At 41.7% G+C, this 72,089-nt stretch overlaps 1 protein-coding gene and 2 long non-coding RNA genes across 7 annotated transcripts; 2 read left to right on the top strand and 1 right to left on the bottom strand.

Annotated features, from left to right (window-relative positions):
* Positions 1-8,319: 8,319 nt before the first annotated feature.
* On the bottom strand, positions 8,320-9,699 carry LOC119741293. The gene is made up of 2 exons (XR_005272734.1): positions 9,622-9,699; positions 8,320-8,571 (listed from the first exon to the last, which is right to left on the bottom strand). It is a non-coding gene; the product is annotated as an uncharacterized LOC119741293 (long non-coding RNA).
* Positions 9,700-15,765: 6,066 nt separating this feature from the next.
* On the top strand, positions 15,766-17,583 carry LOC119741185. Its single transcript, XR_005272724.1, has 3 exons — positions 15,766-15,810; positions 16,837-16,978; positions 17,457-17,583. It is a non-coding gene; the product is annotated as an uncharacterized LOC119741185 (long non-coding RNA).
* A 20,813-nt stretch (positions 17,584-38,396) lies between these two features.
* On the top strand, positions 38,397-44,079 carry LOC119741262 (vegetative cell wall protein gp1-like). Of its 5 annotated transcripts, XM_038217025.1 has the most exons (3): positions 39,302-39,944; positions 40,867-42,945; positions 43,740-44,079. In XM_038217025.1, exon 2 carries the CDS (start codon positions 41,100-41,102, stop codon positions 42,933-42,935), a length of 1,836 nt encoding a protein of 611 aa, XP_038072953.1. In that variant the 5' UTR covers positions 39,302-39,944; positions 40,867-41,099; the 3' UTR covers positions 42,936-42,945; positions 43,740-44,079. The 5 variants fall into 5 exon arrangements, 3 of the variants coding, with proteins under 3 accessions (XP_038072960.1, XP_038072953.1, XP_038072945.1); XM_038217032.1 differs by lacking the exons at positions 39,302-39,944; positions 40,867-42,945 and adding an exon at positions 38,397-39,295; XR_005272733.1 differs by lacking the exon at positions 40,867-42,945 and having other exon boundaries at positions 39,302-39,468.
* Positions 44,080-72,089: the final 28,010 nt, after the last annotated feature.

The raw sequence follows: 72,089 nt of genomic DNA, 5'->3' as shown, positions 1-72,089 counted from the left end.
TCTCAACCAGTCATCTGGCAACAAATCTATTCGATGAACTTATTTTTTGTGATAGCGTGCCAGCTGGACTATCGTATCTGTTGTCTGTGAAAAAGTGAGGCAAATGTTCTGTTTGGACTGTGACTGCAGCCTATAGACAAGTTTTTCTCGACGCAAGACACTGCTGATGGGGAGAAAAACAATATTTTGTCTCAATCTTAATTCTGTCTTGTTTGTCTATTTGTCATGACCAGCCATCTGGCCACTATTCAGTTCGATGCATCACTCATTTTTTTGTAATAGGGTGTCCCATTTTGACTAATAAAAAAAGTAATAAATTATGCTGGCATGGCTGGCGAAAAAAATGTCAGTGTTAACTTAAGTTAGGCCTAGCCCTAGGCCTAGGCCTTGTTTGAGTTTGCATGGACAGTCCCTAATTTTCGGAAGAATTGCTCCTTTAGTACACGTCCAGCAAATACCAACTCACTATGGCTTTATTTAGCCTATGTTATAAATGGAATGTCATGGCCTAGCGGTTATAGCTAGCACTGGACTCATGTTCTGGTGTTTCAGAGGCAGTATGTAGAACCCCTCTGTAGTACAACCCCTCCAGAGTGAAGTTTTTGTAGAAAGTAACACCCCCATAAAAAATTGGAATTGGCCAAAGACAACACAGAGTGCATGTGAGTGTGCCTGGTCACTTTCACATATTTTGGCAAAGTGACCAGACGTACTTACAACAGTGTTCTCTTTTGTCTTTGCCCAATAGGTATGTACAAATGTTTCTTTCTTTTTATTCACATCTAGGTTCCTTTAATTCTGTTGTTCACATTTTCATTTACTTGGAGTATACAATCAATGACTTGAGTTGATCAGTTGGTTGAAGGTAAATTGTTCTTTGAATTTGTCAAGTTTACTCTTTTGCCAAGTTCCCTAGAGATTTGACATGATTGAAGTTTGTTTTATGATGCTTAGATATTTCCATTATTGTTTGTATATTCACTTTTTGTAACTTTGGATGAGATTTAAGATGATATAAGTTTGATTAGTTTTTAGCAACTTTACTTTAGTTATTCACTTCAATTATTCATGGAAAGTTTCACTAAGTTTCCTGGATTTGAGGAAAGTTTGGTGAAAGTTTGTGGAGTTGATAACTTGGATTTCATTTATTTAAGAAACTGGACCATGTATGTTTTATAGTAAACTGTGTTTGTAGATTTTAACATTGAATGTAAGTTTCACCATTTAGCCAAGGAAACTTCCATTGCAAGCACTGAGTGTATATAGATAAGCTGAAGCATGGCCTTGCCACGTTGTGGAGAGTGAATACTAATTAGGCTAGCTAGAACAATGACTGACTTGTGTGTGTAGTATGGAAAGACCACCTGTCACACAGTAAGGGTAGCACTGGGGGGAGCAGTAGTATGCCCCAGGCCATTGACTTGGCTGGAGTTGAGCCATACAGTGGAAAGTCTGTTGCTATAGCAACAAGGGTGCTGGCCAGCCTGAGTAGTGTGTTTATCTTTAAGACATGGCAGATAAGAGTTCTGGTAGTTGTGGCCATAAGATTATTAAGTTAAGTTTCTCAAACAGGTTAGATAGTACATGTAGTTTGCCTTTAGTTTTAAAGTGATGTTTCTCCTGAAGTTGGATAGTATTGGCCATACTGATTTAAAGCGTTGTTATTTAGGAAACTGACTTAACCTTTTTCTTGTACATTGTTTGTTTATTATGATGTTTGAATAAACACCTTTCACATATTTTGGCAAAGTGACCAGACGTACTTACAACAGTGTTCTATTTTGTCTTTGCCCAATAGAAATAACGTTACCACATGACAGCTGGGTAACAAATCTGGCGATCTTGCCAGGACGTAGTAAATGCATGTGAATGCATTACTGCATGGCAGCTATCCTCGTGAACGTCCCTGGCAGCAGATAGTGCCCTGGAACGGCAGGAGGCAGTGAGGACGACCGGTTGGCGTCGGGAGTGAAGGGAGACACCTTGACCTGATTCAGTGACGCAGTTGAGGACGGAGCAGACGAGAGGATGGAGGCCCTGCTAGCATTGCAGCAAAGTGTAGTCAGCCAGATTGGCTGCCTGCAGGAGGAGCAACTACAGCAGGTGTGCACAAAGCTGGGTGTTGATGAACACACTGCCAGCAAGGAGAGTGCACGCCTGGCCCTCATCCGGAGGTTGACCCGCCACCTTAACAGCGAGACCATGGAAGACATGGAAGACAAAGGTCAAAAGGTCTTCGAAGACCTTCGTGACTTCCTGAAGACCATCACTCCAGGAACGTCAAGCGCCTCCAAAGACCCCCCAGCCACCCCAGAGTCAAGCTCGACATCCACAGCGGAACCGGCCCCCAGCCCCCCTACCCTACCAGTGAACCAAATGGTTGGCCTACTGAAAAAGGAATTTCGAATCAGCGGCCAGGTTGGGGAGCCTGGTCAGAAGGACCGGCTCTCCCACAGTAATCTCATCATGCAGATTGAAAGCGGTTTGCGGAAATCATACAAAGAGGTCGAGATTGTAGAGGCTGTCATCCGGTCCATCAGCCCAGGCATGCGCTTGAGGAGCTACCTGGAGAGCAAAGAGGGGCTAACCTTGCCAACCCTTCGGGAAATCCTTGAAGCGCACTATAGAGAGGGAAACGCCACGGAGATATACCAAGAACTCTCGTCTGCCTCGCAGGGGAGTACGGAGTCAGCACACGACTTCTTGGTGAGGACCCTCGACCTCCGACAGAAGATCCTGAAGGCGTCAAAGATGGAGTCCACCATTAAGTATGACCCTGGACTGGTGCAGAACATGTTTCTGCACTCATTGAATACCGGGCTCCAAAACGACAACATTCGAGGCGAGCTGAAGCCATTGTTCTTTGACCCCAACACCTCAGATGAAGTCCTCTTCCGACAACTGAAGATCGCGGAAGGGCGGGAGATCGTGAGACTGGCCAAACAAAAGAAGAACAAGACAGCCGTGAAGGTTCAGGAAGTGAGTGCCGTGGAAAAACAACAACTCGACCTGATGAAGCAACTTCAACAAATTCAGGTAGACTTGGCTGCTCTCAAAGTATCCAACAAGCAAGCAGCTGAGAAGCCCAAGTCCAGTGAAGGCGGCAGCAGAAACCCTCCATCACGCGAATGGGGCTGCAATAGCTGTCGTCAAGCTGGGAAGGGTCCAGAGTGTGACCATTGCTTCTCCTGTGGCAGCTCTGAGCACTTCAGAAGGGGCTGCAAGCAACGGAGACAGACCAAGCAGTCGGGAAACGGCAGCAGGGCGAGCGGAGGGGATGCGTAACTGCCCTGACCTCACAACAATCCCCAACAATTCTTAATGATCAACCCCAACCCCATTCACCTAAACCACCACACCGAACAGATGTGCCAGAGAGCGTGGCCCTCATGGCATTGTCAACACAACTCACCCAGCAGGGCTCCAGGTTAGTCAAGCTTGTCGGCCCAAAGTGTACCATCCGGTGCAACCTAGGAGGAAGATCCACGAAAGCCCTTTGGGACACTGGCGCCCAGGTTTCTCTTGTGTCTTCTTCATGGGTCAGCCAGAACATGCCTCATGCAGTTGTTCGACCAGTGACCGACCTGCTTGAGACTAATACCCTGATGGTGACGACTGCCAATAATGCCCAGCTCCCGTATGATGGCTACATTGAAGCAGAATTTCAGCTTCCAACTGGAAGCCACCAGCCCTTATTGGTTCCAGTGTTGGTGACAAGTGACCCCCTCAGTAACCCTATCATCGGCTCCAATGTTCTGGAGGAGTTAGTGCGAGACCCTGAGTATTCAGCCAAATCACTGTTGGCAGCCATGGAGGACACCTTTCCTGCCACTGGGAAGCAGAACGTGCAAGCTTTGGTGAACTTACTGCAACAGCCAGAATCATCAAAGCTCTGCACGGTGAAGACAGGCAGGAGAGATGTCACTGTGAAGAAAGGTTCGTGTGCCAGTATTCAATGCCGTGTTCACACCGGAGCACCTGAATCTACGACAGTGATGTTCGAAGCTGATGTAGAACAACAGTGGTCAGATGGCTTGGAGATAGGTGATGCGGTTGTGACAATCCCTAAAGGCAGCTCTTGTCGCATCAACATCCTTGTCTCTAACCCTACTGGCCATGATGTCGCCATTGGGAGAAGAACCTGCCTTGGCACTCTACAGGCAATCAAATCAATACTCCCCGCAGAAGTCAAGGGTGCTCTACAACCTACAACCTCAGCAAAGATGGAAGCAGGCACCGCTGCAAGCGTGTCCAACCTCAACAGTAACAGTACCTGGGACCCTCCCATCAACCTTGAGCATCTTTCCGAGGAGCAACGGGTCATAGCAGCAAAGATGCTCCGGGAAGAATCCAGAGCATTTGCCCAGAACGAACAAGACATGGGAAGCATCGAGAAACTTCAAATGAGCATCACACTCAACGATAATATCCCAGTGCAACGGACCTATCAATCGATACCTCGACCCTTGTACCGTGAAGTAAAAGACTACATCACAGATCTCCTAAGTAGAGGATGGATCCAGAAGTCTTCTTCAAGCTATTCATCTCCAGTTGTCTGCGTGAGAAAGAAAGATGGATCCCTGAGACTGTGTGTGGACTACAGACAGCTCAATCTGAAGACCATCACTGACAGACAGCCCATCCCACGCATACAAGATATGCTAGATAGCTTAGGAGGCAACCGCTGGTTTTCCACCCTAGATCAAGGCAAGGCATATCACCAGGGTTTCATGACAGAGGAAAGCCGTCATCTAACGGCCTTCGTGACTCCCTGGGGTCTTCATGAATGGCTTCGTATACCATTTGGGCTCAAGAATGCACCAGCCGTGTATCAGCGATACATGGAGTCCTGCCTTGATGAGATGAACAACGAGATCTGCATGGTTTACCTCGACGATGTTCTGATTTATAGTACAAGTTTTGAAGACCACGTCGAGAGGGTGAGAAAAGTTCTCCGTCGCATGCAGGAGCATGGTATGAAGTTAAGACCAGCCAAGTGTTCCCTCTTCCAACCACAAGTAAAGTACCTAGGACGTATAGTTTCAGCGGATGGCCATAGCATGGATCCAAAGGAGACGTCGGCACTTGAGGCCCTGAGGCAGAAACGACCAACAACCATCACTGAGGTCCAACAAATCCTTGGTCTTCTTGGCTACTACCGACGCTATGTGCCTAATTTCTCCAAACGTGCTAAAGTGTTGTACGATCTGCTGAAACAAGGCCAACCTGAGACTCAATGTGCTCCCAAAAACCACCATCAACGCAAGAACCTGAAGGGCAAACAGAGCAGGTCCCACAGACGAAAGAATGAACCGATAAGATGGGAGACAATCCATCAGGATGCCCTGGAGTCTATCCTCGACTGTTTGCAGCGACCCCCGGTAATGGCTTATCCCAACTTCTCTCTCCCCTTTGTCCTACACACCGATGCATCCCAAGATGGACTCGGTGCGGTCCTGTATCAGAAGCAAGATGGGAAACTACGAGTCATCGGGTATGGTTCCCGGACGCTAACAGCAGCCGAGAAAAACTACCACATGCATGCCGGGAAGCTCGAGTTTCTTGCCCTCAAATGGGCGGTGACGGAACATTTCCGTGACTACCTGTACTACGCCCAACACACCACAGTATACACAGATAATAACCCCTTAACCTATGTCCTCACCACAGCCAAACTGAATGCCACAGGGCATCGTTGGGTTGCCGAGTTAGCTGACTTCAACTTGGAGATCAAGTACCGACCGGGTAGAGCCAATGGCGATGCAGACACCTTGTCCCGTATCCCACAGAGTGTCGAGCACCTGGAAAGTGTCCACACCGAGGCGGTATCCCCAGATGTGATGAAGGCAACCGGTCAAGGGATTACGGCTCAGTGTAATGGCCAGACAGCTTGGGCACATGCACTCTCCGTCCAAGACTCCACCACAGGAACAGTACAGACACCCATTCAGCAGTTCAGTAAGCAGGAAATCAAGTTGGCCCAAGAGGATGACCCTGGCATCAAAAGGGTAATACACTACAGGACCTTGGGAAGGTTGCCAACCCGCAAAGAACGGAAAGGTGAGGCACCGACAGTCATATCACTTCTACACGAGTGGGGAAAGCTCCAGGTAGACGGTGACGGAATCCTCTGGCGGAAGACTGGTGTGCGCACACAACTCGTCCTACCCCAGAAGTTCAAGCAACTGGTCTACACCGAGCTGCATGATCATGCCGGGCACCTTGGGCCAGAAAGAGTAATCCATCTTGCTCGGGAGCGGTTTTACTGGCCTCATATGGCAGCTGAAATCGAGCACTACATCACAAAAGTGTGCCGATGCATTATCCAGAAGAAGCCAGCCAAACAAACCAGAGCGCCCCTTGTCAACATCACCACAACGCAACCTTTCGAGCTTGTCTCCATCGATTATGTCCACCTGGAGCGGAGCAAGGGCGGGTTTGAGTACATCCTGGTGGTGGTGGATCATTTCACCAGATTCGCCCAAGCGTACCCAACTAAGAACAAAAGCGGGAAGACAGCAGCGGACATAATCTTCAATGATTTCATCCTGAAGTTCGGGTTCCCTAAGAGGCTTCACCACGACCAAGGGCGTGAGTTCGAGAACCATCTCTTTGCCAGGCTGCAAGAATACTCTGGCATAACGAACTCCCGCACGACACCATACCACCCCCAAGGAAACGGTCAAGTTGAACGCTTCAACAGGACTTTACTTGGGATGTTGAGGACCCTCCCTGAGACCCAGAAGAGCGACTGGAAGTCTGCCGTTAACAAGATGGTGCACGCTTACAACTGCACAAAACACGAGACAACCGAGTACTCGCCGTTTTACCTCTTGTACGGTAGACATCCTCGCCTACCAATCGACCTGGCTTTTGGGTTTGAAAGACCAGAGGGACATGGGGTCACTAGCCGAGAATATTCCCAACGCTGGCAGAACGAGATGCGAGAAGCCTACAAGGTAGCAGCCCAAAATTCACACCAGACAGGACAGCGCAGCAAGGCTTACTATGACCGGAGAGCACGGAGTACCATCCTAGCCCCAGGTGACCGAGTTCTTGTTAAAAATTTGGCAAGAGCTGAGGGCCCGTCCAAGCTCCGAGCGTACTGGGAAGACCGGATCTACCGAGTTGTCACCCAGAAGGGTGAAGACATCCCAGTCTATGAGGTTCAACCCGAGAGTGGTCAGGGCAGGAGCAAGGTGCTGCACCGGAACTTACTGTTTCCATGCGACTTCATCAGTGGGGACAACAGTCAAGTTGGTACTCATACCTCACCCCAGCAATCTCAGCCTAGAGAGTCCAAAGCTGCTCCCAGACAACATAGCACGAACCAACCAGATGAGAGCCAAGCCGTTCAACCGCCACCTGCAGAGAGTGAGGATGAGGACGATGATCTACCAGTCATCGTAATCCACCCTTCTAAAGTCAGCTATGCAGAAGGAGCAACAACAGAGTACCCTCAAGCTGTCTCAACAGTCCCCCCAGCGGATGCAGCACTTTCGGAACACGGTGACTTGCAGTTTCCAGCCACTGATGCAGATGAGGGTACAGATATGCTTCAGCCCCAGGAAGGAGTAGAAACAACTACACCAGCTGTGCCATCTGCCCAACCTACTACAACGTCAGCCATGACAGAGGTAGGACCATCTCCAATGCTGGATAGTATGGAACATCAAGTGAGTGGCATAACCCAAGATGCAGGTAGTGAGGAGATTCATCGACCCCTTCGCGACAGACACCCTCCAACGGTGTTAACTTATGACAGGCTTGGGACACCATCTTTTCAACCAACCATGCTGAACTCAGTGGCAGTCCCTACTATGGTACCAATGGCTCATCAGTACCCCCAGCAGCCAGTTGCACAAGTTCCGTCACAACAGCAGTTCTTTCATCCATTCTATCCTGGACAACCCTTTTGGCAGCATCCAGTGCAAGAGCCTTACCAGCCATGGAATCCTTCACCTTACTGGATGGAGCCTGGGCAAGTGAGACCATAAGCTGTAGTATAACGACCATCAATGCGGAGACATGGTGTGGCCAGAAATATGACGAGAGACAGGAATCGTGTTGCACAATGAGAAGAAGGAGAGTCTGCACGGACCAGGAGTACTCTCTTCAGAAGATGAGCGTGCACATGAATACCAAGTTCGCACTACAACCCAACAATGTTGAGATACCTGTCCATTTCCCTGATTGGTCTGTGAGACCTAGGACGAGATATCCATGGAGATTGGATCCCCTCCACTGGATCTCATCCCGGCACCAGAGGAGCTACTGGGAAAACTCATCTGGATGGCAGGACATTCCTGCGCGAATGGACTGTAGTTCCCATGACTGTAGTGCGCTGTCCACCATGATACTGTTTGGAAACAGGATTCTCCAAAGAACTGTATATAGACCAATGTTGGACCGATAAAATGTCGTGACGACATTTCTTTTTGGAGGGGAGTGTTGTAGAACCCCTCTGTAGTACAACCCCTCCAGAGTGAAGTTTTTGTAGAAAGTAACACCCCCATAAAAAATTGGAATTGGCCAAAGACAACACAGAGTGCATGTGAGTGTGCCTGGTCACTTTCACATATTTTGGCAAAGTGACCAGACGTACTTACAACAGTGTTCTCTTTTGTCTTTGCCCAATAGGTATGTACAAATGTTTCTTTCTTTTTATTCACATCTAGGTTCCTTTAATTCTGTTGTTCACATTTTCATTTACTTGGAGTATACAATCAATGACTTGAGTTGATCAGTTGGTTGAAGGTAAATTGTTCTTTGAATTTGTCAAGTTTACTCTTTTGCCAAGTTCCCTAGAGATTTGACATGATTGAAGTTTGTTTTATGATGCTTAGATATTTCCATTATTGTTTGTATATTCACTTTTTGTAACTTTGGATGAGATTTAAGATGATATAAGTTTGATTAGTTTTTAGCAACTTTACTTTAGTTATTCACTTCAATTATTCATGGAAAGTTTCACTAAGTTTCCTGGATTTGAGGAAAGTTTGGTGAAAGTTTGTGGAGTTGATAACTTGGATTTCATTTATTTAAGAAACTGGACCATGTATGTTTTATAGTAAACTGTGTTTGTAGATTTTAACATTGAATGTAAGTTTCACCATTTAGCCAAGGAAACTTCCATTGCAAGCACTGAGTGTATATAGATAAGCTGAAGCATGGCCTTGCCACGTTGTGGAGAGTGAATACTAATTAGGCTAGCTAGAACAATGACTGACTTGTGTGTGTAGTATGGAAAGACCACCTGTCACACAGTAAGGGTAGCACTGGGGGGAGCAGTAGTATGCCCCAGGCCATTGACTTGGCTGGAGTTGAGCCATACAGTGGAAAGTCTGTTGCTATAGCAACAAGGGTGCTGGCCAGCCTGAGTAGTGTGTTTATCTTTAAGACATGGCAGATAAGAGTTCTGGTAGTTGTGGCCATAAGATTATTAAGTTAAGTTTCTCAAACAGGTTAGATAGTACATGTAGTTTGCCTTTAGTTTTAAAGTGATGTTTCTCCTGAAGTTGGATAGTATTGGCCATACTGATTTAAAGCGTTGTTATTTAGGAAACTGACTTAACCTTTTTCTTGTACATTGTTTGTTTATTATGATGTTTGAATAAACACCTTTCACATATTTTGGCAAAGTGACCAGACGTACTTACAACAGTGTTCTATTTTGTCTTTGCCCAATAGAAATAACGTTACCACATGACAGCTGGGTAACAAGTAACGTGGGTTCGAGCCCGCCGGCGGACACTTGTGCCCTTAAGCAAGACATTGACCATTCTTGCTTCGTCCTTCGGATGGGACATTGAGCCGTAGGTCCCGTGTGTTGTATAATGCACGTTAAAGACTTGTTTGCTAGAAAGGGTTCGCCCCGGTGTCCTGGCAGTGGCCGCAGCACCTTATAAACCAAGTGCTCCATAATGGGTCGTATTTCTCATGCACTTCATTCATCTAATAATAGACATAACTGCCAGCGCCTTGAGTACCTATACTCCGGTTTCTGCAACCATACAGATACAGATAAAAGTGCCTTTCTGTTACCCTACGGTTTTCATAGAAATTGATGACGTGCATGCCATTACCAGCCATGGAGTGATGCAAAACACAGAGTCAGAGGAATGCAGCATATGATGCAATTGATGGCAGTACAGATAGCAGGTTGATCTCCAATGGGGAGCAGACATGGAAAGAATGTTGCAACCTGATGCCACTTCGGCGGTACAAAGTCTATGGTGAGTCAAGAAAATTTAAGTATTTCCTAACATTAAAATTGCAAATGTTTCTTAGTCCTAGATTCATGTCTTAGCATAATTTTTGCAATGACTGTCCTTCATTGAGATGATATATGAGGAAAACGGCAGAGTCATATTCTTTTTTTTTGGCCTAATAGAGAGTCGGGAACTAGGACAGCTTTTATGGGCGGAAACCAGTTCAAGCTAGTTCCCGATTGTCTTATACCATTTGAAATCCACTTGTGTTCATAAGCGAGATCCAGTCTACTCATTATCATAATCGATGCTTCGCGCTCGGTAACAGAATCGCACTCGGGATATGGGGACCATTGAATGTACGCTGGGCATAAAGACTACATCACGTCGTTCAAACATTAACACGAGTTGGAAATTTAACGTGTTCATGATCGTGAGGGGAGCTCTTGGAATTGAGCAGGAAATTTCACTTCAGTACAACCATCTTAATCATCGATGTCTATTTGTACCTCAGGTGGCATATCTAGTAATTGGGAGGCCATTTTGAGGGTGAAATCTGAATGTTAAAAAGACGATAAGTTGGGTCCAAGCATGGTCCAAGTTACTCGGACTACTGTAAGTGTAGTCCGAAAATTTGGGACTCTCAATACTGTGTATGAGAGTCCCAACACTTATGGTATTGAAAACATGCAAAGCAAGAAAATAGACTGGCACCTGAAACAACCAGTCCAACACAGCTTCAGTACTGCATCAATCAACCATGCCAAAAGAATTTAAGAAACATGTGGCATGAAGCGGGAACTAGTCTCAATTTACTACATATTTCTCCGAAGTCAAGCCACCAGACTATTGACACTGAATGAAGAGGTCAGTCTTTTCAAATAGTTGGACCATATGGTCATGATGGTTGGACATGTACCAGTCTAGTATTAAGTCCCATTTTGAAATCACTCGACTTCCTTCTCATGTGCAAAATATTGAAGAAAAATCTCCTTTAAAAATTGAATTGAGTCTCCAAACTTGGTTGGTGAAATACTGAGGACATTTTCTTTGCCCGTTTTGTTTTGCACGTTTCAGAGCACTCCAGAGCCCTGTCTGCTGTAAGTGTAACTTAGCCCTAGTCCTAGCCCAGGTTGGACTCTGTTGTGTACACGCAACGGAGTCCAGGGTATGAATCTTTCCTGCCATAGCGAAAAAAGTTTTAACACATTTAGTATTAGTAAATATTGCTTGACATTATTTATGCTTATTGAATTCTTCTCATTGTCTTTGGGTAATGTATTTTTTTTTTCATTAGAAAATTGACGCAACAGGTCACACAGTGGATGAATTGGTGAACAAGACAATAGAATACCTTCAGCCCAATCCAGGTAAGAACCAAAATTGAAACATCATTGACGCTAACCTTCCCAAATCCTCCAAAATCCTATTTGCAAAATGTAGGCTTTTGCAGGATTGAGGCTATATGGCAAACATGTGTGCCTGATTTATGAGGATGCACTGTGTCAAGGTCTTGGGCCGGATCTTGTGTTGTTCCCTGAGCTCAGGGAACCAGACTAGCTGGCTTGCATCCATTCACGGATGTGTAACCGCTTGCAAAAAAATGTGGACTAAATAAATTGGGTAAATTGGAGCACTATTTGGAAAAATCAGTTTCTTCCAACGATGGTCAATCGACCATCTTTTGAAATCAATACAAAAATTCCACTTTTCTTAAAAATGACAGCACACCAGGTGCCATGATTTCACAGGATGTCTGAGACTGTCATTCACCTACAGTCAAGTAAAGTATTTCATAATAATTTGCTAGTTTTGTTTGTTGATGTTTGCAAATGTCGTATATTACCTTTAATTGTAACCTTTGGAATAATTACGTTTGGGGTGACTATAGAACACCGGTTTGAATCGGGTCTGAGCATTCACTTCAAACAAACCAAATAGAGATAGATCTTCTATTTGTGTGCTGACCCTAATCAATCGTATTGTCTTTCCTGAACAGTCTCCAGAGCCATGAGCAAAGTCCGTGGTCAGAACAAAGGAGGAACCAAGCCTCAACAACCCGTCGGATTCCTGGGAGAAGTCATGCTGAAGAACGGCAGAGAATTAGGAAAAGATTCGACGTTTGGTGAGCAAGCTTCAAGATGTATTCTCTTTCCTTCTGTGGTAGACTGATCAAACAGCTCTCAAAAAGGTGCTCTAATCAGTGTTCCAATCCACCAACATAGTACCATGAGTATTGTGTAATTTATGTAGGGCCCAGCACTTCAGATATGCAAGGCCAAGTAAAGAAATAAACCAGTTTCTCGTAGCTGCCCGCTGCCTTTTTTGCACCAACTTTTCATTTTCGATTTTTTTAAATTATAAATGCATACTTTTGCAATATATAGGTGAGTAAATAAAAAAGACGAAACCAAAATGGCAGGACCAATTTTTGAATAAAGTTTTGCGTGTAGCACTTTCCAAATCTAGGATATGAAGGCCTAATCAATGGGCTTTGCACATTGTATTAACACAAGAATCATTCAAATCACTCATGAACTTTTCAAGTTGCTTAATTTTCAACACAAACACTGTTTTAAAAGTTCTGTCCACGGATCACAAAAAGGTCAGTGTTCTTTCAATAAAATGAAAACAATTGGCATGCATCCCTGTGAGAATTGTTATCACTTTGCTGCAAGAACACTTCCTATTTTTGTGATGTGTGGACAGAACTTTAAAACGGCGGATGTGTTCAAAATTTCGTAACTTGAAAAGTACATGAGTGATCTGAATGATTCTTGTACTAAAAGAAAGTTTAATAACTGGGCTTTCATATATCCTGGATTTTGAAAGTGCTACAGGAAAAACTTCAAACAAAAATTGGTCCAGCCTTTTGTGTTTCGTTTTTTTACTCGCCCTTTATTTGGCAAATTTTTCAGTTGTCTGTTTATTTGTTTCCAACAATATTGTAGCTACATGTACTAGTACAGCAGATAGGCGATGGGATTGTGCCTTTGATGATACAAGCATGGCATTTGGCACACAGTCAGAGTATGTCACGAGAAAGACATTTGGCCGTAGGGCCATCGCAGATTTGTCCTTTGAACAAAATAACAAAATATGGCAGCCATTTTCTGCGGTGGCGCAATGTTTGCGCGAGTCGCACTCAGGTAGGGGGCGTGCTCTAGGCTCCTTTGACCAATAAGAATACCAAAATGCACGCGCGCCTCGTCTTTAAGAACACGTTCAGTATGCGTGTGAGCGAGACACCACCGCAGTAAAAACCTGCTAATTCTGGTCTCCAGATTCCACTATAGGTAGTAAAATGACCAATGGCAGCCATTTTGAAAATTTTGAATATTGCTTGTTAACTAGATTTTTTCAAAGGGCAAATCTGTGATGGCCCTTTTATAAGACATACTCTGACTGTGTGCCAAATGCCATGCTTGTATCATCATTTTTAGGCACAATTCTCCCAAATATTTCTGCTGAATAATGCATTTCATAGACCATCCCAGCTCCCGTGGTATACATAGCCCAGCTGTTCTCATTTTGATGGAAACATCAGAACAATAAAATCTTGCCTTTTGTTCTTTTGGATACAGGTACGGCGATTGTCGAGCGAATTGCTGAGGCAACTGTCTGAACTCAAGGACGCCTTCGATCTGAACGTCAGACAGAACTTCCTGGATCCCTGGATCATCTGAAGAACAAAGATCTGAAGGAGATCAACGTGAGTTCCATCTTACAAAATCTAACATCATCCATTATCTGGTTGATTCTGATAGAATCAGGACTGTGTTGCACAGCCACGTTCGGGGAAATTCAAGCACAAATTAGGGAAAATGGAAAAGCATAAAGCCACGTCAGAATGAAGTGGCTACGGCTAATACATTAGTTGCACCTATGGAAGCAGATGAAGCCACTTCCCATGTGGGCTAGTGTTAGTCGTAGCCATGTCATTCAGACATGGCTAATGCTCACTAACAGAAGGGTTAACCAGGGTTACTGGAAATTACATTCTCATATAGCGTAATCCGGCGAACAAAATTAGAAGCCATTTTTGAGGTCGCGCCACGACTATGTGCACGCGTGCTTAAAGACGAGGCTGACAAATGTTTTGGTCGAAGAGGAGTCCGGAGTGCGCGATTCACGTGAGCCTAGTGCCTCCGCATTTATCCTGAGTTATCCTGTTCACAGACAAACCAAGGCCGATGAAAACATATACCTCATGGTGGAGGTAAAAAAAAACAGACGGGAAACCGTTTTTTTTTTACTCTGTCTAATAATGCATTTCATAGACCATGCATTTCATAGACAATCTCAGCTCCCAGGGTATACTTAGCACAGCTGTTTAGTTTTGGTGGAAACAACAGAACAATAAAATGTTGTTTTTTATAGGTATCAATAAAAAAACAAAAAAAATTGTTGGTAATATTTTGGATACAGGTATGGCGATGGTCGAGATGGGAGAATCACTGAGGCAACTTTCTGAAGTCAAGGGCGCCTTCGATCTGATTGTCAGACAGAACTTCCTGGATCCCCTAGATCATCTCAAGAACAAAGATCTGAAAGAGATCAACGTGAGTTCCATCTTACAGAATCTGACAGAATTTGGCTGATTTTGATAGAAGCAGGACTGTGTTGCACAGCCACCTGCGGGGAAATTCAAGCACAAATTATGGCCAATCTGGAAAAAAATTGATAGAAGACCAGTGATCGATTACTGGTTAATTTGGGTTGTAACTTATGCCTGTGTACTTTGGGTCATTCGATAAATTTGGGGTCCACTTTTTTCCTGTCCCTGTTACATCTGACATCTGTGATTTTATAATTCTGATGCACTCCTTAATGCAGTCGTCCTCCAAGAGTGATTATGAATAGCAAACTACCTACACAACGAATACAAAATTGTTTAAAGTCATTCTTAACCCTAACTCCCTGGGCATTTTTGTGATGATGCTGCAAAATCCTCCAACTGCCTCCATGTCAAAATTGCATGCAGCCTCAATCCTGCAAAATCCTCCATTATTTCTTGAATGTGATCCGTGGAAGAATGATCACTGCCTCAATCCTACAAAATCCTCCAGCAATCACTGTCAATATGTTGAGGCAGAGCCAGTGACATCCTGGAGCAGTGCGGAGGACTTCAAGTATAATTTATGCACAGCTGAGCATAAACAAACACAAGGCCCGGCCCAAGACCTTGACACACTGCATCCTGCAAAATCAGCCACACATTTTTGCCAATTAAACAGCCTCAATCCTGCAAAATCCTTCATTTTGCAAAGAGGATTTTGGAGGATTTGGGAAGGTTAGGGTTAATGCAGTCGTCCACCAAGAGTGATTATGTGAAGCAGACAACCTACCCAACAAATTGTTGAAGTCATTCTTAATGATACTTGAACAGCAAATGGCAACGTTCAGAGATAACAGGAACTCGAAAATTGTCACACTTTGACCCATAATTTATATAAGGTGCCTTACAGCAATGTGCAAATGTCTCTTGTCAAACAGTACATTAACTTTCTCCCCAATGTTTGATTTCTACAGCACCATCGGAAGAAGTTACAGGGGCGACGTCTTGACTTTGACTACAAAAAGAAGAAGCAAGCAAAAGGTAGGCGACAGATTATCTCAACTCCATCATATCAAATCATCTTACATTACTAAAATCATAACTAAAACAAAAATAACTGTCAGGCTTCCAAAGTGTTATTGTTAACCTGACACTAAATTTATCATTATTAATTGTCATAGAGTATGTCCCAAAAAGTGTCTGTGAAAAAAAGTCTGATGTGGTTTTGGATTGGAATCATTTGCCCTTGAGCATTAAACCGAGGTCTTGCCGTGATGACTGATAGCCAGGCAAATGATTCCAATCCCAATTGCAGCCCTTTTCACAACATGCAGGATTTTACACAGCTTACATAACACAGCACTGAAATTGATTAAGGCAAGGAACTTGGTCACAGTGTCCCAAAATGTTGTTGTGATCAATTGACAAGTGTGCAGTGATGCGTGACTGAAATTAAATGAAACTCATCGGGGTTGAGGCCAAGATAGGGAGTATCTGCACAATCAAACTTTTTCAAATTGGACTTCATGGTTTTGTAGTTATTTCAAAAATAGTCAGACGGACATTTCTTTTGGACATACTGTATAATGCGTATAATATTTGTTTGCATTAAAAGAAAAACAAAAATTGCATTTAAAATATACGAACACTGTACACACTTACCATAACGCGCACACTGTCGTTTTCTGCTATGCTTCCGAGGATTAATTGGCTTTGTGTTTTCCTTTGTTCCCTGATCTAAACCTTTCCCAGAGACTTAGTGCACAAACCGGCGTTGGAGGACAATAGGCACTGTCGTTCGAGTACCGTATTCTGAGTACCGATATGTGTACTCACAGTTGAGTACTTGAAGAAGACTTTGCGGAATGAATTTTGATGAACAGTTTGAGTAAAATGCAAGCGGGTCTTTAAAAAATTAAGTCAAAGCTGCAAAATGTATAACAAGATCATTAAACCAGATTTGTCCAGGTTTTTTGCAGCGCTAACGTTAGTCTTTTCCAAGACCTGGACACAAGTTATTGAGAGCAAATGCATTCAAATTTTCCTTCCTGATTGGTTTCCGTCTAGATTGGTGGGTTGAGTAAGATCAAGACCCACACAATCACCAAGGAGCTCTCCAAACCCTGGATGCTGGATGAGGAAGCAGCCTGGAGACCAAAAGTTTCCTTGGAAGATCAGCAAGGAAGAAGTCACCACCGTCAAAGAGAAGGTAGAATCTCCTCCTTGGGATCAAGCACCCCCCCTCCCCCCACAGTGAAAACTATTAACTTTATATTTATTTTTGTGCAAGTTGGTCAGTAGTGCAGAATGATTCACATGTTAACTAATGCATGCAAAATAGAGAAAAAAAGGAAATTTCAATGACTATCATCCCACCTTATATTTTTAGGCTATAAAAATGTCTAATCTCCCAAAACAGATTTTTACCTACCCTACCACACAGTTGTTTTTTTATATGTAATAGAAAACACCACACTTTTTGTTCTTGGTTGGCCTTATTATTTTAATATATGTTTCAGTGTCCAATTCATTTCATGGAGCCTTTCAGAGGTCTCTCAGGTTATTCTGGATGGCTGCATGTTTAAGGAAACACATGCTTTATGTCAAAGGAAATAATGCTCTCTATAATTTTTGTTTGTGAACCCCCCCCCCCACCACCTCCGCCCCCACCTCCCACCACCCCCCAGGCTTGATCCTACTCATCGATCACCTCATCTCCATGAAATCCAACTGAGAGAAATGCAAACTGCGCATCTTTGCCACCACGGGCATGAAGGAGCAAATGGACAGGGAGAAGATGAACATGGCCATCATGCTCAGCAAGTTCCGCATCAACTGCTCGGACGTGGAGGTCATCCCGGACCTGAACAAGAAGCCCAAGGAGTAGAGCCTGAGACGGTTCAAGGAGCTGTCCAAACCCTGGATGCTGGATGAGGAAGCAGGGGAGACCACGGAGAAGTTTCCTTGGAAGATCAGCAAGGAGGAAGTCACTACGCTCAACGAGAAGGTAGAATCTCCCTCTTGCGCTCAAGCACCCCCCCCCCCCCCCTCCACAGAGAAAACTTTATAGGGCCTTTTGGGCGCCATCGTGGCTTATAAATGCTGGTACCAAATACACGATAACCAGCATGAGTGAACCAGTGAAGTGTCCCTCATTCCGGCTTCTGCTTGTTTGACTATAAAGCGCCCTCTTTTGTCCATGCATGGAGACAATACACTTAGAGCTCTTCCCAGTATCCACTTTATACGGAAGACGGATAGTGCCACTCAATGAGTGTGAATATATTTTCGTTGGTGTGTGTGAAAAATTATTTTTTTGTACAGCGGCCGCCACTTATTATGTGGCGGCCGTCAGATAATAAGTGGCGGCCGGTGTGCAAAAAAAATATATTCACACTTTTTTATGTGGCGGCTGCCACTTATTATCTGGCGGCCGCCACATAAAAAAAGTGTGAATATATTTTTTTTTGTTCGTGTGTAAATAATTTTTTTGTACAGTGGCTGCCACTTATTATGATGACTTATGTAGCGGCCGCCAATTATTATTATTTTGCGGCCGCCACATAATAAGTGGCGGCCGCTGTACAAAAAAAATATTCCCACACGCACCAAAGAAAAATATTCACACTCATTGAGTGGCACTATCTGTCTTCCGTAACTTAACACGTAGTACCTAGTTTTTGTGATTTCAACATACAAGGTGAGCAGAATATTTCGATGAGTATTTTGAGTACCGAAATGTGTACTCACAGACTTTGCGGAATGAATTTTGATGAACAGTTTGAGTAAAATGCAAGCAGGTCTTAAAAGAATTGAGTCAAAGTTGCAAAATGTATAACAAGATCATTAAACCAGATTTGTCGAGGTTTCTCGCTTTTTTCAGCACTAACATTGGTCTTTTCCAAGACCTGAACACAATTTATTTAGAGCAAATGCATTCAAATTTTCCTTCCTGATTGGTTTCCGTCTAGATTGGTGGGTTGGGTAAGATCAAGACCAACACAATCATCAAGGAGCTCTCCAAAGCCTGGATGCTGGATGAGGAAGCAGCCTGGAGATCACGGAGAAGTTTCCTTGGAAGATCAGCAAGGAAGAAGTCACCATGCTCAAAGAGAAGGTAGAATCTCCTCCTTGCGCTCAAGCACCCCCCCCCCTTCTATAGTGAAAACTATTAACTTTATTTTTATTTTTGTGTAAGTTGGTCAGAAGTGCAGAATGATTCACATGTTAACTAATGCATACAAAATAGAGAAAAAAAAGTAAATTTTAATGACTATCATCCCACCTTATATTTTCAGGCTATAGAAATGTCAAACCCCCCCAAAACAGATTTTTACCTACCCTACCACACAGTTGTTTCTTATATGTAGACCAAAAAAAATATTCGGTCTCTGGTCAGACCAAAGTTCCGGAATTGACGCGGGGACGAGGCTTTTTTTTTTTTCAAGCTTGGATTGTACAGACAAGGCCAAGTTCGGGCAAGGACCATTAGTCGACTAGTGGTTGATTTGTGACGTACCTTACGCCTGCGCACTGATAGCAACGTGCGAACGTCTCTAGTCAAATGCTGGTCAAAATGTCATCGCAAAACTTCCGGATCGTGGCTCTCTGCTAGCGTTATGAATACGCACGGCTATTGGTTACCAGCAAAGCAACCAACCCCAGTAAGTTGGTTTCAAATAGTCGACTAGCGTAGTCAATCACCGTCGACTAGACAGAGTTCGGGCAAACGTTAGTTAACCATTGGTCAACTATAGTCCTTGCGCGAACTTGGCCCAAGGTGGGGTACTATTTTGCTTTTTTGGTGTCCTCATATACATTGGTGTCCTCCATAATTTGCCTCGGTGCTCTCGATGGTGCTCTCTAGCAATTTCCCATTCCTTGGTGCTCTTTGTTAAAAAAAAATTGAGGAGACGCGACAATAGAGGGCGCTGTCGGAGCTACCGCGAAACATTTTGGAAAAAAAAGATTGACGCGCATGATTAAAATCGACGCGCGCACCGACCAGAGACCGACTTTTTTTTTTGGCCTAATAGAAAACACCACACTTTTTGTTCTTGGTTGGCTTTATTATTTTGTTTCAGTGTCCTATTCATTTCAGGGAGCCTTTCAGAGATCTCTCAGGTTATTCTGGATGGCTGCATGTCGAAGGAAACACATGCTTTATGTCAAAGGGAAATAATGCTCTGTATAATTTTTGTTTGTAAACCCCCCCCCCCCCCTCAGCCCCCACCTCCCACCACCACCCCCCCCCCCCCCCCCAGGCTTGACCCTACTCATCCCAACCTCATCTCCTTGAAATCCAACTGGGAGAAATGCAGGCTGCGCGTCTTTGCCACCACGGGCAAGAAGGAGCAAATGGACAGGGAGAAGATGAACAAGGCCAACATGCTCAGCAAGTTCCGCATCAACTGCTCAGACGTGGAGGTCATCCCGGACCTGAACAAGAAGCCCAAGGACTGAAAGCCTGAGACGGTTCAAGGAGCTGTCCAAACCCTGGATGCTGGATGAGGAAGCAGGGGAGACCACGGAGAAGTTTCCGTGGAAGATCAGCAAGGAAGAAGTCACTACGTTCAAGGAGAAGGTAGAATCTCCTTCTTGCACTCAAGCAACCCCCCCCCCCCCCCCTCAACAGAGAAAACTATAAACGAGGGCCATTTGGGCGCCATAATGGCTTATAAATGCTGGTACCAAATACACGATAACCAGCATAAGTGAACCAGTGAAGTGTCCCTCATTCCGGCTTCTGCTTGTTTGACTATAAAGCGCCCTCTTTTGTCCATGCATGGAGACAATACACTTAAAGCTTTCCCAGTATCCACTTTACGCTTAGTCCCTGGTTTGTGTGTTTTTAAGTCCAGTCTTACAACATCTGTTAATTGTGTCCAACCTTTGACATTCTGGTGGGTGATTTTCAATAATGAGATTGATCACTTTCAATCCATTTTTCCGTACAACTCTCAGTTCATTTGATTTGCCAAGTGCATGGAACTCGACTTTATTTAACATCAATAAATCACTCCATTTTTTCGCCTGAAATCTTTCTTTTTCTTTCAGACCAACAGACAGATGCGGATCCGTGAATTGCTTCTCCAATTTCAGCTCATTGTCATGTAAGTACACAAAGCCACTACTAACTCAATAGACTCAATTTCATGGTTAAAACACACAATTCTGTGCTGATGATCTAGCACACTAGCACAGAAATCCTGCGCTATCCCTGTAAGCACAGAAGTTATCCCCTGTAACTGATTGTTTACACTTTTGCAAAAGCCGTAATTTTTAAGTGTCATGCAAAAATGTCTGTTGTAGTGTTGGCAATTCCCATGAAAATAATGAGTGGCTAATCTAAGGGCACTTGCTTCACAATTACGCAAACCTACTTACTATAGCAGAAACTTGCGTGAAATCCTAAACAGGGGTGAATCTAGCTTTGGCTGGGGGATGCGATGTCAAGTTGAGGGGATCTGGAAAATGTTTAGATTATTTGCGCCGGGGGGGGGGGGGGGGGGGCCGCCTATACATGTAGATCCACCACTGTTAAACCACATGCTCGCCATTTGAGAGCTGTGAAAATTACTTTTAATGTCTATAGAGATTGCACGATTTTAAGCCAAGTTGTTTTTTATGGGAGGGGGGGGGGGGTCATTTAGACATGAAAAGGGCACTCGCCAATTCGTGCTGAAGGAACATGTAGATAGGTTTTTTTTCACTAGTCACCCGGCCTCCGTAAAATCCAAAAGCGGGGCGTAGGGGGACGGGGCTGGGTACCATCTTCCTATGGGGTGCTTTTCAAACCGGCGATAATGGCCACTATCGGACAATTAACCTATCACGGTGGAACTGCGTCAACGCAGCTTGTGAAATATTGTCTAAACATGATATACAAATGGACGCAGAACGCCAAAATCTGAAACAAACAAAAATTAACGTACAAAATTCCATGAGCCGTTTCGCGGATACCGCCATCTTTGAAATGGGGGGGGGGGGGCATTACATTGAAAAGTCATGCCATCATTCTCAGCTACATACAGTTGCATGATGAGACGTATTTTCATTGTAATGCCCCCCCCCCCGAAAAAAAATAATAATTCAAAGATGGCGGTATCAGCGAAAAGGCTTATAGAGTTGTCTAAGGGGCATGGTTAACTCGCAAACGGCGGTAGGTCAATGGGTGGCGCTTTTCATGGCGGCACAATTGCTGACGTTTACATGAAATACCTAAAATTCTTTAAAAGCCGCTGGCGAAACAAGAAACTTTTTAAACAAAACTAAGGACACTTGTGTAAAAACTAAAAGTTACTTGTGTAAAAAGGGCACTCTTTACAGAATACTGGGGGGGGGGGTGTTAACTGCTGGTGCAAAAAATGGGGGCGGGGTGAGCAATAGATCTAACAGTGCTTGTGACCCAGTCTGACTGAGCTACTGTGGTCACCTGATCAAAAGTGGTGATCTGATTGGCCAATGTGCACTGTTGATTGACATGCAGGAAGGGTCCATTATAACCTTTTCTTTGATTTCTTTGATTTCTTGCAGGAGTCTACCTATTCCCAGGAAGCGTACTTGTTCAGCTTACATGTACATGTGCAGCAGGGGACTTAATTGCATCACCTGACCAAATATGGTATCCAAATAAAAGTCAATACAAAGAAATTCACTTGAAATGATAAAGTGACAAAGGACAGTTCCAACCAGTTGAAAGACCCTCCTCACTTGAATGGAATTTGTACTTTTTGTTTTGATTGATTTCGTTGAGATTGTTTCTTTACCATCTAACGGGCTCACACTTTCACTGATGTTTCCAAAGTGAGTTTCTTGAATGCAATCAAGTAATACTGATTAAAAACAATAAAAGTCTTCAAATAATTTGGAGTCTGTTAATCAAGAAACACTTGTCGCATTTTACGGGGTTTAAAAACAACAGCCAACTCCACTTTTTTCATTACTGTGGGCACGTTTCTGTTTCAACTGAAACTAATTAAAATCATGGGGTTTTTTCATAACGAAGCCAAGCAAAAAAAAGAGAGTATTTATCAACAATGGTGGTGCTTTTGGTAATCCTCAGAATGAGGTTTTATGCATACTGTTTTCTAAGCAAGTCAATTGTTACTTTTACATAATTCTCACATATTATAACGTTTAAAATAATGCAATCATGTAATAAAAACCAGTGTATTCTAATTGCTGTGAAAAGCATTAGAATATTTCAAACAATTGTTAATCCAAATGCCAAGCTTAAAGTCTATAAGAAAATCAGATTCAATCACTCGAGACTTTTTTTGTGACATGAAATAAAAATTGATACATACATGGGATTGATTTAATTGACATTATCTGTGCTGGGCATACAGGGAACATATGGCGAAGAAAATAACATGTTACAGTAAACGCCCTAAAATTATCCAGGTAGGTAGCAAAATATTTTGTTTGTTTGTCTGTATGTCTTTTATACTTTGGTTGCTTTAGGATACAGTTATTGTGTTAATTAATCTGTTTTAAATACCCAATTCTACAAATAAGTTGCATTTATTTTCGGGAAGAAAACACGTTATTTTATATGTTGACCAAGTGTGGCAATAAAAAAAAAATGGCGGTCAGAAACATGGCCTTAAAAATCCAGGTTGGTCGAGATAACACCATAAACACATTTTTTTTTTAGTTGTTAACATTTCTGGATACATATGGTGGCACTGCTTTTATATTGCAAATCTTTTGTTTCTAAAAAAAAAATGACCCAGCTTGCTTTGAAAAAATATTCCATCAAAATACTTCTCGATGGCCTACAATGGGTACAAAAAAATATCGTCAAAAAACTTAACGCATACTTTTCACTATATCTCAATACTCATGCATAAAGCTAAATATTTTGTTTTGCAAGAATTTAAAAAAAAATGGTGAATCCATTTTTGTATACAGATCGGCACATGCGCAATGCAAAACCATTAATAATAATATGTTGTGACATTGTCATTGAACATTAATTTCTTTTAATTCATTGGTTATTGTTTCGGCAAATATGGAAAGCGATTAAAAAAAATCAGCAACACGATGCTCGTGTATCTTTATGTGTAGGATTTGTTGTGTTTATTCGGGGTAAAGGAGGAAGCCAATGAATGAGGTGTAGTGATAGGTGGAACCACTAGCCGCCCTACCGGACATAGTGAGATACATCGTATCTCCACGCTGCAGAACCACCACCGCGCTCCCAGACACCTGCTCCTGGTGACTTGAATCACTGCTACCGCCACAGACAACCGCGCCACCGTTCTTCCGAAGATAAACGTACAGGTAGCTGCTGGAATCATATTTGAGCACAGAAAACATGAACACGTAGGTGCCCGGCACACCACACGTGAACGCGCCGGTCTCGAGATCGAAGCTGGTACCCGGCAGAAGCGTCTCGGTCGCCTGGAAGGGCAAACGGGTGTCGGGACTCGTAGAGGTATCCGAGCCGCTCGTCCTCACCACGGTGAATGCTACCCGCTGGTTGGAGTCGTCTGGTGTCTCCCCTGGCTCACCCTTTTGACCTTTGACACCAGTTGGACCGGTTTGCCCGACTGAACCTTTAGGCCCAGTGTCACCTTGAGGGCCAATCGGTCCGATTAGCCCTGGCTCGCCTGCAAAACCAGTACGGCCTTGGAGCCCCAACTGACCTTTGACACCACGTGCTCCCCGCTGACCCCGGGGGCCGATATCGCCCTTTTGACCTTTGACACCAGTTTCCCCTGTTGGCCCAATTAAACCTCTTGGTCCCATCTTGCCCGGCAGGCCCCTGCCGTCGTCACCCGGCTCTCCTTTTTGACCTGCATCACCCTTTGACCCTTGTAAAATTCCTACAATTGCAGCAGTTTCCTGGCAGCACGTTTGGCCCGCCTGAGACGCAGGACCATCACCGTCCGAGGCAACCGGCCCAGTAACGGAAGCTCGGAGGTTGACGGAGTTACCCAGAAGGAGGGCGATTGAAAGAACGGTTGCCACGCAGATATTCATTCTGTACGTAAACAAAGCATGAAACTAAACCAAATCAGGTGAGATTTTTTTTTCAATAAAATAGTTTTTAAAAAGGGAAGAGTAGTGAAAAATATTGAGGTTTGATAAACAGGAGAACTAGTCTAAAATTCATGACAATCCGCCGTCAGATTTGAAGGGAAGAAACCCCAAAAACATGAGATTGGAGGAATCATTGTTCGAAGAATGTTTTCTTTGTTATATAACAGTGGCGTATGAGGGCTAACATTTATGAGAAGCCTAGTTTATAAAACCGGTTGTCATGGCAACCCATCGAATCGATTTTGTTTTTATTTCGCCTGCCAATAAAATTTAAGAAAGGTCACCAAATTGCATTCCGATAGGGCGAAGCGTTCAGGAGCTGTAGTATTTTTTTTGGAGGGGGGGGGGGCGGAGCACATCTTGCCCCTTCCCAGGTCCTGATAGAATCATTAATTAAACCTCACCACACCCACCTCGATGGTTCGTTCTTGAAGATCAGGCCCAAGAAGAGATCACAAGGAATTCAGTGTAGGCTGAAAAAAAACATACAAACGAATACTGGTTAAGTTTACATTTTAATACTATTTTATTATCAATTAAGATAAATGAGTGAGATTTTTTTCTCATTTGGATTCATTGCCACCCCAAAACAGGAAAAATTTCTCACCAAGTTATTACGGCCAAGTAATTAAAAAATTAATAAGGGTCAAGTTATTAGAATAATAGGTTTTCTCGGCCGAATTCGTCAAGAAAAACAACCTGTTTTAATGTCGCATTGTTCAATTTCTCTCGAATTGACTGATTCGTGAAATAAGCTTTCAATTTGTTTACGCGTTATTATTGAAACGATTTTTTTTTTCAAATTAATATTTGTAAAGGCATGTATCTCTTTTTTGAGACACTAGTAACTCGGTCAAAAGTCTGTTGGCATTCTAAGCTTTCGTTGCACTTGTCCAGGCAAATTTACTTTCAACTCCAGTTCACTATGAGTTTTAAAGCAGAAATGAACTTTTTCATTCACTATAAAAAATCATAGGGTTTCCCGCCCAATTTCATACTTTGCTAATAATAATAATAAAACATTTTAAATCAAAATCGCATAAAACATGCAGACCTTTTCACACCCGGTTGAATTTAGCGAAAGCTCAACATGTTTCAGGGTATTCTTCATTCACGCGTGAAAAGTAAGCAGCAAATTATGTGACTTGTGCATTGAATTTCTTGTGCTTTGAATTTCAGTCCCGCTCGGGAATTCACTTTGATGCATACGTTTACAAAAGCAACACAGTTCAATGATATTTGGAAGTTGCATTAGCAAGATATTGTGTTATAGTGATCAAAACAGAGTATAAAATGACATGGCTTTTGAAAAGTTTGGATTAAGGAATCTACAGCTATTTCAAAGATTGGAATGCCTGGGAAGGGAATATGAAAAAAAGCAGAACAGAACTGTATCAATGTAAAGTGTTAAAGTGATAGAAGGAAATACATTTATATATTTTATATATAATATATTTTTTAAGCGGAATGCGTCCTGCATGCAACGGCCCTGAACAGACCCACGCACGAGCAACAATATTCATGTCTTCTTTGAAGGATTTAATATTTTCGAATCAAACGCAGTAACTTCCAAAACAAATGCCCAGATTTTCTGAGAGAAATCTGTATGCAAAAAGAATTTAAGGCCACGTAGGATCATTTACAATTGCCCGGAAAAGTACATTTAATGACAGAAACCTTGCAATGCTGAGAGTGAAGATAAGACTGGTATCAAATACCCGATGAAAGTATTTCGCCTGATATATCGGTTGAAAACTTTGCAGGTGTTTTTAAAATTAAAAAATATAGTTCAGGTGTTATAAAGCACGGAATCAAGTAACGAGATCCAACAAAATAGTGCATACGTTTTCTCTGCTTTTTTCTCAATGATAGTATCCACTGAGCTGAAACTTCAACAGGTTAGTTGCGACCTTCTTAAGTTTTTAAGCCATTTTGTTGCTTCTCACGAAAAAAAAAAAAATTTTATTATTATTTCTGTACCAACTGACCAAACACTTTCAAAGTATTCAGCAAATACTACTATCGCCATTTCAAGAAAATATTCAACGGAATCTAAGTGGCATGCTGAGTGGAACCCTGCATGCAAACAGAGCTTGTGCTTCATATTTTAAGACGAACAGCGGACAAGGCGGATCCGGGGGGGGGGGGGGGGACCATGCCCCCCCCCCCCCAAAAAAAAACCCAACAATTTTGATTTTTAAGTGACGTCGCAATAAAGGCAGGCACTGGGTACACTACCATCTTTTCGAAACAAAAATGGTTAAAGTGGTCAGAAATTTCCTCAGATCGCCACAGAGCATTTACAATTACAAAAAATTCGGGGCCCATGATTAAGCGGGCCCTGAACCCCACGCCGTGATTTTTTGGACCCACTTTCCGGGGACCCATTTTTTTTGGGGGGGGGGGGCTACCCCCCAAACAATTGTGTTCTGGATCCGCCCTTGACAGAGAACAGAAGGGACGAATAATGTGCACAGACATCAACGCTGTACATGATTGCTACAAATGAATCCAACTAGATAAAGCAATTTGAACTTGAATAAAACTGTGAGCATCATCACGATCCGGTCCGTTTGTATTTGCGCCCTTTATATTCAGTGACACGTTCATCCTGCAATGCTTGAATGTTTGATGATCAAACCGGAATGGCGCACTGTGAACTCTAGCGAAATGACACAGTTTAACAACAAAGTTCAAAGGGTACTGAGTATCCACATAAATGATAACACAAAATAAGACAGGCATGTTTGAGTTGTCTGGATTTCCTGATGAACGTTCTTCCGTGACCAACTTCCCCATAACTCTTCATCCTGAATTAGTTTGAGTGATTGCCGGAATACAATGTGAGTACATCGAATCAGGATTTCATGTTTAAAAATTAAAATGAGAAATTAAACAGGGAAAAAACGAGGCAGAAAATCAGGGGGTGGTTGATCATACCTATATAAAGAGTCGAACTTTCGCAAGATTGTTTTCTTTAAACCAAAATGTTAACGCAGTAATGTACCTGAACTATTACAAGTGCGTGAATTATTTTGAATAAGTGCGAATCCCGATCAATTTCAACTATTCTGAATCACAGCAGGGAACTTGATGTAATGAGCTCTTTAAAAAAATGCTCCCAAAATTTGATTCAAAACCAGTCGAGTCTGAACAGCTTTGTTTTTTGACACTGAATTATTTCGTGTTTGTATAGTGTTATATCCGACAAGATATATCGTCTTAAAAAACTGAAGACGTTTTCGAAATAGTGTGCCGGTGGGCAGACTATTAACGTGAGTTAGCAACGAAATTCAGTGACAAGAACCCCAAAAAATAATCCCTTTAATTTCTCTGTTTTGGTCAAATGTATAGCATCAACCAAGCTAAAAGTTCAAAAGTTAGTTGTGCTGCATCATACTTAAGATTGTGAGCAATTGATCAAATGTTCCACTAACTGGTTCAAGGTTGCTTGAACTTGTAGTTATAGGAATCACAATGAGCGTACAGTTTCTGCATTTGTGGGGAAAATCGATCTCATACCCAGGAAGTAGAGGCGCAAACATTACAGCTGGACTACCGCAGTCAAGTTACAGTCGTTACATAAAGATTTTTTTCCGGATGGGAAATCAGCGCACCGGTTTGGTTCTAGTAAGCCTCCATCTGTTTGTCAACTGAAACTTGTCTCACAAAATATTTCAGATTTGTAAAAATCTGTACCAATCACCAAAAACATTTAAAAAATAAGCCAAAAATCAATATGGCTGTTTTTCCAAATATCCAACAGAATCTCAGCGGCATGCTGAGTGGAACCCTACATGCAAATACATGAGTGAATTCATCGAGAGCTTTTGCTTCAATCTCTTCAGGCGAACAGAAAGCCTGAGCAATTTGTACAAACACCAACTCTACACATGATTTCTACAAATTCACCCACTTAAATAAAGTAGTTTGAACTTGTATAAAACTGTGTGTATCATCACGATCCGGTCCGTTTGTATTTGCGCCCTCTATATTCATGACTCGTTCATCCTGCATGCTATGATTGAATGAAACTTGATGATCAAAGCGCACTGTGAACTCTAGCGAAATGGCAAAGTTGAAAGGGTACTGCTTGAGCAATAACACACAATAAGACAGGCATGTTTTTGATGTCCGGATTTCCTGAAAAACGTTCTTCCGTGACCAACTTCCCCATAACTGTTGATCCTGAATTACTGATTGCCGGGAAACAATGTGAGTACATCGCATGTTTTCTAATCAAAGTGATAAAATTAAAATGGCAAAATGAGGAAGAAAATAAGGAGTGGTTGATCATACTGATTTTATGGGTGAGGTTATTTATAAAGGATGGAGCTTTCGCAATATGTCTTCTTTAAACCAAAGAAAGACACTTTTAAGAATTAATAGTGCGTGAATATGTTTAAGCATTAATCACAATCAGTTGAAACTATTCTGAAAACAGCAGAGAACTTGATGTTTTAAACTCTTCTAAAAACTGCAATCAGATATGACTAGAAAAAGTCCTACTGATAGCCTTTGTTTTGACAATACAACTTTCCGTGAATGTACAGTGTGCTATCCATTATAGTGACAAGATTTCAGCTTTTTCAAAAACTAAACCAGTCAGTATGTGAACAATAATTTAGTTTTAAGCGTGCGAAATGAAAATATATTAAGAAATATATTACTTTCTTCCTTTCTTTCTTGTTTTTTTTCCGGACAATAATTATCTGCGACTTTTCTTCTGAACCGTACAGAACATGGTATAAACTTGAAACTTTGAATGAACATCAAGACTCCGAGGTGTACCTTTTTTATACTCTGATGTCATAATGACGTCATCAGGTATCTAATTACAAGCAATTTCACTGCAAAACCTCAAACAAAATGAACAATCATGTTCACACTTTGAAATCTGATTGACTATAGATTGATCACATTTTTGATATTCGAAGGTAAAGTCGTCTAACCTTTCCTTCCGGGGTTACTGGTAGGTCAAATTTAGGTGAATTTAAAATGCAAAAAGAAGTTTCAGAAAGACGAAACCTGATATGAACATGAACCTTAGTGTGAAGATGTGGATATTTTAGTGACGTCGTCATGACGTCATCATACATCAAATTACAAGCATTTCAGGTCAAAATTTGACAAAATAGTTTGACAGTCGCGGATCCAGAGAGTGGGGAGGGGGGCCGACCCCCCACCCCTAGCCCTCGCTGTGAAACACACACACAAATATATCACAATTATAGTAATAATAATTACCCGTTCGCCTATCACAACAATCTGACATATTTTTTGCTAGAAGCCTGACCCTCCCCCTGCAAAAATTCCTGGATCCGCCCCTGTTTGAGCAATATCTTTTGTCCTAATAAACCTGAGTGTTCAGTGTTTTGTGAAGTGGCAGATTGTGCCTTGGGCGATAGGCTACAGGACTACAGGGTCATCATCTTTGGGTGGAATTTTTGTTTCAAAAAGGTCATCGGATTATACCGCAAACATTGAACAGACAATGAAAGATTATGAAATAAACTTTAATTCAAAGGGTGTTTCAAACACCTTGGAGAGTTGTGAGTATTTGTCTTGATCTTTACAAGTGGGGGTATTTATCACTGAGGTCCATGGCAGTTTATTTGCTGGTCTGCAGCCATAGATATTCTTTGAATTACCATAAACGTCTTTGCGACAATTCAGCATTGTGACGTCATCGAACGAAGTTAGTTATAATAGGGAGAATTTGAAACTGAATCGCATGTTGATTCAAAGACCACGAACAAAAAGGCTACGGTTCAAAAAGGTGTGTTCCAGGCGCAGTTCTATAAGATTTTTTTAGAAGGGATTATTGAATGAAAACCATCATGGTTAGGAGGATATTTTTTTGAAGGGATAATTGAGAAGACTAACCATCATGGCGAGGAGGATATTGTTTTAGAAGGGATAATTGAGGAGACAAACCATCATGGCCAGGAGGATTTTTAGAGGGGATTATTAAAATAAAAACAATCATTGCTTGGAGGATATTGTTTTAGAAGGGATAATTGAGGAGACTAACCATCATGGCTAGGAGGATATTTGTTTAGAAGGGATAATTGAGGAAACTAACCATCATGAATGGGAGGATTTTATTTTAGAAGAGATTATTGAACGCACAAACCATCAAGGCTTGGAAGATATTTTTTTAGATGTGATCATTGAGGAGACTAACCCTCATGGCTAGGAGGATATTTTTTAGAAGGGCTAAATGAGGAGACTAACCATCATGGCCACCAGGATATTTTTTAAAGGGATAATTGAGGAGGCTAATAATCACGGCTGGGAGGATATTTGTAGAAGGGATTATTGAAATGAAAACCATCATGGATTGGATGATATGTTTTAGAAGGAAGGGATAACTGAGAAGACTAATCATCACGGCTAGGAAGATATTTTTGAAGGGATAATGGAGGAGACTAACTATCATTGCTTGGAGGATATTTTTTCAGAAGGGATAATTAAGGAGACTATTCATCACGGTTAGGAGGATATTTTATAGAGGGATTATTGAATGAAAACCATCATGGCTCGGAGGATATTTTTTGAAGGGATAATCGAGGAGACTTATCATCATGGCTTGTACGATATTTTTAGAAGGGATAATTGAGGAGACTAACCATCATGGCTAGGAGGATATTTTTAGAAGGGATAACTGAGGAGACAAACCATCATGGCTAGGAAAATATTTTTAGAAGAGATTTTTGAACCTACAATCCATCACGGCTTGGAAGATTTTTTTTGAGAAGGGATAATTGAGGAGACTACTCATTATGGCTAGGAGCATATTTTTATTTAGAAGGGCTTATTGAAATAAAAACCATCACGGCTTGGAGGATATTTTTCAGACGAGATTATTGAACAGACAAACCATCACGGCTTGGAAGTTAATTTTTAGATGTGATAATTGAGGAGTCTAACCATAATTGCTTGGAGGATAATTTCTAGAAGGGATAATTGCGGAGACTCACACTCATAACAAGGAGGTATCTTTTTAGAAGGGATTATTATTATTATTGATTATATGAACAGACAAACCATAATGCTTGGATGTTATCTTTTAGATGTGATAATTGAAGACACTAATCATCATGACTTGGAGGATATTTTTTTAAGGGGATAATTGAGAAGACTAACCATCATGGCTAGGAGGATATTTTTAGAAGGGTTAAATGAGGAGACTTATCATCACGGCTAGGAGGATTTTTTTAGAAGGGATTATTGAATGAAAACCAACATGGCTTGGAAGATATTTTTTAAAGGGATAATTAAGGAGACTAACCATCATGGCCAGGAGGATATTGTTTTAGAAGGGATAATTTAGGAGACAAACCATCATGGCTAGGAGGATTTTTTTAGAGGTGATTATTAAAATATAAACCATAATGGCTTGGAGGATATGTTTTAGAAGAGATAATTGAGGAAACTAATCATCTGGACTTGGAGGATATTTTTTTAGATGTGATCATTGAGGAGATTAACCATCATTGCTAGGAGGATATTTTTTTGAAAAGGGATAATTGAGGAGGCTTATCACGGTTAAGAGGATATTTTTTAGAAGGGATTATTGAAATGAAAACCATCATGGCTAGAAGGATATTTTTTAGAAGGGATAATTGAGGAGACTATCATCCTGGCAAGGAGGATATGCTTTAGATGTGATAATTATTAAGGAGACTAACCATCATGGATAGGAGGATCTTTTCTAAAGGGATAATTATTGTGGAGACTAATCATCACTGCAAGGAGGATTTTTTAGAAGGGAAAATTGAGGAGACTAAACATCATGGCTAGGAGGATTTTGTTAAGAAGGGATAATTGAGGAAACTAACTATTATGAATGGGAGGATTTTTTTTTTTAAGAAGAAATTATTGAACGCACAAACCATCACGGCTTGGAAGCTATTTTTTTTTTAGAATTGATAATAATTTAGGATAGTAATCATCATGGCTTGGAGGAATTCTTTTTAGACGAGATTATTGAACAGACAAAGCATCACGGCTTGGAAGATATTTTTTAGATGAGATCATTGAGGAGACTAACCATCATGGCTAGGAGGATATTTTTAGAAGGGATAATTGAGGAGACTATGGCTTGGAGGATATTTTTTTAGAAGGGATAATTGAGAAGCCTAACCATCATGGCCAGGATTATTTTTTTCGTAGAGGTAATTGAATGACGTTTTCTGGTTTCTAATTTGGACCAAAAAGATTAAATGCATAGAAAAAAGGAACAGTCTCCTACCAAATCACTGCTCTATTCTGATGCTTGAATGAAGAAAATGTCAACAGACACTCACCTAAGCACAGTTCTTGAATTCTCTCGCAGAAGCACTCTTCAACACTTGAGCGGATTGCTGGCTGAAAAAAATACCAACAAAAATATGAGTCATTAAAAATCCTTTAGGAGATAACTTGGAGTTTGGTGGGGAGGCATGGCTGAATTCCACAAGTACAATACGGCCAAAAAATGTCTGTTCAGTAAAAATGTAATTTGGGTTGACTATTTATCTCAAATGCGTTCTCCAAAAATCAAATCTATCCATGAATTCTACAAAATGCATCCAGCTATTGAACTTGTATAAAACTGTGTGCATCATCATGATCCAGTGCGTTTGTATTTGCGCCCTCTAGTCTATTCTGACCAGTGACACTTTTATCCTGCAATGCTTAAAAGTAACTTGATGAAACCGGAATGGCGCACTGTGAACTATAGCAAAATGCCAGTTGAACAACAAAGTTCAAAGGTACTGAGAATACCCACAAATAATAACACAAATAAGACCGGCATTTTGAGATGTCCGGATACCTGTATACGTTCTTCCGTGACCAACTTCCGAATAACTTTTCATTCTGATTGAGTTTGAGTGATATCCGGAAATAATGTGAGTACATTGCACTAGGATTTCATGTTTGAAAATTTAAATGATAAAGTCAATAGGAAAAAGGGAGGCAAAAAGTAAGAGTGTGCTTGATCGTGCCAAAAATATTGGCCAGGTTATAAAGAGTCCAGGTTTTGCGAGACTTGTTTTTTGAAACCGAAAATGTGACACACCGATTTGTAGTTCCTCTGAAATATTATTTTGAATGATCAATACATCTTTACTGTTCTGAATCACAGCAGGAAACTTGATGTTTTATACTTGCGAAAAATTGCGGTCAGAAAACAGTCCAACCTAACAGTCGAACTTTAATTTAAAAAAAGTCCATAAATGTGACTTCGTAGTGTATTATCCATATTGACAAGAATCCAAATGATTTTTGTTCAAGAAGTAAAGAAACCAGTCAGTATTTGGACAATTTATTTTTGAGAGTGCACAATGGAAGTAGTAGCGGAAATATTGCCAGACAGGAATTCCTCATTTTTATTGCCTTGAAATTTGACCTCACAAAACCGTGGTCTGCATCCGCACCAACTGTTTACAGTAAGAGCTAAAATAAAATAACTCGATAATTTACAAAAGTGTTTGAAATTAACTCTTTCAGAAGGGCTTAGTGCATGTTATGCACAAACAAAGCCCGTCTGAACAAGTTAATTTCAAACACATTTGTAAATTATTGCGATACTTTATCAACTCCAAAGTGGTCGTTGGGAAAAGGCACAACTTCTGGATCGGAATTAGCGCGCTGGCTTTGCTGCTAGCAAACGTGTATCAGAGTCATAGTAAAAAGAAATTGAACATTTGTTCATAAAAAAAATTCAGTCGTCAAGCTACCACATTTCACAAACACACAAAGACGAGGAAATATTAAGCCTACTACCGAGCTCGTTGTTTGAAAAACCATTGAATCAGCAACATTCAACAAAATCTGAATCCCGCAATGATTCAAACACATTGTGCAAAAACAACAAATTTCTTCCGAAGAAAAATGATTGTTTCAAACACTCACCGAGCAAAATCTTGTTCTTGCAGTCAGTTCTCTCTCTGGTTGTCGTCCGAAGGTGACCTGTGGTTGATGTGAAGGGTGGACGGCCCCACATGTCTTAAATAGTGCCATCGATTTCCTGAGCAGTGACTAAAACTCGGACCCTGGATTGTGATTGCATGGCTCCTGTGCGCTGTCAATCACACATCACCGACTCGCTTCATATTAATGATATGAAAGCAATGTTAATGTCTTTGAGGCTATAAAGTCACCATAAAAACTAGTCACCGAGATTGAAATGGACGCTTCTTATTGGTGGATATTGTATGGATGTCGGTGACACATCCAAACATGGAATTTATGATTGACACAAACAACCTGTCAGTCACAGACCACTCACTTGTGGTCACCGACTTGTCGTCACCGACTTGTCACCGACAAACTGTGATTGGTGGATAGACAAGTGACGTATACACTGGCCGTGATTCATTCAATGTACACAGTTGGCGCTTCAGTCTATTAAATTGTGTGGATATATTCGGGATTATATGAGGAATTAAATCGTACTCAAGCCAGCGGAGAAACTTGGGTTTAACTTGGGGTAGGGCACCTGGGGTGCGTTATTTTTACAAAGGCTGCACTAAGCGCAAAATAAACGTATTATTACAACAGTTAATGTTTTATTTCAGGCTTTCAAACTGGAGCCGGGGGGGGGGCTTCCACTGGGGGTGGGGGTATATGCCCCGTGTCCCCGTAGTTATGCCCCTGAGGTAGGCTTTGCTCCTTGATTGGGACTTTGAGGAAATAAAAACAGTTAAAAAAACTTCCATGAGCTTTAGGTATCATATACGGCCCGTGTATAATCGTGGCCTTCTAAATGTGGAAAAGGTTTTTACACTTTAATATTTCCCAGTTCGAATAATCATTTCCAGAAATGTTAGAATGTATGACCGGTGATGATGGACCTAAAAAGCAAACGTTCACTACCTAAAATAATGACACAGTTCCAAAATAGCATGTAAAGTGATTTAAGATCCCCCCTATATCAACAAGAAAGGCTTGTATGGAACGACCATATTTCCTACATTTGCTAGTTCGTGGCCTCCGCATAACGCGTACGATTCACCCTGAACTAGCCCTGGTGATATCCGGACAAATCACACCAGAGTTTGCCATTCTGTATTGCGAACCACCTCGATTTATAATAATCGCTGAAGCAATGACGTAGCGACGATGGGGGTGGGGTGGGATAGTTGAACGACCACATGCCCCCCTTCCCCCTCCCCTCCCCCATACCAGTGGGACCATACCATACAAGTAAATGACAAAGCCACTTGTAGGGCCTTACATGGCTTTGTTCCGAACCGGGCACGTAGCCTATGTTTACAAAACGACCGAAAGTCACCGAGGTCATGAGACATACCGGGGTTTCTCAAACTCCGGCTTCGTTCTGTATACTGCCTTCGGGCATGCGGCTTGGCAATAGAGCTGGATCCGGTATTGGAATGAAGCCGGGATTTTCAAAACCTCGCTTGCAGCTCACTCGACTTATGTCTAGTCTCCGTTCCGAACGCCTCGCTGTTTCGCCACTAGGTTAACTACCGGCGCTAATCAGGGTGACATTGTGGTAAGGCTACAGTTACTCCTCTTGACCAGCAGCGGCAATCTCTGGTTAATATTTTCGGAACCATCAACTTTGAAAGTTGGAAAAGCAGGGGTGGAGGGGGTTGGGCTAGACGCTACCTGACTATTGAGGGCACTGTTTCAAAATGCGTGTATACATACCCGCGTACGTATGAATACTTGAAATAAAAGATTTCGTTACATTACTTTTATTATTTGACAGTTCCTCTCCAAATTCAACAGATTTTTGTGATTTGTCACATTTAATCAACTTACGAAATGACGATTCCATGCAACAGATATTTCCTGAGTTATTTTTTGAAGCCCAGTGTGTTGCTTTTGTGTCATGAACGTTGACTCGAAATCGCTTAACACACTTCATTTTTGGGGTATATTAATTTAATTTTTTAATGCTTTCTCTCCAAATTCGAACCGGTTGTGTTACATATGAACGTCCAATCAGGAGGTATAATTTCACTCCAATAAATCAATTTTTTTTTAAGTTATTGTCTCCACAAACAGGGGATTGTTTTTATTCCATGAAGGTTGACTCAGATTCGCCTTGTATTTTGCGCGTTTACACGCCACACTGTCTTTGCTATATTTCAATTATTGGGGAACGATTCATATCCAAATTCGAGAGATTTGATCGATATATCACGTTAAATCATTGTGGAATATTTCAATGCAATCCATCAAACATTTCTTGAGTAATCGTCTCCACAACGAGTAGGTTTTGTTTTTGTTCCATGAACGTTGACTTAAACGCGTCTTCTATTTTTCGTGCTTAACTCACTTATTCTTTTGGTTATTTTTTTTTCATGGATTAATAATTGCTCTCCATATTCAACGTCTTTGGGTATTTCTTGAGTTATTGTTTGGAAACCAAGTGTTTTGTTTTTGTGTCACGAACGTTGACTTCAGTTAGGTGTCTCGTGTTGACAAAACAATATTTACGGTGGTGACCTCTATTTGTGAAGCGCGCCCTCTTTTGAAAGAAAATTAAAGCTGACTTGAATAATGAGGCAGGTTTTTCTCCGTTTTAATACAACGCATTTTTTTTTGCTATATTCTTTTTATTACTAGACAATTCCTCTCCCTTTTTCACAGATTTTTGTAATCTACAACATTTAATCAATTTACGAAATGTCAATTCTATGCAACATGTATTTCTTGAGTTATTTTCCGGAAACCGAGCGTGTTGTTTTTTTGTCATCAAATAAGTTCACTCAAAATCGCACTACATTTTCGGGATATATAATTTTTTTTAACTACTCCTCTATAAATTAAAAAGTGTGGTGTTGTCTATGATGACCAATCAGAAGATATAGTTTCAATCCAAAACAACACAATTATTTTCTCTAAATGTTTAACAGGCAAATGTTGCAAGTCAAACTTTACATCTAGTCAAATTTTCAATCCAATAAAAATGACTAGTTTTTGAGCAATCGTGTGGCGTAGGTGTCACACGATTTTCTGGAGGCCGTGACTTCACTTTGGATGGGCTTTGTCCGTGTTACTGAAATTATATTGCCGCCGATAATCTGTGTTTTTTCTCTCGATATTTATCATGCTTGTGTTGACTGTCATGCTCAACCTCTATAGGCAAAATTCCTAAGCAATATAACAAATAATTTTGAGTTATCGTGTGACATCGTGTGTGAATGTGTAATAGTAAGGACAGTTTTCTGGACACGCAACTTCAATTGGGAATGCAGTTTTGTTGTTTGTCGGTGTTACAAAAAACTATATTGGCGCCGATAATCTCTGTTTTGTCTGTCAGTATTTAACAGGCTTGTGGTGCCAGTCATGCTTAACGTACAACTATATAGTATTGAGTAAAAAGTGATTTGTACAAAATTCATAGAACATGAACGAAAATGAGATCGAAACAATTAAATGTTTTAAACGTGAAAAATATTATCCAAATGGAGCAACGTTCATGGCAAAAAAGTCACAACTCCTTTCCAGAGAAGAAGAGAAATTCCCAAGAGGTTCCTTTGTTTCCTCTTTTTCAAGGGCATTTTACCCAAACTCTTTCCAACTACTCTTTGCTTTCTGATTATATTTCGCCAACTCCGGAGAGACTCACCCTGTAGATTGTTTCTCGTATTGCAATCTGATCCACCCTTAGAAGCTAATAGAACATACCTCATTAGCATAACAAAAGGCCCTTCCCCGGCGTGGTAGTGAAGCTGCGTTCTCCCAGGGTATCTGTGTCTTTGTTTTTTTGTGTCGCAGTCTATCCACACGCTTTTATCTTACTCGCGTCTAAACGACAACTTTCCGTGATAAATTACAAGGATTTACTCCATCATGCCGAAGTCTCGTCAGAGTTTTCCTTCAGCTCCGTGCACGGTGTCTCGACCCCCTGACGATGAGAAACCCCCTTCGCCTGCAGAAGACATCTTAGCTATGGCAGCTAGAGAAATTTCCCCGTCGGGGGTAAATTTGGCGGACCAAGCCAAGGCTCCTCAGTGGGCTGACGGCTTTTCGGGCGGCGGGTCTCCATGCCCAAAGCCCCCTGCAAGTGTAACAGATCCGCGGCCTAGTACGTCAGCTCCGTCTGGTACTGGCCCTGGTGCGCCACGCCCACCGACTACAGCTCAACCGCACTTTACACAGTTCCCCGCTCAGTCGGGCTACTGGTACCCTCAGCCACCATCAGCTCCCTGGGGAAGCCCTGGTGGCCCTGGCCCATCAACGATGCCTGCTGGTTTATTCAATCAGTGGGGCATCCCTGTCCAGTATTTTCCGCAGCCGATTTACAGCGGTCTCTCGGAGCAGCCTCCCGCTAGCGCTCCAACTCTGACGGCCCCTGGCTCACATGCACAGCGCCCTCCTGCTGCTGCGGCTGATGACGGCGGCCATCTTGAAATAGTCAACGTTAGTGACGATGAGTCTGAGGCCTCCTTTTCCGCAGTTTCTACTGCCGGTAGAGAGCCCTTTCGCCTTCCTCACAAGAAAGACACAGGTATAAGTCCTATCTCAGAGAAGGTGATTTCATGGTGGGAGGAACTGAAAACCCACAAGTTGTCCTCCGACGATTATAAAGAGGAAATTTCACCGTACAACGTCCCGTCGGGCCAGGGAAAATTCTTTTCCGCCCCGGAACTTCCGTCTGGTTTGAAGAAGGTGTTCAAACAGGTAAATTCCTCAACCATTAACAGTGATGAGAAGTTGAGAGCTTCCCATACTCATATCCTCGAGGCAGTCAAACCCTTGCTACGCCTTTTTGACGCAGTTACAGATGATGAGTGCCCCAATGAAGTTCCTAAAGAACTTGTCCAGGATCATCTTTCGTCGGCCATTATTTTACTCGGCTCTGGCAGTCAAGGGCTCGCCTTGGCGAGACAACATGCATTTGATGACATTGTCGACCGCAAGTTTGATGTCCTCAAGAAGAACCCTCCTTCGTTAGGTGAACTCTTCGGATCATCCTTGATGAAAGACATTGAGGAGACAGAAAAGGTCAACAAATTGGCCTCCAAAGTCACGGGCACAGGCGGAAAATCTCAGCAGTCTAACCCCTTCTAAGGATAGACGTTTCACGCCTTATCAACTGGCCTCCAGGTCGTTCAGAGGGCGTCGCCCATCGCGGGGTGCCTACAATCGCTTCCCAGGTAGGAATTACCAACAGTTCAAGGATTTCCCAAGATCGCGAAATCCTAAGACGGCCTACGCCACTACAGATAAGTCTAGTTCAAAAAACTAGATGCCCAGCTGTTTATGCCCATCACTGGTGCCTCTCCAGCATTTTCTGTACCCCCTGCTGGTCGTTTGAAATATTTTTCTCACAACTGGTTGAAGTTGACTCATGACCCTTGGGTTCTTCAAGCCGTGGATGGTTACTGTATCAGTTTCACATCTACACCGGTTCAGTCTTTTGTTCCTGTGACCCGGGCTCAGTCCGAGGATCACGCTTCAATTTTTAACCTCGAGATACAGAAGATGCTCGATAAAGGTGCAGTTTCAGAAGTTCAACCCGTTCAGGGACAATTTATTTCTACTTTGTTCATGGTTCCTAAGTCTTCTGGGGATCTCCGTCCAGTGATTAATTTAAGACCTTTGAATAGGTTTATCTCGTACCATCATTTCAAGATGGAAAACATTTCTTCAGTGAAAGATCTCTTAGTGCAGGGGGATTGGATGTGTAAAATAGACCTGAAGGATGCTTATTTTTCAGTTCCTATTAATTCTGAGCATAGGAAATATCTCCGTTTTTTCTGGAACAAGGTCATTTATGAGTTTACTTGTCTTCCTTTCGGATTGTGTAGTGCGCCCCGTACCTTTACTAAGATACTTAAACCACTTGCCTTCCACCTCAGACAACGTGGTATTCGTTGTATTTTTTACCTGGATGATATCCTTATCCTCGAGTCTTCCTACGAGGGATGTGTGACAAATACTCAAGTGGCAACCAGTCTCCTTCAAGATTTGGGTTTCATTATCAACATAGAGAAATCCATTCTTGTCCCTACTCAGAATTTAACATACCTTGGTTTTCTTATCGACTCTTCATCCATGACTCTCTCTCTGAACCAGGAGAAGATCGTAAAGATAATCAGCCACTGCCAAGAGATTTTGGAGGCGCAAACTGTCACAGTTCGACAACTCTCAAGCCTCATCGGCAGGTTATCGTCCACAATTCTGGCAGTTTTTCAAGCCCAGATCTTCTACCTCAGTCTTCAGGAGGACAAAATCTCCGCCCTCCGCAGGGAGAACAGTTACGAATCAGCTGTCACCCTTTCACAAGCTTCTCTGGAGGAGCTGCGAACATGGGTGCAATGTCTGCATGCATGGAACGGTCGGCATTTTCTTCATCCGACGCCAGATTTGACCCTTCAAACGGACGCTTCTATGTCGGGATGGGGAGCTTGTCTTCACTCCACGATAGGCGGCCGTTGGACAACTGTAGAACAACAAAATCATATCAACTACCTCGAACTGTTAGCAGTTTGGTATGCCATCCGATCTCTCCTCGCAGAGAGGCGGAACATCCATGTTCTTCTTCAGATGGACAGTTCAACAGCCATTGCATATATCAACCACCAAGGAGGGACTCACTCGGTTCCAATGTCTCGACTAGCTGTCAAGATCTGGGTATGGTGTCTCAAGAGAAACATCACTCTAGCAGCTCAACATATACCGGGGTCCCAGAACATCACAGCAGACAGGATGTCACGAGTGTTCGACGATCGGGCGGAATGGCAACTCCTCCCAGAAGTCTTCCGCAGCATCATGGATGCCCTACATTTTGTCCCATCGGTAGACCTCTTTGCGTCTCGCCTGAATACACAACTAGAAACGTTCGTTTCATGGCAGCCAGACCCCATGGCTTGGAGGGTCAATGCTCTTCTTCTAAACTGGAAGGATGTAAACGGCTACGCTTTTCCTCCGTTTTCACTTCTTCTGAGAATCCTTCAAAAGATCCGCAGAGAGGAAGCGACAGTTGTTCTTGTCGCTCCAGTATGGAAGACTCAAGCTTGGTACCCCATGCTGCTGGAACTAGCAATAGACGTGCCACTGCTCCTCCCACGGAGAACAGATCTCCTTCAGCTTCCCCACAATCGGTCACAAGTTCATCCACTGATAGGCCACCTCCAACTGGCCGCATGGAAGTTATCAGGGCAAATCTCTCTTCAGAGGGACTTTCACAGACGGTGTCAGCCACAATCCTTGCTTCTTGGAGACCACAGTCCAATGCGCAGTATAACTCAGCATGGAGAAGGTGGGCAAGCTGGTGTTTACAGAGGAAACTTGATCCAGTTCACACCCCTGTAGCTGATTTCTTAGAGTTTCTTCAGCAGTTGTTTGACGAAGGTCTGTCCTACAGAACCATTAATGGCTATCGTTCTGCGATTTCATCAGCTCACTGCTTAATTGATAATTTGCCTATGGGTCAACATCGTTTAGTGAAACGTTTCTTTAAAGGTATTTTTGGACTTCGCCCTCCAAGACCGAAGTACAACAGCACATGGGACGTTGGGAAGGTCCTTAGATTCATCAAGTCTCTCCCCGACAATCGCCGTTTGTCCTTGAGGCAGTTAACCCTCAAGTTAGCCATGCTGCTTGCACTGGTAACTGCCAGTCGCCGAGCTTCCTTGACAGCTATTGATGTCGATAACATGACTCGATCATCTGATGGAAAATACCGTTTTCTCCTTGTCAAGCCATCGAAGTGTGTTTCTGTCAGTAAGCCCTTCCATCAAATTGAGATTTCCAAGTTCCAGCCGGTCAGAAATCTCTGCCCAGTTCGTTCTTTAGAAGAGTATCTTCAGAGAACCCGACATCACAGAGGTACTGGTTCTTCTAGGATGTCCCAGCTTTTCCTCTCCCATTCAAAGCCATTCCATCCAGTGGTCCCCTCAACAATTTCTAGATGGTTGAAAGACTTAATGTCTCAGTCTGGCATTGATACATCACAGTTTCAGGCCCACTCAACAAGAAGTGCAAGTACTTCAGCCGCAGCTCGAGCTGGGGTCTCCACAAGTGAAATTTTAAAAACAGCAGACTGGTCATCAGCCTCTACCTTTGCCAATTTCTACCACAGACACCTCCCTCTGTCAGACTTTGGAGGTGCTGTGCTGTCATCGGCAACACAACAGCTTTAAAGTCTACAGGGTGAGTCTCTCCGGAGTTGGCGAAATATAATTCCCCAGTTATGTAAAGTACTTACCTGCAATATAATTCGTCACCAACACCACGAAGTAACACTCTACCGTGTTAAACCATATTTTTTTTCGATTTTCAGTTTTTTGGATTTTTAAACATTATTCATCAAGGCCTACCATTGCACGAAGTTTCAAAGCTTCAAGAGCTTTACTTCAATAATTACGCTAAATATCCATGGCAACTTTTGCGCAAAAGTGACAATTTTCGTTTTCACGAAGTAACACTCAAGTTCCATTTACCATTGCAATGCATGGCGCGCACTCTGCTCATAAGTGAGCAAAAACGTTTTCACGAAGTAACACTCTTCTTGTAACAAGTTGCATGAGCGCGCGCGCGCTCACCTGAAGTTGCACTTTCCCCGTGTTGAATACATTGAAGAGTGTTACTTCGTGAAAACGAAAATTTACATGTTCGCAGCCTTTTCGGTTTCACGAACTAACACTCATTTTTTTTCTCTTATTTCTTGTTTATTTAATACACAAACGGGTGAAAAACAGCAGATTTATTAAATTCAATTTATCAAGTGTCCACAACGAGAAACCCAACAGAAAATACTCTGTCGTTTTGACGCAAAGTGTTGTTTTAGAAGGCGTTCAACTTTAGTTGCCGTTTTCTCCGATTGCTAGTTTTTACTGGTATGTAGATGGGTGTTACTTCGTGGTGTCGGTGACGAATTGGAATTATATGAGACAATGGAGGAGAGACTCAACCTCCCTCCCTTTTTCTTCATTTTCTTACTGCAGATAACCCGCCCGAGTAATTCTGGTTGGTTTCCGATGAGGTTTACCTTACTACCGTTACCTTACTACTAGCTTCAAAAAGACACAGATACCCTGGGAGAACGCAGCTTCACTACCACGCCGGGGAAGGGTCTTTTGTTATGTTAATGAGGTATGTTCTATTAGCTTCTAAGGGTGGATCAGATTGCAATACGAGAAACAATCTACAGGGTGAGTCTCTCCTCCATTGTCTCATATAATTCCAATTATATTGCAGGTAAGTACTTTACATAATTGGGGAATTGTCTCGCACAGAGACTGCTGTACCCATGCAGCGGTTTAATCTTTCAATAGAGGGCGCACCACATGCACAGTGGTCGCTACTGCTACCACGCAGAGTCAACACGAACTGGTAACTTTATTGAATAAAAGAAGACACTCATGGTTCGGGCAATATCTCATGGAATACTAAACGTATTAACTCAGTATTTCGTTGAGTAATTGTTCATAATGTGTTACGATCGCCAGTACAATTTCAAGTGAATTTGTCAAAGAACAAAAATAATGTGAGCAAAACAACCTAGTGTGTTAAACCTGAAAAATACCTTCCGAATGAATGACATCGTAAATGACAGAAAATACTATATGGTTCGGTTGATAAGTCACAATTTACAAATTGTATTTTAGTGAAATTCCGACCAATAATTCGTCATAATGTAACGCATTCAGGAGTATATTTTCATGGGAATTCGTTTAAAGATAACGAAAACGAGATTGAAACAAGATAGTGGACTGAAGTCGATGCGCGGTGAGCGGTGTTTGTTTGTTTATGGGAGAAATTGATGCTTGACGATAAAAATAACACGGAGTAACCTCGCAATGCCAATTCCTTCAATTGTTTCATTCATTCGTTGGCGGTTCCTGTCAATTTTCAAGATGCTCTTGTCAAATATGGCAAAAATGTTAGAAGAAATTTCATTTCAATGCAATGTGTTTATCTTGAGTTAATACAATAACTGTGTTTACACTGTTGAGGCAGAGAAAACGACATTTTTTATTCTCAATTTTCTACCTCGTTTGTCTTTTTTCATGACCAATCATCTAGCCAGAGTTCAATTCAATGCGTTTCTTATTTTTTTGAGATAGCGTGTCTACATGAACTATCGTTTCTGTGCAGGAGTGAGGCAAATGTTCTGTTTGGACTGTGACTGCAGCCTACAGCCAAGTTTTACTCCGTGTTGACGCAAGACACTGCTGATGGGGAGAAAAACAGTATTTTGTCTCAATCTTCTGTCTTGTTTTGTGTATTTGTCATGACCAGCCATTTGGCCACAATTCAATTCGATGCATCACTTAATTTTTTGAGATAGCGTGTCCAGCTTGACTATCATTTCTGTGCAAAAGTGAGGCAAATGTTATGTTTGGACTGCAACTGCAGCCGATCACCAAGTTTTTCTCCGTGGTGCGAAACAAGACACTGTTGAGGGAAAGCAAAACAATATTTTGTCTCAATCTTCTGACTTGTTTGTCTATTTGTCATGACCAATCATCTGGCCACAATACAATGCGATGCATCACTTAATTTTTGAGATAGCGTGTCCAGCTTGACTATCATTTCTGTGCAAAAGTGAGGCAAATGTTCTGTTTGGACTGTGACTGCAGCCTATAGCCAAGTTTTTCTCCGTGTTGCGACACAAGACAATGTTGAGGGAGAGCATAACAATATTTTGTCTCAATCTTCTGTCTTGTTTGTCTATTTTTCAAAACCAGTCATCTGGCAACAATTCAATTCAATGCGTCATGTAATTTTTGTGATAGTGTGTCCAGCTGGACTATCGTTTCTGTGCAAAAGTGAGGCAAATGTTCTGTTTGGACTGTCTGCAGCCTATAGCCAAGTTTTTCTCCGTGTTGCCGGAGGAACCTGCTGATGGTGAGAAAAACAACATTTTGTCTCAATCTTGTCTTGTTTGTCTATTTGTCATGACCAATCATCTGGCCACAATACAATGCGATGCATCACTTAATTTTTGAGATAGCGTGTCCAGCTTGACTATCATTTATGTGCAAAAGTGAGGCAAATGTTCTGTTTGGACTGCGTCTGCAACCCATCGCCAAGTTTTTCTCCGTGTTGCGACACAAGACAATGTTGAGGGAGAGCAAAACAATGTTTTGTCTCAATCTTCTGTCTTGTTTGTCTATTTTTCATGACCAATTATCTGGCCACAAGTCAATTCGATGCATCACTTAATTTTTGAAATAGCTTGTCCAGCACAGTACATCTATGATTGCCAATGAAGGATATGGTTTGTTTATGAGACTATAGCATTACACTTGAAATCACCTTTCATCATATCAATCCAAATATTGTAAACATTGTAATTACCTTTAAAAATAAAACGGTGTAATTTTGAGACAGTCACATGCACACTACATTGTTTCTTTTCAGTGAAAAGTTCAGGCTTTTTAAAGTAGCTCTACCCGCATTGTTTGGTTTACTAGTTTAAACAACGTAACCACTTGATTTTCTATTTCGCTCTCGGACGTTTCACGCCGTCAGAGAAAAAAATTATAATCTTTATTTTAGATTCGAGGGATTTATTGGGCTCTTAAATAGTTCGAAATTTTTGTAACATCAAAATTCTCTAATTAAACGTGGGCGGATCGTTTCGATAGATGTCTCCATCATTACAAAGTGCAAAGCTTTCATATTGCTAGAAAAATAGAAATTTGAAAACAAAATGTATTTTTCATTGTCAAAACTAAAAAAATTGCACGGGCAAGCAACTATAAACTGATCACTTAATTCCGGTTATGCCATTCTACTTGTCCGATATAGCGCCCTCTGTTGAAAATATGAAGAGCTCCCTCTATTGATATACATAAACAGCTAATTTGTGCTCCAATAAATAGCGCACTCTATTGAAAAACAAAACAGCGCCCTCTACCGACCACACAGTTACCAACTCGCCCCCTTACCAACTCGCCCCACTTGTTTGCCCCAAACGGGAAAGGTCAATAGAGGGCGCCACTCATCTTATCAATTGAGGGCGCTATTTATCGAATCAATAGAGGGCGCAGTTCTCTTATCAGTTGACAGCTGGCGCCAGATATCACCACATGGGGAAATTGCAACGTGATCCACAACTCATTTTGGAAAGGTAAATCTCAGAATAAAATACAGGATTCTTTTGGAGCAGTTACTCAAGATCAGCTTAGTAAGACACTCGTAACGTGAACGTATAGTTTTGTCCCATTCTGACTAATAAAAAAGTAATAAGTTATGCTGGCAATCATGGCAATGGCTAGCCCGACTGCGTCTGGCCGTACAGTACTATCGCAAGCTCTGTAGTACGGCCAGGCGCCCGATGCTTCCACAGAGACTGAATTTTTTTGGCCGCCGATGTAGCGATTTTGCTACATCTTTCGATCGCGATTATCTTTTCATCCAGGACACAAATTTCCATAGTTAAGGTTCGTAGTCGTAGAGCAACTCATACCTTTCGAAAAAACGTTCTTTGGTCTCAATATTTTCATCCATCTGGCCACAAGACGAATTTCAGTCATCAGATTCCACAAATATCGTCCCCCATGCGATCCCCCATGTGATTTCAAAATGGCGGCCGCGCTGTAATGTATGCATTATGCGAGCGCGCTTGGGCCAACCTCGTACCCAGGGTGTCGAGCAGTACGCGCCCAGCACTACCTGCTCTCTCACCCTGGTATTGGTTCATTTGCATGTGCAAGATTTTTGCACACGTATGCAAATGAGGAACAGTCTGGTGCCTGGATATGCGTTACACATTAGCGTTTGTTTTTGTATGCGGTGTCTGGGGTAAAAACAGAGTCAATTCGTAGCAGCGCGAGCACGGCGTGAGTTACGAAAACACGATTTTTGAAATCAAACTGTTACGATCTTATCGAGACAACATGCAGTATCATATTTCATATTAATATGAGCAAATTGGAAAGGAAATTAGTATTTTCGAGAAGGCGTGGACGAATGATCGCGAAAACACGTACTGCACGTTGTGAATATATAACACCAAGTACACGATAAAAATCCATTACTAGCCGATTACGGTATCCAATCAGGATACAGGAAGAAAGTTTCCTATCCAGGGTTTACTATTGGAAACGCGGTTGGAAATAAAGTAAGCACTGGGGACGAGGTTGCGCTTGGGCAAGATAATGAATATGCATTATTTAGTTCATGACCTCGTGTTTGTATGGCCAGCCGCGCTGAGTGTCCGACAAACGTCATAAACCATGATGCATATTCATTATCTTGCCCAAGCGCGCTCGCATAATGCATACATTACAGCGCGGCCGCCATTTTGAAATCGCATGGGGGATCGCATGGGGGACGTTATTTGTGGAATCTGATGACTGAAATTCGTCTTTTGGCCAGATGGATGAAAATATTGAGACCAAAGAACGTTTTTTCGAAAAGGTATGAGTTGCTCTACGACTTCGAACCTTAACTTTGGAAATTTGTGTCCTGGATGAAAAGATAATCGCGATCAAAAGATGTAGCAAAATCGCTACATCGGCGGCCAACAAAATTCAGTCTCTGTGGAAGCATCGGGCGTCTGGCCGTACTACAGAGCTTGCGATAGTACTGTACGGCCAGACGCAGTCGGGCTAGGCAATGGCTGGCAAAAAAAATGTCATTTAATGATTTAGGCCTAGGGCTAGGCTAGGCCTAGTCCGAAAATTTGGGACTCTTAATACTGTGTATGAGAGTCCCAAAACTTAAGGCATCCATATCGTGCAAAAGTTTGTGCTGCATAATAAAACCAGTGTGAATCAAATTTGAAAGCTTCTTTGGCACTACAATTTCCTCAATAATCCCCGAAACTTCTGCCTCGCAAAGTTGCTTTGGTGAGCATTACTTATTTACTATGACCAAAAATTCAGCTTTTAATTCTAATTTTGCAAAGAGTTATCGAAATCCAAACGTGAGACATCACGTTGATGTGTACTGCAATGCATTGTGCAAAAAAACTCCCTAGCTAGAACATTTTCATCGTGTAGATAAAACAGCGCCCTCTTGTTGATCTGAGTGAATGTAGAATGTTTCATTTTTTAACAGAGGGCGCTATATGTTCATTTGGCTATCGATTGAAAAACAAGTGAGCTGCAAGGCTCTTGAACTATACCTACATGTACCCAGAATACATTGGGAATCACATACACATTTCCAGAGCATGGAGATTGACGTGGATGGTTTTTGAACTGCCAAAAACTTGCCTTAAAATTGGATTTAAGGTCTCAAATTTCGCAGATGACATGCTTGCAACTTTATCATTTTGATGTATGTGTTGTGTGGGCATTCAATAAGCCTAATCGTGAGTAAAAAAGCGTCAGTAGTAATTTTGCACGTTTTTATGCACTCACGGTCCCAGTCTGGTTCGAGATAGGTCAGCAAATTATGTCGGGTGGGATTCGGGTGTTCAAAATCATGGTCATGGTGTTTGAAGGTTCAAGTGTAGTCCGCGGACCGTAGCCTAACTTGGAGTTGGACCCTAGCCGGCATAAATGTGGCCAATTTACTGGACTACCTCTGCAAATAAAGGCCAGTCACTTCCACCATGTTTATCATGTACAAAAACATGTCGAACTTTGTCAACTTTTGATATTCACATTTAGGCCTAGTTTGTACTTTATTTTTGGTTTAGAAGTTACTCACCATGCTCACTTTTGTCATGTTTGTGCTGCCTTTTTCAGATGTCTAATTTTCGTGAAATTTCATGTTGAAATTTTGATACGCGAACGTGTGCAAACGTATCTGGAAATTTCACGAAAAAGAGACATCTGAAAGAGGCAGCACTTTCTGATTAGGATATAAAGAGGGTGAGTAGGCCTCTAAAGCAAAAATAAACTACAAATTAAGCCTAAATGTGCAAATCAAAATTTGACAAAGTTTGACATGTTTTTGTACATGGTGGAAGTGTGGCCTTTATTTACGGAGGTAGTCCAGTAAATTAGCCACATTTATGGGGCTAAGTTGGACCCAACTTATCGCCTTTGTAACATTCGGACATGGTCTGGCAAAAGTGGGGTCCAAGCTAATTCCCGTATATGCCGAGCAACACAATTTTGTCTTTTGACCCAAAAACCCAACATTGCCCAACAAAAACATCAGATTTCACCCTCAAAACGGCCTCCAAATTACTAGATACGCCACCTGAGGTTCAAGTAGACATCAATAATTAAGATGGTTGTACTGAAGTTTACTTACGATCTGGATGAAAAGCGAAATTTCCCATTCAATCCCGAGAGCTCCCCTTGCGATCGTGAACACGTTCAATTTCAGACTCGTGTTAATGTTTGAACGATGCGATGTGGTCTTCATGCCCAGCATACATTGTACATTCGATGGTCCCCATATCCCGAGTGCGATGCCGTTACCGAGCGCAATGCATCGATTATGATAATGAGTAGATTGGATCTCGTTTGTAAACACAAGTATATTTCGAACGATAATAGAGAGTCTGGAACTAGGACAGCTTTTGTGGGCGGAAACCAGTTCAAGCTAGTTCCCGATTGTCTTTTACCATTTGAAATCCACTTGTGTTCACAAGCGAGATCCAGTCTACTCATTATCATAATCGATGCTTCGCGCTCGGTAACTGAATCGCACTCGGGATATGGGGACCTTTGAATGTACGCTGGGCATGAAGACTACATCACGTCGTTCAAACATTAACACGAGTCGGAAATTTAACGTTTTCATGATCGCGAGGGGAGCTCTCAGAATTGAACGGGAAATTTCACTTTTTTTCCGGATCGTAAGTAAACTTCAGTACAACCATCTTAATCATCGATGTCTATTTGTACCTCAGGTGGCATATCTAGTAATTGGGAGGCCATTTTGAGGGTGAAATCTGAATGTTAAAAAGATGATAAGTTGGGTCCAAGCATGGTCCAAGTTACTCGGACTACTGTAAGTGTAGTCTGAAAATTTGGGACTCTCAATACTGTGTATGAGAGTCCCAAAACTTATGGTATTGAAAACATGCAAAGCAAGAAAATAGACTGGCACCTGAAACAACCAGTCCAACACAGCTTCAGTACTGCATCAATCAACCATGCCAAAAGAAACTAAAGAAATGTGTGGCATGAAGCGGGAACTAGTCTCAATTTACTACACATTTCTCCGTAGTCAAGCCACCAGACTATTGACACTGAATGAAGAGGTCAGTCTTTTCAAATAGTTGGACCATATGGTTGGACATGTACCAGTCTAGTATTTAGTCCAATTTTGAAATCACTTGACTTCCCTCTCATGTGCAAAATATTGAAGAAAAATCTCCTTTGAAAATTGAATTGAGTCTCCAACTTGGTTGGTGAAATACTGAGGACATTTTCTTTGCCCGTTTTGTTTTGCACGTTTCAGAGCACTCCAGAGCCCTGTCTGCTGTAAGTGTAACTTAGCCCTAGTCCTAGCCCAGGTTGGACTCTGTTTTGTACACGCAACGGAGTCCAGGGTATGAATCTCTCCTGCCATAGCGAAAAAAGTTTTAACACATTTAGTATTAGTAAATATTGCTTGACATTATTTATGCTTATTGAATTCTTCTCATTGTCTTTGGGTAATGTATTTTTTTTTTTCATTAGAAAATTGACGTGACAGGTCACACAGTGGATGATTTGGTGAACAAGACAATAGAATACCTTCAGCCCAATCCAGGTAAGAACCAAAATTGCAACATCATTGACGCTAACCTTCCCAAATCCTCCAAAATCCTATTTGCAAAATGTAGGCTTTTGCAGGATTGAGGCTATATGGCAAAAATGTGTGCCTGATTTATGAGGATGCACTGTGTCAAGGTCTTGGGCCGGATCTTGTGTTGTTCCCTGAGCTCAGGGAACCAGACTAGCTGGCTTGCATCCATTCACGGATGTGTAACCGCTTGCAAAAAAATGCGGACTAAATAAATTGGGTAAATCGGGGCACTATTTGGCAAAATCAGTTTCTTCCAACGATGGTCGGCCGATCATCTTTTGAAATCAATACAAAAATTCTATTTTTCTTAAAAATGACAGCACACCAGGTGCCATGATTTCACAGGATGTCTGAGACTGTCATTCACCTACAGTCAAGTAAAGTATTTCATAATAATTTGGTGGTTTTGTTTGTTGATGTTTGCAAATGTCGTATATTACCTTTAATTGTAACCTTTGGAATAATTACGTTTGGGGTGACAATAGAACACCGGTTTGAATCGGGTCTAAGTATTCACTTCAAACAAACCAAATAGAGATAGATCTTCTATTTGTGTGCTGACCCTAATCAATCGTATTGTCTTTCCTGAACAGTCTCCAGAGCCATGAGTAAAGTCCGTGGTCAGAACAAAGGAGGAACCAAGCCTCAACAACCCGTAGGATTCCTGGGAGAAGTCATGCTGAAGAACGGCAGAGAATTAGGAGAAGATTCAACGTTTGGTGAGCAAGCTTCAAGATGTATTCTCTTTCCTTCTGTGGTAGACTGATCATAAAGCTCTCAAAAAGGTGCTCTAATCAGTGTTCCAATCCACCAACATAGTACCATGAGTATTGCGTAATTTATGTAGGGCCTAGCACTTCAGATATGCAAGGCCAAGTAAAGAAATAAACCAGTTTCTCGTACCTGCCCGCTGCCTTTTTTGCACCCACTTTTTATTTTTTTATATTTTTTTATGCATTTGCAATATACAGGTGAGTCATAAAAGACAAAACTCAAATGGCAGGACCAATTTTTGAATGAAGTTTTGCCTGTAGTACTTTCCAAATCTAGGATATGAAAGCCCAATCAATGGGCTTCGTATTAACACAATAAAATCTTTCCTGTTATAGGTATTATAAAAAGATGGATTTTGTTATGTTTTTGTTTTTGTTTGGATACAGGTACGGCGATGGTCGAGATGGAAGAATCACTGAGGCAACTTTCTGAAGTCAAGGGCGCCTTCGATCTGAACATCAGACAGAACTTCCTGGATCCCTGGATCATCTCAAGAACAAAGATCTGAAGGAGATCAACGTGAGTTCCATCTTACAAAATCTAACATCATCCATTGTGCGGTTGATTCTGATAGAATCAGGACTGTGTTGCACAGCCACGTTCGGGGAAATTCAAGCACAAATTAGGGAAAATGGAAAAGCATAAAGCCACGTCAGAATGAAGTGGCTACGGCTAATACATTAGTTGCACCTATGGAAGCAGATGAAGCCACTTCCCATGTGGGCTAGTGCTAGTCGTAGCCATGTCATTCAGACATGGCTTATGCTCACTAACAGAAGGGTTAACCAGGGTTACTGGAAATTACATTCTCATATAGCGTAATCCGGCAAACAAAATTAGAAGCCATTTTTGAGGTCGCGCCACGACTATGTGCACACGTTCTTAAAGACGAGGCTCGCAAATGTTTTGGTCGAAGGAGTCCGGAGTGCGCGATTCACGTGAGCCTAGTACCTCCGCATTTATCCTGAGTTATCCTGTTCACAGACAAACCAAGGCCGATGAAAACATATGTAAAGGATGGTGACTCTTGTTCTTTATAACCGACTGAAATGGAGAGGGAACAGAAGAAACAGCGGCTTAGTTGGTGGGAAAAATAGCACTAATTTATTAAACCAAACATATCTAAATCAAAAGAGTTTACATTAACTACATGGTTAATATAATCATGATAAAGCAAAACTATAGGATTAACTTAGGTGTCATGGAAGAACTAAAAGAAGTAAATTCCTAACAATTGAAACTTATCCTGATCGAGCCGACTACATAAAGCAAAAACTAAAAACTCAGTGTGGATTGGAAACACAACTATTACCAAATATCCAGTCTCAATAAAAGTGAGAAATGAAACTTTACATTCATAAAGAAACACTTAGCAGGATAAATCCAAGGCATTTGCTTAAGCCATTACTCTACATCAAATAGGCCTATAAACAAGATAATATTTATTAGCTCTTTTCGACTCAGAACTGGACAGTCTGTTATCAAGTCAGAACTTGGCCAAATAACCAAAACAAACTATTATATTGACAAGAAGGAGGGGGGGGGGCAAATGTGGCACTCTCTCCAGCCACTTTATCTACACTTAAACCAAAATTAAGAAAAACATAACAATCTAACAAGACAGTTTCAGCCTAGCTCAGGAGACTTATATAAACAATAGTCTTTCCTATGAAACAAGAAGTCTGGACTCTAGAACCTCTCATAGCCTGGCACTTGCCTCTGATAAGAAATAAAAGGGGGTTTGTTATGTTGGGAGACATAAACAAAGGCTAGCCTAGTCCTCAGCTTCTACTGACCATCCCCCAGGGCATGGAGTTAATTACCCTACCATATGGCTAAAGGAATGTCCACCCAGGGCTCGGACCATGCTGTCTGAGTGTACCCTTCACTGTACAGTGAAAAGGCACTGTCTCAGAAAACTAAAATACCAAGGCGACTTTTCTCCCTAAAAAAATACTATACAAGTTGGAAAAGTCAAATCAAACTACAATGTCAATCAAATCTATGAAGTATAAACTTTCATTAACTCTAGCTACTTGATCACAGTTGACTTCAGGAAAACGAAAAATAAAGAACAAAAATTCTACTCTGATCCAGAATAAGCCCAATTTTGGACCAGTGCAACCATTGTTTCACATAGTGGAAATATCTAAAAAAGTCACCAACTTTCTCCAAGTTTAACTACAATAAAACAATACTTCCTGAAATCAAAGTCAAACAAACTAACATCTATATTAATCTATACAATTTCCACTTCTGTTTGTATGTGAAAACTAAGGAAAAGATGTAAATAAAAGTACCTTTTCCTACCTGAAATGGAGAGGGAACAGAAGAAACAGCGGCTTAGTTGGTGGGAAAATAGCTCTAAGGCATGTTAGGCCACACCACCCCAAACCACTGCATCCTCTGGGCTCAGGGGTCAGTCCACTTTCAAGTAGGGGTTACCAGGTAGAGCAAAGATGTAACTTTAAGTGTGAAGGAGACCTGTTGGTTAAATTTGTTTAATGAACAAAAAGAGAATGGGGGGGGGGGAGTTTGTGATCTATAAATGAGGGGGCCTCATTTACACATATACCTCACCTCATGGTGGAGGGGAAAAAAAGCAGACGGGAAACCGTTTTCTTTTTTTTACTCTGTCTAATAATGCATTTCATAGACCATGCATTTCACAGACAATCTCAGCTCCCAGGGTATACTTAGCACAGCTGTTTAGTTTTTTTATAGGTATCATTAAAAAAAAAAAAAAAAATTGTTTCGGTTATTTTTTGGATACAGCTGCGGCGATGGTCGAGATGGGAGAATCACTGAGGCAACTTTCTGAAGTCAAGGGCGCCTTCGATCTGAACGTCAGACAGACCTTCCTGGATCCCCTGGATCATCTCAAGAACAAAGATCTGAAGGAGATCAACGTGAGTTCCATCTTACAGAATCTGACAGAATTTGGTTGATTTTGATAGAAGCAGGACTGTGTTGCACAGCCACCTGCGGGGAAATTCAAGCACAAATTGTGGCCAATCTGGAAAAAATTGATAGAAGACCAGTGATCGATTACTGGTTGATTTGGGTTGTAACTTATGCCTGTGTACTTTGGGTCATTCAATAAATTTGGGGTCCACTTTTTTCCTGTCCCTGTTACATCTGACATCTGTGATTTTATAATTCTGATGCAGTCCTTAATGCAGTCGTCCTCCAAGGGTGATTATGAATAGCAAACTACACAACGAATACAAAAGTGTTTAAAGTCATTCTTAACCCTAACTCCCTGGGCATTTTTGCGATGATGCTGCAAAATCCTCCAACTGCCTTCATGTCAAAATTGCATGCAGACACAAGACCCAAGAACCATTCCCGGCCGTAGGGTCTCCTATACCCAAAGCCAACTAGTTAGGGCCCCTAGTTCCATCACCCTCCCCTACTTAGGCACCACTTCTCATCACATCCAGTGGATCCTCCATAAGCATGGAATTCGAGTCTTCCACACAGCCCCTCTGAAGATGCAGAACCTGCTGACTTCACACAAGGATCGGTGTGACCCAGAATGCAGACCAGGGTGTACAAGATTCCATGTCAATGTGGCAAAGTGTATATCGGCGAGACTGGCAGGGACCTCCCCACCAGACTCAATGAACGCAAAGCCCATGGCAGGAAGGGAGACTTCAAGAAATCTTCCATCGTCAAACACTCCCACACCGAAGATCACCCGATCAACTGAAGCCAAGCAGAAATACTCAGTAGCATCGACCGCTGGTACCCCCGACGTATCAGAGAAGCCAACTATACCCCTGAGCTCCTTCCCTTTGCCCCCTCACTGTGTACTGACACGCTCCAGTGATCATCCAGCATCCTTCAGTCAACTTGCATCCTGTCTCAGCTTCACCGGTTTCGAGCTTCACCAGTTTGCATCCTTCTCACGCCTCACCGCACCCATCCTTATAACATCGCATCATCGTTGGAATCCTTCATTCTCCTGACGACGGGCAGAGCATACTGTTCGAAACGCTGAGTCCCTCCGGTTCTTTTCAGAACCACACATACTCAGAAAAGAGTTTTATTCACATGGTGCCACCGCCAAACTTATCTTGTCTTAGTATCTTTCCACCATGCAAACCTTCAAATCTCATCCTATATCATTATTAATTGTCATACATTATGCCCCCAAAAAGTGTCTGTGGAAAAAAAAGTCTGATGTGGTTTGGGATTGGAATCATTTGCCCTTGAGCATTAAACCGAGGTCTTGCCATGATGACTGATAGCCAGGCAAATGATTCCAATCCCAATTGCAGCCCTTTTCACAACATGCAGGATTTTACACAGCTTACTTAACACAGCACTGAAATTGATTAAGGCAAGGAACTTGGTCACAGTGTCCCAAAATGTTGTTGTGATCAATTGACAAGTGTGCAGTGATGCGTGACTGAAATTAAATGAAACTCATCGGGGTTGAGGCCAAGATAGGGAGTATCTGCACAATCAAACTTTTTCAAATTGGACTTCATGTTTTGTAGTTATTTCAAAAATAGTCAGACGGACATTTCTTTTGGACATACTGTATAATGCGAATAATATTTGTTTGCATTAAAAGAAAAACAAAAATTGCATTTAAATATACGAACACTGTACACACTTACCATAACGCGCACACAGTCGTTTTCTGCTATGCTTCCGAGGATTAATTGGCTTTGTGTTTTCCTTTGTTCCCTGATCTAAACCTTTCCCAGAGACTTAGTGCACAAACCGGCGTTGGAGGACAATAGGCACCGTCGTTCGAGTACCGTATTTTGAGTACCGAAATGTGTACTCACAGTTGAGTACTTGAAGAAGACTTTGCGGAATGAATTTTGATGAACAGTTTGAGTAGAATGCAAGCAGGTCTTTAAAAAATTAAGTCAAAGTGGCAAAATGTATAACAAGATCATTAAACCAGATTTGTCCAGGTTTTTGGCTTTTTGCAGCGCTAACGTTAGTCTTTTCCAAGACCTGGACACAATTTATTTAGAGCAAATGCATTCAAATTTTCTTTCCTGATTGGTTTCCATCTAGAATGGTGGGTTGGGTAAGATCAATCATCAAGGAGCTGTCCAAACGCTGGATGCTGGATGAGGAAGCAGCCTGGAGACCACGGAGAAGTTTCCTTGGAAGATCAGCAAGGAAGAAGTCACCATGCTCAGAGGAAGGTAAATATCCCCCTTGCGCTCAAGCACCCCCCCCCCCCCCAGTGAAAACTATTAACTTTAAATTTATTTTTGTGCAAGTTGGTCAGTATTGCAGAATGATTCACATGTTAACTAATGCATGCAAAATAGAGAAAAAAAGTAAATTTTAATGATTATCATCCCACCCTATATTTTCAGGCTATAGAAATGTCAAACCCCCCCCAAAACAGATTTTTACCTACCCTACCTCAGAGTTGTTTTTTATATGTAATAGAAAACACCACACGTTTTGTTGTTGGATGGCCTTATTATTTTAGTATACGTTTCAGTGTCCCATTCATTTCATGGAGCCTTTCAGAGATCTCTCAGGTTATTCTGGATGGCTGCATGTCTAAGGAAACACATGCTTTATGTCAAAGGGAAATAATGCTCTGTATATTTTTTGTTTGTGAACCCCCCCCCCCCCAACCTCCGCCCCCACCTCCCACCACCCCCCAGGCTTGACCCTACTCATCCCTCACCTCATTTCCATGAAATCCAACTGGGAGAAAGCTGCGCGTCTTTGCCACCACAGGCAAGAAGGAGCAAATGGACAGGGAGAAGATGAACATGGCCAACATGCTCAGCAAGTTCCGCATCAACTGCTCGGACGTGGAGGTCATCCCGGACCTGACAAGAAGCCCAAGGAGTAGAGCCTGAGACGGTTCAAGGAGCTGTCCAAACCCTGGATGCTGGATGAGGAAGCAGGGGAGACCACGGAGAAGTTTCCTTGGAAGAACAGCAAGGAAGAAGTCACTACGCTCAACGAGAAGGTAGAATCTCAAGCCTTCCTGTGCTCAAGCATCCCCCCCCCCCCCTCCACAGAGAAAACTATAAACAAGGGCCATTTGGGCGCCATCGTGGCTTATAAATGCTGGTACCAAATGAACGATAACCAGCATGAGTGAACCAGTGAAGTGTCCCTCATTCCGGCTTCTGCTTGTTTGACTATAAAGCGCCCTCTTTTGTCCATGCATGGAGACAATACACTTAGAGCTCTTCCCAGTACCCACTTTATACGGAAGATGGATAGTGCCACTCAATGAGTGTGAATATATTTTTTTTTGGTGCGTGTGAAAATATTTTTTTTTGTACAGTGGCCGCCACTTATTATGTGGCGGCCGTCAGATAATAAGTGGCGGCCGCTGTACAAAAAAAATATATTCACACTTTTTTATGTGGCGGCTGCGACTTATTATCTGGCGGCCGCCACATAAAAAAGTGGAATGTATTTTATTTGTACGTGTGAAAATATTTTTTTTTGCACAGCGGCTGCCACTTATTATTTTAAATTTATGTCGCGGCCGCTGTACAAAAAAATATTCCCATCCGCACCAAAAAAATATATTCACACTCATTGAGTGGCACTATCGGTCTTCCGTAACTTAACGCGTAGTACCTAGTTTTTGTGATTTCAACATACAGGGTGAGCAGAATATTTTGATGAGTATTTTGAGTACCGAAATGTGTATTCACAGACTTTGCAGAATGAATTTTGATGAACAGTTTGAGTAAAATGCAAGCAGGTCTTTAAAGAATTAAGTCAAAGTTGCAAAATGTATAACAAGATCATTAAACCAGATTTGTCCAGGTTTCTCGCTTTTTTTCAGCACTAACGTTGGTCTTTTCCAAGACCTGAACACAATTTATTTAGAGCAAATGCATTCAAACTTTCCTTCCTGATTGGTTTCCGTCTAGATTGATGGGTTGGGTAAGATCAAGACCAACACAATCATCAAGGAGCTCTCCAAACCCTGGATGCTGGATGAGGAAGCAGCCTGGAGACCACGGAGAAGTTTCCTTGGAAGATCAGCAAGGAAGAAGTCACCACACTCAAAGAGAAGGTAGAATCTCCTCCTTGCGCTCAAGCACCCCCCCCCCCCCCCCCCACAGTGAAAACTATTAACTTTATATTTATTTTTGTGCAAGTTGGTCAGTAGTGCAGAATGATTCACATGTTAACTAATGCAAGCAAAACAGAGAAAAAAAGTAATTTTCAAATGACTATCATCCCACCCTATATTTTTAGGCTATAGAAATGTCTAATCCCCAAAACAGATGTTTACCTACCCTACCACACAGTTGTTTTTTTATATGTAATAGAAAACACCACACTTTTTGTTCTTGGTTGGCCTTATTATTTTAATATATGTTTCAGTGTCCAATTCATTTCAGGGAGCCTTTCAGGGATCTCTCAGGTTATTCTGGATGGCTGCATGTCTAAGGAAACACATGCTTTATGTCAATGGGAAATAATGCTCTGTATAATTTTTGTTTGTGACCCCCCCCCCCCCCCCCTCAGCCCCCACCTCCCACCACCCCCAGGCTTGACCCTACTCATCCCTCACCTCATCTCCATGAAATCCAACTGGGAGAAATGCAAGCTGCGCATCTTTGCCACCACGAGCAAGAAGAGCAAATGGACAAGGAGAAGATGAACATGGCCACATGCTCAGCAAGTTCCACATCAACTGCTCGGACGTGGAGGTCATCCCGGACCTGAACAAGAAGCCCAAGGACTGAGAGCCTGAGACGGTTCAAGGAGCTCTCCAAACCCTGGATGCTGGATGAGGAAGCAGGCGAGACCACGGAGAAGTTTCCTTGGAAGATCAGCAAGAAAGTAGTCACTACGCTCAACGAGAAGGTAGAATCTACTTCTTGCGCTCAAGAACCCCCCCCCCCCCCTCCTCCACACAGAAAACTATAAACAAGGGCCATTTGGGCGCCATCGTGGCTTATAAATGCTGGTACCAAATGAACGATATCCAGCATGAGTGAACCAGTGAAGTGTCCCTCATTCCGGCTTCTGCTTGTTTGACTATAAAGCGCCCTCTTTTGTCCATGCATGGAGACAATACACTTAGAGCTCTTCCCAGTACCCACTTTATACGGAAGATGGATAGTGCCACTCAATGAGTGTGAATATTTTTCGTTGTTGTGTGTGAAAAATTATTTTTTTGTACAGCGGCCGCCACTTATTATGTGGCGGCCGTCAGATAATAAGTGGCGGCCGCCACATAAGTCGCCATAATAAGTGGCGGCCGCTGTACAAAAAAAAATATTTCACACTTTTTTATGTGGCGGCTGCCACTTATTATCTGGCGGCCGCCACATAAAAAAGTGTGAATATATTTTTTTTTTTCGTGTGTAAATATTTTGTTTGTACAGCGGCCGCCAATTATTATTTTGGGGCGGCCGCCAAATAATAAGTGGCGGCCGCTGTACAAAAAAAATATTCCCACACGCACCAAAGAAAATATTCACACTCATTGAGTGGCACTATCTGTCTTCCGTAACTTAACGCGTAGTACCTAGTTTTTTGTGATTTCAACATACAGGGTGAGCAGAATATTTTCGATGAGTATTTTGAGAACCGAAATGTGTACTCACAGACTTTGCGGAATGAATTTTGATGAACAGTTTGTGTAAAATGCAAGCAGGTCTTTAAAGAATTAAGTCAAAGTTGTAAAATGTATAACAAGATCATTAAACCAGATTTGTCCAGGTTTCTCGCTTTTTTTCAGCACTAACGTTGGTCTTTTCCAAGACCTGGACACAATTTATTTAGAGCAAATGCATTCAAATTTTCCTTCCTGATTGGTTTCCGTCTAGATTGATGGGTTGGGTAAGATCAAGACCAACACAATCATCAAGGAGCTCTCCAAAGCCTGGATGCTGGATGAGGAAGCAGGGGAGACCACAGAGAAGTTTCCTTGGAAGATCAGCAAGGAAGAAGTCACTACGCTCATCGAGAAGGTAGAATCTCGTTCTTGCGCTCAAGCACCCCCCCCCCCCCCTTCCACAGAGAAGCTATAAACGAGGGCCATTTGGGCGCCATCGTGGCTTATAAATGCTGGTTCCAAATACACGATAACCAGCATGAGTGAACCAGTGAAGTGTCCCTCATTCCGGCTTCTGCTTGTTTGACTATAAAGCGCCCTCTTTTGTCCATGCATGGAGACAATACACTTAGAGCTCTTCCCAGTATCCACTTTATACGGAAGATGGATAGTGCCACTCAATGAGTGTGAATACATTTTTTTGGTGCGTGTGAAAATATTTTTTTTTGCACATAGGCCGCCACTTATTATGTGGCGGCCGCCAGATAATAAGTGGCGGCCGCCACATAAGTCGTCATAATAAGTGGCGGTCGCTGTACAAAAATAATTTCACACGCACCAAAAAAATATATTCACACTCATTGAGTGGCACTATCTGTCTTCCATAACTTAACGCTTTGTCCCTGGTTTTTGTGATTTTAAGTCCAGTCTTGCAATATCTTTAATTGCGTCCAACCTTTGACATTCTGGTGGGTGATTTTTCAAAAATGAGTATTGATCACTTTCAGTGGAAATTGAACAACTCACAATTAGTTCATTTTCTTGCCAAGTGGAACTCGACATATTAAACATCAATATTCCGTCCATTTTCCACCTAAAATCTTTGGTCTTCTTCATAATTCCCTTCTAAAAAAAATCCTCCTAGCCAAGAAGTAGTCTCTTTCATAAATTCCCTCTAAAAATGTCCTTTTAGCCAAGATGGTTAGTCCTTCTCCATAAATCCCTTCTAAAACAAATATCTTCCTAAACCATGATGGTTCCTCTCCTCCATAATTCCCTTCTAAAAAATATTCTCTAGCCAAGATGGTTAGTCTCCTCTGTACTTCCCTCCTAAAAAAATATCCTCCAAGCCAATATGGTTAGTTTCCTCCTTAATACCCTTCTAAATGATACCCTTCTCAAAATATCCTCCTAGCCAAGATGGTAGTCTCCTCCATAATTTCCTTCTAAAAAAACACACCCTCCGAACCAAGCTGGTTATAGTCTCCTCCATAGTTCCCTTCTAAAAAAAAATATCCTCCTAGCCAAGATGGTTAGTCTCCTCCACAATTCCTTTCTAAAAAATATCCTCCTAACCAAGATGGTTAATCTACTCCATAATAAAAATATCCTGAACTACCAATACTTATGGTCGTCTTCTCAGTAATTCGCTTAAAAACAAGTCTGAGTCTTGCGCGTAACTTTTGTACACACCTGTCCCAGTTCTTTCCACTGACTATCCCTATTGCCGAGTATGATATATGTCTATAATCTTTTATAAACAGTCGTCATGCTCATTCAAAGGCATATTCATAGAAGGTCGAAATCTCCCTTGCTGCCACGGTGTCAGATTTACGTTTGGTATACCGTGAGGTATATCTAGGTTGTGTTAACTTCAGGTTTACTCCGATCTTAACGATAACCAAGTATAACGATCATTAAATAACAATTGACTGGTTTTTTTCTTTTTCTGAAGGCTGTACAATGACAATATTTTGCCCAAGATGGAGTTCTGTGCTGTTGGTTGGGTAAGATCAAGACCAACACAATGATCATAAGCTCTCCAAACCCTGGATGCTGGAAGAGGAAGCAGCCTGGAGACCACGGAGAAGTTTCCTTGGAAGATCAGCAAGGAAGAAGTCACCATGCTCAAAGAGAAGGTAGAATCTCCTCCTTGGGATCAAGCACCCCCCCCCCCCCACAGTGAAAACTATAAACTTTATATTATTTTTGTGTAAGTTGGTCAGTAGTCGGCAGAATGATTCACATGTTAATTAATGCATGCAAATTAAGTAGAGAAAAAAAGTAAATTTTAATGACTATCATCCCACCTATATTTTTAGGCTATTGAAATGTCAAACCCCCAAAACAGATTTTACCTACCCTAACCACCAGTTGTTTTTTTATGTAGTAGAAACACCACACTTTGGTTCTTGGTTGGCCTGATTATTTTATTATATTTTTCAGTGTCCAATTCATTTCATGGAGCCTTTCAAAGATCTCTCAGGTTATTCTGGATGGCTGCATGTCTAAGGAAACACATGCTTTATATAATGCTCTGTATAATTTTTGTTTGTGAACCCCCCCCCCCCCCCAACCTCGGCCCCCACCTCCCACCACCCCCAGGCTTGATCCTACTCATCGATCACCTCATCTCCATGAAATCCAACTGAGAGAAATGCAAGCTGCGCGTCTTTGCCACCACGGGCAAGAAGGAGCAAATGGACAGGGAGAAGATGACATGGCCAACATGCTCAGCAAGTTCCGCATCAACTGCTCTACGTGGAGGTCATCCGGACCTGAACAGAAGCCAAGGAGTAGAGCCTGAGACGGTTCAAGGAGCTGTCCAAACCCTGGATGCTGGATGAGAAAGCAGGGGAACACGGAGAAGTTTCCTTGGAAGATCAGCAAGGAGGGAGTCACTACGCTCAAAGAGAAGGTAGAAACTCCTTCTGCGCTCAAGCACCCCCCCCCCCTCCACACAGAGAAAACTATAAACGAGGGCCATTGGGCGCCATAATGGCTTATAAATGCTGGTACCAAATACACGATAACCAGCATGAGTGAACCAGTGAAGTGTCCCTCATTCCTCGGTTTCTGCTTGTTTTTACTATAAAGCGCTCTCTTTTGTCCATGAATGGAGGCAATACACTTAAAGCTTTCCCAGTGTCCACTTTACGCTTAGTCCCTGGTTTGTGTGATTTTAAGTCCAGTCTTGCAACATCTGTTAATTGGGTCCAACCTTTGACATTCTGGAGGCTGATTTTCATAATGAGATTGATCACTTTCAATCCATTTTTTCGTACAACTGTCAGTTCATTTGATTTGCCAAGTGCATGGAACTCGACTTTAGTAAACATCAATAAATCACGACATTTTTTTCGCGCTGAAATTTTTTTTTTCTTTCAGACAACAAACAGATGCGGATCCGTGAATCGCTTCTCCAACATTCCCCAGGAGGCTCAGCTCATTGTCATGTAAGTACAAACCGGCGATAATGGCTACTATCGGACAATTACCTATCACGGTGGAATTGCGTCAACGCAGCTTGTACAATATTGTCTAAACATGATATACAATGGACGCAGAACGCCAAAATCTGAGACAACAAAAGTTAACGTACAAAATTCCATGAGCCGTTTCGCGGATACCGCCATCTTTGAAGGGGGGGGGGGGATTACATTGAAAAGTCATGCCATCATTCTCAGCTACAGTTGCATGATGAGACGTATTTTCATTGTAATGCCCCCCCCCCCCGAAAAAAAATTCAAAGATGGCGGTATCAGCGAAAAGGCTTATAGAGTTGTCTAAGGGGCATGGTTAACTCGCAAACGGCGGTAGGTCAATGGGTGGCGCTTTTCATGGCGGCACAATTGCTGACGTTTACACGAAATACCAAAAATTCTTTAAAGCCGCTGCCGAAACAAGAAACTTTTTAAACAAAACTAAGGACACTTGTGTAAAAACTAAAGTTACTTGTGTAAAAAGGGGCACTCTTTACAGAATACTGGGGGGGGGAGTGTTTAACTGCTGGTGGCAAAAAATGGGGGCGGGGTGAGCAATAGATCTAACAGTGCTTGTGACCCAGTCTGACTGAGCTACTGTGGTCACCTGATCAAAAGTGGTGATCTGATTGGCAATGTGCACTGGTATTGACATGCAGGAAGGGTCCATTATAACCTTTTCTTTGATTTCTTGCAGGAGTCTACCTATTCCAGGAAGCGTACTTGTTCAGCTTACATGTGCATGTGCTCTGGAGACATTATCCAAGGATATGCTGTCAGCAGGGATGCCAAATATTGCATCCAAATAAAAGTCAATACAAAGAAATTCACTTGAAATGATAAAGTGACAAGGACAATTCCAACCAGTTGAAAGACCCTCCTCACTTGAATGGAATTTGTGCTTTGTTTTGATTGATTTCGTTAAGATTGTTTCTTTACCATCTAACGGTGCTCACACTTTCACTGATGTTTTCAAAGTGATTTTCTTGAATGCAATCAAGTAATATGATTAAGAACAATGAAAGTCTTCAAATAATTTGGAGTCTGTTAATCAAGAAACACTTGTCGCATTTTTTACGGGCTTTAAAAAACAACAGCCAATCCCACATTTTTCATTACTGTGGCACGTTTCTGTTTCAACTGAAAGTAATTAAAATCATGTTGTTTTTTTTCATAACGAAGCCAAGCAAAAAAAAGAGAGTATTTATCAACAATGGTGGTGCTTTTGGTAATCCTCAGAATGAGGTTTTTATGCATACTGTTTTCTAAGCCAGTCAATGTTTACTTTTACATAATTCTCACATATTATAACATTTAAAATAATGCAATCATTTAATAAAAACCAGTGTGTTCTAATTGCTGTGAATAGCATTAGAATATTTCAAACAATTGTTAATCCAAATGCCAAGCTTAAAGTCTATAAGAAAATCAGATTCACTCACGTCGAGACTTTTTTCGTGACATGAATATAAATTGATACATGCATGGGATTGATTTTAATTGACATCATCTGTGCTGGGCATACAGGGAACATAAGGCAAAGAAAATAAGTTACAGTAAACGCCCTAAAATTATCCAGTAGGTAGTAGCAAAATATTTTGTTTGTTTTTCTGTATGTCTTTTATACTTTGTTTGCTTTAGGATACAGTTATTGTGTTTAATTAATCTGTTTTAAATACCCAATACTACAAACAAGTTGCATTTATTTCGAAAAAAAACACGTTGTTTTAATGTTGACCAAATGTGGCAATAAAAAAAAATGGCGGTCAGAACATGGCCTAAAAAATCCAGGTTGGTCGAGATAACACTATAACCCATTTTATTTTGTAGTTGTTAACATTTCTGGATACATGGTGCACTGCTTTATTGCAACCTTTTGTTCGAAAAAAAAATGATGACCCAGCTTGCTTTGAAAAAATATTCCATCCAAATACTTCTCGATAGGCCTACATGGGTCCAAAAAAAATATCGTCAAAAAACTTAACGCATACTTTTCACTATATCCCAATACTCATGCATAAAGCTAAATATTTTGTTTTGCAAAAAGTCCAAAAAGAAAATGGCAATCCATTGTAGTATACAGATTTGCCGCATGCGCAATGCAAAAACGTTAATAATATGTTACTTTTGTGACATTGTTATTGTTGAACATTATTTGTTTTAATTCATTGGTTATTGTTTTCGGCAACAATGGAAGCGATTAAAAAAAATCAGCAACACGATGCTCGTGGTATCTTTATGTGTTGGATTGTGTTTATTCGGGGTAAAGGAGGAAGCCACTGAATGAGGTCCAGTGACTGGAACCACTATACGCCTACCGTACATTGCGAGATACATCGTATCTCCACGCTGCAGAACCCACCACCGCGCTCCCAGACACCTGCTCACCGTGACTTGAATCATTGCTACGGCCAGAGACAACCACGTCGCCGTTCTCCGGAGATAAACGTACAGGCCGCTGCTGGGATAATATTTGCACACAGAAAACATGAACACGTAGGTGCCCGCACACCACACGTGAACGCGCCGGTCTCGAGATCGAAGCTGGTACCCAGCAGAAGTGTCTCGGTCGCCTGGAAGGGCAAACGGGTGTCGTGACTCGTAGAGGTATCCGAGCTGCTCGTCCTCACCACGGTGAATGCTACCCGCTGGTTGGAGTCGTCTGGTGTCTCCCCTGGCTCACACTTTTGACCTTTGACACCAGTTTCCCCCGTTGGCCCTACAACACCTGGGACTCCTCTTGGACCAATTTTTCCGGGCTGGCCTATGCCTTCGTCCCCTTGAGGCCCAGCTGTTCCACGCTCCACCCATAGGTCCAATCGATCCAATATCACCCTTTTGACCTGGCTCGCCCTTTGACCCTGGCTGACCTAGGGACCCAGGCAAACCTGGTATTCCGGGAATTGCAGCCGACCCCTGGCAGCACATCGGACACGCCTGAGACGCAGGAACCATCACCGTCCGAGGCAACCGGCCCAGTAACGGAAGCTCGAAGGTTGACGGAGTTACCCAGAAGGAGGGCGATTGAAAGAACGGTTGCCACGCAGATCTTCATTCTGTACGTAAACAAAGCATGAAACTAAACCAATCAGTGAGATTTTTTTCTTCAATAAAATAGTTTTTAAAAAAGGGAAGAGTAGTGAAAAATATTGAGGTTTGATAACAAGAGAACTAGTCTAAAATTCATGCACTCCGCCGTCAGATTTGACACTTTTAATACTATTTTATTATCAATTAAGATAAATGAGTGAGATTTTTTTCTCATTTGGATACATTGCAACCCCAAAACAGAAAATTCTCACCAAGTTATTACGGTCAAGTAATTACAATAATAATTTTCTCGCCGAATTCGTCAAGAAAAACAACCTGTTTTAATGTCGCATTGTTCAATTTCTCTCGAATTGACTGATTCTTTAAATAAGCTTTCAATTTGTTTAAACGTTATTATTGAAACTTTTTTTCCAATCATTTTAAAGGCATGTATCTATTTTTGAGACCTATAGGAACTCGGGTCAAAAGTTTGTTGTCATTTTATAAGCTTTTGTTGCATTTGGCCAGGCAAATTTCCTTTTAACACCAGTTCGCTATGAGTTTTTTAAGCAGCAATGAAATTCTTCATTCACTGTGAAATGTTATAGGGTTTCCCGCCCAATTTCATACTTTGCTAATAATAACAATAAAACATTTTAAAATCAAAATCGCATAAAACATGCAGACCTTTTCACACCCGGTTGAATTTAGCGAAAGCTCAACATGTTTCAGGGTATTCTTCTTTCACGCGTGAAAAGTAAGCAGCAAATTACGTGACTTGTGCATTGAATTTCTTGTGCTTTGAATTTCAGTCCCCCTCGGAATTCACTTTGATGCAAACGTTTACAAAGAAACACAGTTCAATGATATTTGGAAGTTGCATTAGCAAGATATTGTGTCATAGTGATGCAACAGAGTATAAAATGACATGGCTTTTGACAAGTTTGGATTAAGGAATGTACAGCTATTTCAAAGATTGGATTTTCTTTTGCACGAAAAAGTTGCCTTCCACGCTTTGGTGGGTGTAAATGTTTTTAAAAAAATCGAATGCGCTAAATGCGACCTTTTGCAGTGTAATGAACAGTCTCTCAGATTGGACGAACAAGTTGCGAAATTGGACGCAAAAAACCTATATGTTATGATTCCCGAAGTTGATAAACAATCACAAACGAATTACAACGTGATCAACGATCAAGAAAAAATTAGGACAACGGTTGCGAACACAATTCGATTTAAAAAATAAATAAAAGAAGACAAATTCCAAAGAATCTGATTACACAGCAACTAAATATTGGTGTGATCAATATTGTTTTCATCTTAGTTTCTCTTTTTTTTGCCAACTGATGTACCTGCATATAAAAAAATGTGAAGGAAATTTCAGCGTGTTTCCGCTATAAGTTCGAGGCACCCTGATGAGTTTAACGAGGAATTTGCAAAGACTGCAGGCCAAAATGTCTGGCACAGTTCTACGGTGGGTGTTATAGGGAGGGAATACCACTCGAGGATGTTTTCTGTTAAAATTTTGACGCAAAAGGTGTATAAATATGGAGAAAAAATTACAATCTCCCACCAAAATCACTGCTCTGTTCTGATGATTGAGTGAGGAAAATGTCAAATAACAGACACTCACCTCGATGTAAACGTTTCTTGAATTCTATCACGAAGGGAAATCCTCAACACTCAGCAGATTGCGAGCTGGAAATAATACCAACGAAAATGAGTCATTGAAAATCCACTGGAGATATCTTGGGCTGTTGGGGAGGCATAGCTGAATTTCACAAGTAACACACCCCCAGATCAAAATCTCTGTCGGGCGAAATGTGATCTGGATTGATAATATACTTTTTAAGCGGAATGCGTCCTGCATGCAACGGCCCTGAACAGACCCACGCACGAGCAACAATATTCATGTCCTTCTTTGAAGGATTTAATATTTTCGAATCAAACGCAGTAACTGTCAAAACGAATGCCCAGATTTTCTGAGAGAAATCTGTATGCAAAAAGAAGGCCACGTAGGATCATTTGCACTTGCCCGGAAAGTACATTTTATGACAGAACCTTTGCAATGCTGAGAAGTGAAGATAAGACTGGTATCAAATACCCGATGAAAGTATTTCGCCTGATATATCGGTTGAAAACTTTGCAGGTGTTTTTAAATGTAAAAAATATAGTTCAGTGTTATAAAGCACGGAATCAAGTAACGAGATCCAACAAAATAGTGCATACGTTTTCTCTGCTTTTTTCTGAATGATAGTATCCACTGAGCTGAAACTTCAACAGGTTAGTTGCGACCTTCTTAAGTTTTTAAGCCATTTTGTTGCTTCTCACGAAAAAAAAAATTTTTTTATTATTATTTCTGTAACAACTGACCAAACACTTTCAAAGTATTCAGCAATATACTATCGCCATTTCAAGAAATATTCAACGGAATCTAAGTGGCATGCTGAGTGGAACCCTGCATGCAAACAGAGCTTGTTGCTTCATATTTTAAGACGAACAGCGGACAAGGCGGATCCGGGGGTGGGGGGACCATGCCCCCCCCCCCCAAAAAAAAAACCCAACAATTTTTGATTTTTAAGTGACGTCGCAATAAAGGCAGGCACTGGGTTACACTACCATCTTTTCGAAACAAAAATGGTTAAAGTGGTCAGAAATTTCCTCAGATCGCCACAGAGCATTTACAATTACAAAAAATTCGGGGCCCATGATTAGCGGGCCCTGAACCCCACGCCGTGATTTTTTGGACCCACTTTCCGGGGACCCATTTTTTTTTTGGGGGGGGGGGGGGCTACCCCCCCCAAACAATTGTGTTCTGGATCCGCCCTTGACAGAGAACAGAAGGGACGAATAATGTGCACAGACATCAACGCTGTACATGATTGCTACAAATGAATCCAACTAGATAAAGCAATTTGAACTTGAATAAAATTGTGTGATCATCACGATCCGTCCGTTTGTATTTGCGCCCTCTATATTCAGTTACACGTTCATCCTGCAGTGCTTGAATATAACTTGATGATCAACCGGAATGGCGCACTGTGAACTCTAGCGAAATGACACAGTTTAACAACAAGTTCAAAGGGTACTGATATCCACATAAATGATAACACAAAATAAGACAGGCATGTTTTGAGTTGTCCGTATTTCCTGATGAACGTTCTTCCGTGACCAACTTCCCCATAACTCTTCATCCTGAATTAGTTTGAGTGATTGCCGGAATACAATGTGAGTACATCGAATCAGGATTTCATGTTTAAAAATTAAAATGAGAAATTAAACAGGGAAAAAACGAGGCAGAAAATCAGGGGGTGGTTGATCATACCTATATAAAGAGTCGAACTTTCGCAAGATTGTTTTCTTTAAACCAAAATGTTAACGCAGTAATGTACTGAACTATTACAAGTGCTTGAATTATTTTGAATAAGTGCGAATCCCGATCAATTTCAACTATTCTGAATCACAGCAGGGAACTTGATGTAATGAGCTCTTTAAAAAATGCTCCCAAAATTTGATTCAAAACCATTCGAGTCTGAAACACTTTGTTTTTGACAACTGAATTATTTCGTGTTGTGTATAGTGTTATATCCGACAAGATATATCGTCTTAAAAAACTGAAGACGTTTTCGAAATAGTGTGCCGGTGGGCAGACTATTAACGTGAGTTAGCAACGAAAATCTGACAGGAACCCAAAAAATAATCCCTTTAATTTCTCTGTTTTGGTCAAATGTATAGCATCAACCAAGCTAAAAGTTCAAAAGTAGTTTTGTGCTGCATCATACTTAAGATTGTGAGACAATTGATTCAATGTTCCACTAACTGGTTCAAGGTTGCTTGAACTTGTAGTTATAGGAATCACAATGAGCGTACAGTTTCTGCATTTGTGGGTAAAATCGATTCTCATACCCAGGAAGTAGAGGCGCAAACATTACAGCTGGACTACCGCAGTCAAGTTACAGTCGTTACATAAGAGATTTTTTTCGGATGGGAAATCAGCGCACCGGTTTGGTTCTAGTAAGCCTCCATCTGTTTGTCAACTGAAACTTGTCTCACAAAATATTTCAGATTTGTAAAAATCTGTACCAATCACCAAAAACATTAAAAAAACAAGCCAAAAATCAATATGGCTGTTTGTTCCAAATATCCAACAGAATCTCAGCGCATGCTGAGTGGACACTACATGCAAATACATGAGTGAATTCATCGAGAGCTTTTGCTTCAATCTCTTCAGGCGAAACAGAAAGCCTGAGCAATTTGTACAAACACAACTCTACACATGATTTCTACAAATTCACCCACTTAAATAAAGCAGTTTGAACTTGTATAAAACTGTGTGTATCATCACGATCCGGTCCGTTTGTATTTGCGCCCTCTATATTCATGACTCGTTCATCCTGCATGCTATGATTGAATGAAACTTGATGATCAAAGCGCACTGTGAACTCTAGCGAAATGGCAAAGTTGAAAGGGTACTGCTTGAGCAATAACACACAATAAGACGGCATGTTTTTTGATGTCCGGATTTCCTGAAAAACGTTTCTTCCGTGACCAACTTCCCCATAACTGTTGATCCTGAATTACTGATTGCCGGGAAACAATGTGAGTACATCGCATGTTTTCTAATCAAGTTGATAAAAATTAAAATGGCAAATGAGGAAGAAATAAGGAGTGGTTGATCATACTGATTTTATGGGTGAGGTTATTTATAAAGGATGAGCTTTCGCAATATGTCTTCTTTAAACCAAAGAAGACACTTTTTAAAATATTAATAGTGCGTGAATATGTTTAAGCATTAATCACATCAGTTGACCTATTCTGAAAACAGCAGA

This window comes from Patiria miniata, unplaced genomic scaffold (genome assembly GCF_015706575.1).
Source record: "Patiria miniata isolate m_02_andy unplaced genomic scaffold, ASM1570657v1 HiC_scaffold_11, whole genome shotgun sequence".
NCBI lineage: Eukaryota > Metazoa > Echinodermata > Asteroidea > Valvatida > Asterinidae > Patiria > Patiria miniata.
The sequence above is the reverse complement of the archived record's forward strand: the minus strand, read 5'-3'. Positions and strand labels throughout refer to the sequence as shown.

What these genes read in the sequence shown, in the direction of transcription:
- LOC119741262 (XM_038217017.1), top strand. Translation starts at nt 40,716, where the DNA reads ATGTGTGACAAATACTCAAGTGGCAACCAGTCTCCTTCAAGATTTGGG.